Here is a 71,908-nt window from a genome sequence, read left to right as displayed (position 1 = left end):
ACACGTTCATAAAGATCTTCCTTGGCTGACTTGTCCATGGCTGTCCAATTCTGTACTCGTACTGGTGCATCATTTCTTCTTTCTAGCTCTTCCTCATGTTCACGTGCATAATTAAAAACTAATTTCTCAAACTGTTCAACTAAATTATTGGTGAAAAAAGATTTACTTACAGCATAAATGGTTGCAATTCATCACAGTTGTCAAGAACATACCAGTGGACCATATTATATTGATCCCTTGTCAAAGTGCCACACGTAGGCAATCCAATTGGAAAATTTTATGGGAAAATATGGATAACCTGTCATGAGCTGGATTTTCTCCATCATAATACCTATTTGGTTCATTGAATTTTGTCTCAATGCCATCAAGATATAAGGAGCAGAAAGTTAAACTTTCATTGACGGTGGCCTAAGTAACCAATCTTGTTTCTCAATGACTGGTAATCTATTTCATCATTGCAGCAGGGGCATGCCATTTTTCCCTTGGTCACCCAACCAGATAAGTGTCCATAAGCAGGAAAGTCGCTTATAGTCCACATAAGTGCTGCATGCAGAAAGGAAGCTTTGTTCAATCATAGAATCATATGTCCGAACACCTTTGAACAATTCCAATAGTTCATCAATTAAAGCTTGCAAAAACACATCAATATCCATTCTTGGTGACCGACGACCTAGCATGTGTAGTGACAAGAAGAAATAAGGCTCCCTTTTTGATATCCATGGTGGCATATTATAGTTTATGAGCACCACTAGCCATATACTATAGGAGTTACACAAGGGTTGAAACCATTACTTGACAATGCAAGACGAACATTTTGACCATCTTCAGCAAACCATGGAAATTTCTTGTCAAACTCTTTCCATGATTCACCATCTACTGGATGACTTAAGACCCTTATTTCTTCAACTCATTTTTCCTTGCATCATCTCATATAAGATGCTATTTTTCTTGATAGAAATAGTCTCTGCAGTCTTGGCTACAAAGGAAAGTAGCAAACAATCTTCTGAGGAACTTTTTTACCTTTGCCATCATTTATTTTCCATCTAGACTGCAAGCATTTTGGACAATGATTCAATCCTTCATATACCTTCCGAAAGAGAACACAGTCATACTTGCATGCATGAATCGGGTCACATCCTAACCCAATGTCCCCCAATAATTTTCTTGAATCATAGTAAGAGGATGAAAGCAAGTTATCATCAGGGTAGGAATCCTTTAATAGTTGAAGAAGCATGGTAAAAGATTTATTACTCCATCGATTGAGTACCTTTAAATGTAGCAATTTTACAACAAAAAGAAATATTGAAGACTTTTTGCAACTAGGATATAAGGCTCTCTTAGCATCTTTAAATATTCTATCAAAATTTTCCAATTCATCTTCTTTTGTAAAAGATACCTCCTCATTGCTCCCACCGTTTGATTCTTCTTCATTAAAGGTCTCCCAATAGATGTCTTCTAAAATTTCTTGCATTTCGGCATCATTTACTTCTGCATTGTTAGCATTAATTTCATGCTCATTATCACGACATGAATGAACATTGGAATTTTCATTAGGCAGAGTTTCCCCATGAAATTTCCAATATGTATAAGTACTATCCATCCCCTTATATAACAGATGATTCTCAACAACATGAACAGAGTAGTACTTCACATTTCTACATTTTCTGCATGGACATCTAATCTTTGGTTTATCACCTTTGTGCTGTTTTGCCATTTTCAAAAATTTCTTTAGTCCATTCCTATATTCATCACACCATCTATAAGCCAGGAACATCCAACTCTTATCCATTTTCCTCCTGTGATATATGAACTACATGCTACACCAAGGTGCAAGTTTAGATGGCAAGCCTTCCCAGAAGAATCGTGTTGGAAAAATAACACTGAAATTCAAAGACATGATAATTATAAAGAACTAGTTAAATAAAGCAAAATATGTCCATAACCCAACAAAAACATATGCATTCACAATATCACAAGTCAGACCCGAATACTGGCAGCTTTCTTCAAATGAAGCACATTTAATTTTAATTTGAATCAATAGAAATCAAATTTGAGCATTGTAATGCACTTACCATGAAGGATTGCTCAAGAAGATTAATAAAGTGTTAGTATTCAAACTCTTTATGCTTCCTGCATCCAATATTCCCCAGTCATTGAATAATATGTTGATTAACAATAATTGTAGTGAGCTTTCAGAGCATTAGAATGGGTTCCTTTATTACTTTTTAGAAAAAAAAAAAATGAAACCAGTTATATATTTTTAAGTTTTGGGAACAAAGCCAACATAAATCTCTCGCCAAAAAAAGGCACTGGGTCTGATTTGTAAGGTGATAGTATTTGAACTCTTTATGCTTCCTACATCCTGATCCAACCAATCATTGAATATTATACTAATCAACAATATTAGTACTAAGCCTTGAGATTAATGTTGTTGTGTAAAGTGCTGATAGTCAAATCGTAATGCCTTCTGCATCTAAGTTCAGCCAACTTTAAGGACCACAAACATACACAGATTGACAAAAGATCCTATAATCAATAAGGTATGCACCAGAACAAATGCAATTTCAATCCAAATACTGGTTGGCAATGAATTACTGGGTGAATGTAATTAGCTAAAAAATCTACATATCGTCTCATTTTCATGATCCAATTAGTGCTATTCAATACTCATTTTAGTAGTGCACTATTCTAAATCTTGAAGATATCATTGGATGTTACTAGTAAAACAAAACTACTATTACTCAAAATGACTTCAATGAGGAATGGAATTTTTTATTTCTATGCTTTCAGTAGTTGAAGAATAATGGCCTTTACTTACGATAAGGCCAAAACTATAAATTGTCCAAAAGCACAATAGCTAATGGTACGAAAGTATTGTTATCTTCTATGATACAACAGACCATAATTTAACCACTTATTCAACAAAAGCATACCACGTTAAGGACACAACTCCTATACAAGTTAAGAAGGATTAGGGATATAAAATCATACAAGCAAAAAATGGTTACAAAGGTAATGGACATGCTTCTACCATAAAGAAGCAAAAAATAAGAATCCTGATAAACATGCCAAATGTATTAAAAGAAGTGAATAACTCAAATGTTATAAAGATGAACATGGAGGATGATAGGTAGCAAAGAAAACTCAATCAGATTCTTATGGCATTCACATGGTAGCAATCGATTATAAAATTCAAGAGGACCACATAGACACAATTAGTAACTGCAATAAAAATAACAAGTAAAGTTTTACGTATCTAGCCTTGATCTTAAAATAAAAGAAGAAGAAGAAGAAGACGACGAAGAGGAAGAAAAAGCGCACCTGATTACAAATTGTTGAGAGAGAGAATTCAGAGAAATTAAAAGGGAAAGAGAATGAAATCAACGAACTTGGTGGCATTTATCTTCCCGCATCTGCACTTTACTCTTCTATTTCTTCTATTTCTTTTCCTTTTTTTAAGGCCTCTTAACTCTTAAAACTACAACGTTTGGTTGTATTTTTATTTTGGCAAGAATAGAACCACTTCTTGCTATTGGTCAAATAGAGATCGGCGAGAACCTGCCTTCACTAAGTGCTGTACATCAGCGTGGAACTACATGAATTCTCACTAATACCAAAAAGCCTTGGCGCCACTATGACTAGAATTTGGAGGGAAGCTTCCCGCCTTCCTTTTTGGCGAGGATATTAAGCGAGGAAAGTCATAGTGCTAGCAAAAGTCAAGCTGTCTCCAACATTTGGTGAGGATATGCTCTGTTCCTCGTCATCCACACATTAACAGCGTCGAGTTGTCTGCTCCTCGTAAAAAATTTTGTAGCTAATTCCCTTTTTTGTTGTAGTGATGGCAAATCCGGAATGAAATAGAACAAATCTGGAACCTGACTGTGGACGTCGTCAGAGTCTCTCACTGCTTCAGAGAAGCCAATCGTGTGGCGGATATTCTGGCTAATGTGGGTGTCTCTCACCCGCAACAAAGATGTGTTATCTATGATGACATAAGTGTGTTTTCAAAGTTAGCAAAGGGGGAGGTCCGATTAGATAAGCTAGGCTTGTCATCTATTAGGAGGATAGGAGGGAATGTGGTGTAACAAGGGCGTGTTGGTGACACTCTGTAACTTTGGTTTGCAAATATAACATATGCTCCTTTAAAAAAAAAAAATGTTGCGTTGTGCTGTGGATGTTCGGAATGGCTACAAACGGAAGATTTGCATGCCATTACAATTTAGCATCTAAATGAGCACCTTATTCTCAGTGATTTGATTAAAGATTGTTGATTTGATTAAAGATCAAACAACTTGGTTCTCCTTTTTGAGGCTTAAAAAAAAAAAAAGAAGAAGAATCAAGTATGAAGTACCACAAAGGAAACAAGAAGAAAACCGCGATCTTTCCGGTTCTAGCGATTCTCGGTCAAACCCGAGTTTAGACCGATTCTTAAACTGACGGTTTTTCAAAGAGATTCGGATCGGATGCCTGGTTGATTCCCGGTTCAACCGGCCAGTCCGGTCCGAATTTAAAAACACAGTTTTTTTTTTAATTATTATTGAGGGACTCCAAATCTTATAAGAAGAAAGGGGGAAAGAAGAGTTGACAATTGAACCTAAGGACCTCATAATCACTGACTAATGATTCTACCAGTTATGTTCTTGAGACATGGGACAAATATATTTGCACTTAGTGGTGTGGTACTTCACTTTAATTAAGTTCTTTATCTGACAGACTTAGGGAAGAAACACACACATTGTGTGTGTATAAATATATGTGTGTGTGTTTCTTCCCTAAATCTGTTAGATAAAGAAATATTTATGTATATGTATATTACTTAATTTTTTCCAAGTTTCCGTAAATTAAAAATTGGATCTAGCTTTGTTATTAGGACTTTTTATACCACATTTTAGGCTAGGAGTTCATTTTTGCCGTCTCTGTAGAATCCTAAACTGTCTAATTTCCCTTCTCAGGGCCAAACTTCTGAAAAAAATGTCTTATGTTAACCAACTAATAAGTGAACAAAAAGAAAGGCGAATAATAAATGGATTAATGAACTTATGTTTACATACAATTTTTGAGAATGTAAAAGTGCAACGTTAACTTTGACATACACACATGAAAATACAGTGAAATTAAGTAACTATCAACAGATTTAGGTTCTTTAATTTCTTTGAATTTTCCTCTTTTGGCAATGTACTTTATACTCGGGTTCCTTCTCATTTGCTTTTGTGACTCAAAAGTGGACTACAAATTTGGAAACATGCAAGCTCCTCACCTTCCATTTGATCAAATGAACATTACCCTCACTTTGGATGGATGAGCTTTACAATAGCCAGGCGTATGTTGTTTGCAAGATTCTCTTCTGTCATGGAGAATCCATCATTCATCTACAGCCATGCAGAGACAAACTTAATGTAGTAAGTTGAAGTTACATATACACCAAATGACAACACCAAGTGATGTTGAAGTTACAATGAGCATGAGTTCATAACCAAACTTGCCTCAAGCCCTAAAAGTTCATTGCCTATTCTTACCGATGATTCGATAATACAAAGTCATGTCTACACCAAATGATCAAGCTTACAGTGTAGTATGAAATTTGGAAATAACCTTAGAAGGTGAAGCGAAAATACCTTAGCAGCTGCAGATATAGCGAGCAAGTTATCAGCAAATGGCATAAAGCTACAGCTTTCGATAACCAAATCAAGCTTTTCCATCGCATGTAGAAAAGCATCCGTGAATCCAGAGCGTCTTCTGCAGCAGGCTTTAACTAGAACATTTCCTTTTAAGATTCTGACTTCAAGATTTGTCAATGACTGGTCAAAGCTAGATAATGAAGCTTCTTGGTGAAAACGAATACATGGTTTTTTCTGATAAACAACTGATTCCTGACCATGCTCCCTATTTCTACCCTCTTCAAGCGCCTTCAAGCGCTCCTGGAGTTCTTTCAAGTGTTTGATAGTACCTTCAATGACAGAAGACTTGTCCAACTGCAGACAAAAATTATGGAGAGCAGCCAAAAAAGAGATTTACACTTGCTACAAGATTTGAAGGGTTTTCTTTAGCATGTTAATCTCTACTACTATCATTAGGAATGCAAGAACTGTACAACGTTGATGGGCAACATAAAGCATCACTTTTTGAATCTAAAATTTAAAATATAAAAACTTGGGTTTATCTTGTCCATAAGATTTGTAGATAAACGAGCCTTAATGCAAATTTTCGGATACATGGAACTTGAGCGTGAGAATCTAGTAGTACATATATGTTAAGCCTATTGAAATTAAATCAGTCAAGACACATGGACAAGGACTAGGTATAAAAAAAGCTTAATTTTGAGGTAAACAAAGGTAAGTAAGTTATAATACCGGTACCTTTTTTAAGCCAGGAACTAGAGCTGACAAACATGCGAACCTCTGAGATATCTTATCTCGTCGTTTTCTTTCTGCTAAAAGATGTTCTTGCGCCTGAGATGGTGTCCTAGTACCAGTTCTTTTGACAGGAAGTTGATATCCCGTTGCAGCATATTGATCAGGTTCCTCAAAGTAAGATGGACAACCAGTGGAGAAGTTCAGAGGCAACACAGTGACCTTTGTCTTAGTACTGAAACTTAGCTCTTCGTGGTGCTGATGGTCGCAGGAATTTGGAGATTTGAGGTTCCCAAATGAAATCGTATTGGTAGGAGGAAGAGAAGAGGGTCTTTTGAAAGTTTCTTGGTCGGAGGTGCAGAACTTCGAAATAGATGGTTTAAGAATGGTAGTTCGAGAAGTTCTATGAGGACCCGAGTTTGAAGGAGAGGATGAGCAGTACTTGAAGGAGGCAGGACTCGCAAACGAGAGGTAACAAGTATTAACTGATTGGCCAGTAGTTAACTTCATTTTGTTCATCGTATGCTCATCCAATTCCTATTGAAATATGGTGTTGAAATTCTGTTAATAATTGGTGGATTACAAATTCAAAATCCTCAACAAGATAAAGGAATTTGAGGGGATTTCAAATCTTTCGTTAAATCACTCAATTTAACCACAGCTTAGAAAATGCAAAAAAATATATATATAAAAAAGATATTTCCCTCCGTAATCCAATAAGTCAAAACTCGAAAACTCACCGACTCGTTTGACAATTTTTCTGGTAATAGATCCATTGGAGAAATTATCAATTGGCCTTCTTGTAATAAGACCTGGAAGAAATCAGCCAAGATACAAATCTTGATAAAATTTGAAGTGGCGAACAATATCTAGCAAGAAGCAGAAGAATTTTCTTTAGATCTCAGTTCATGAAGACAGAAAATCTTGGTAAAGATGATATGAAGAATTTTAGACATAAATCTAGTCAAATCGTCCAAAGTTTGAAACAGATATCCTCTAGTACTGTAGAACGAAACTGAAAGCTGAAGATCAAAAGATATGCTGCCATATTCATCTGATTAAGATGTGTGATAATCTAGTTGATGATTGTATGAAGGACAACCGAAATGAATATGGTTGGTGGCAAGGGTTTCTGTCTTACCAGAGCTAGGAGAAAAGTAAGAGCTGATTTTGCGACAACTTCTTCGAAGGGGGCTGGTAAGGAATACTTTCTGATTTTTATGGCATTGCAACTTCCATCAAAACCCTTGAGAGAACGAGAGAGCTTCAATTATTAAACAGCTGCCAAGTCGCCTTCAGATGATGGTGAAGGGAGAAAACAGCATTGTTGGAACGTGTGAAAATGATCAAACTGCTTTGAATACTCTCAAGAATGGGGCAGGTGCAATTGTGCTGTTGCGTCTGGTTATCCTGTCCATTGCATTAGTTTGTTTATAGTTATATTGTTATGTTGTTTGTACGAGATTCTTTTTTATGTTGTTTGTACGAGATTTTTTTTTTTTTGTTTTGGTTCCAGCAGGGGAAGGATGGATTTAAAAGTGGGGGAGGATAGAAAACTTCTAATTCCTCCAACCTCACAAAAACTCATTAGTATGCAAAAAATTCAATGTTTGAATAACAATGATGTAATTGAGTGTACTCTTTGTCAAAAATACATTGATGCTATTACTTTTAACAAATAAAGCTTATGTAAATCCAATCCTTTTTTTTTTTTACACTTTGTAAGGAATCACATATGGATAAACAACCTCCTTAATCAGCTTTTTTCTTTTCTCCCTATTAATTTTACATTTTTGTTTTTTCTTTGTCTTTAATCTGTTATCCCAAGCTTTGTTTGTTCTCAAGTTTCATTTTCGTTTAATAAAAGTTTATATCTATTAACACCCCAACACATAGACACACATACAATGAGCTAGGTTGTATTTTTACTTGATAAGTATATATTTTACGTGTATTTTATTAGTTAGTTTTTGTGTGTTTTAACAACTTTTATAATTAATTAACTAGAATTCGAGTGAAAATATACACATACAATTAATGAGCTAGGTTGTATTTTTACTCACAGTCATAGCATTCTTTTTCCATAAAATCCGTCTCTCTTTTTTTTTTTTTTTACTTCATGGGTGTTAAGAATTATAGGTTTCCAGTGAAAATGTCTTTCCTTTAAAAATAGTGTTGCTTTGCTCCTATTAAAATGTCTTTCCTTAAAAGATAGTGATGTTTAATTATCATTGGAGCAGATGTTCTTCTTGTTTGGCATCAAAAGACCAACAAAAAACTATTATATTCTTCCATCTCTGTGTCGTATTCTTTGTTCATCTTCTTTTCGATTCTCCAATCACATGTGCTTTTTAACAATCAAACGGTAGCTTTTTGAACAAATCCCAATTGCTTTTGGGGTGAACTTTTGTTTTTAACAATTTAGGCTATCTAAAGAACTGTGAAGATCTCCTTAACCATTAAAATGAGGACAATCCATTGACCAATAGTTGATATCTATTGGCTTTTGTCCACAACAAGGATGCTGAAGCTAGTTTTTGTTCTTGAGATCAACAAGTTATGCTATTCATGCCATGAAAATATTAGTCATCTTAAAAGCATTGCAATTGAAATTCAAAACAGATCTGCTTCTTGAAAATGTTAGAAGGCATGGTTTAGTGCATTTTAACTACTTTTTATCTATATATATATATATATATATATATATGTGTGCACGTGCACGACACGTGCAATTTGAGATGAATTCCAACATCTTAAAGTAAAAAGAGTCATATGAGATTATTAAACTTACAAACTAATTATGAGGAATTCTCATTCTCCAAATGGAAAATGTTAACTTGCATATCTTCCCTTTATCACAGAGAATCTTTTTATTGAACTTTGATGCACTTTTCTCACTTTTTTTAGACTTTTGTGATTTGCATTCTAGTTGTGCAAAAGATGATAGGAAAAAGCATGTATTCTCTATAGTTTCTCAATTAATTGCTATTTTTTACACCTAATCTCTTTTTAATTTTTCGGACTATTACGAAAAAGAAATACGAGAAGTTTCGTCGTTGTAAGCTGACAATAAGAAGTATGCAAGGTGACAATAAGAATGTCAAAAAGTCGAAGGAGTCAACGTTTGTGTCCATTGTGTAGCTTATCCTTAGTGATTAGCAAAATTAAATAAAGCGTGTAAAAGACCACCTAATAACACAGGACAAATCTATATCCATACTATAGTAAAAATATCAACATGATCTAGTGATTTAGGGTTTCTTAGCATAATTTTAGCCCTTTATAAATATTAGTGATGGATGCACACTCGACGTGTGTGCAAGTGATAAAAAAAATCTCCTGTTGAACTAATGAATGTAGATTTAGTATTTGACAACAAAATCTAGGAGTAGTAAATTAAAAAATTAATACAAAAATCATAAAAATTAACTAAAAATTTAAACCAAGCAATTATCTATAAGCGGTTATGTTTAAGTGATGAACATGTAGATATTGATTTTGTGATGTTAGTGGTTGAGTTGAAATGGGTTAGTGGTGAGAAGTTATTTTAAGGGTTAAAAAGAAATTATAAAAAGTGATAACTGATTGTTTATACCAAACCACCTGCTCTCACTTTATTATTGTAGAGATGTTTGGACAAACTTAAACGTTGATCAATAGTAGAACAAACGCCCCCGGGGCTTTGGTCTGGTGATAGTAACCTAGTTAGGTGAGTACCACTGCTAAGGATCGAATCTCCGGTTGAAACAACCCATACGGCTTGGGCAGGTTGGTGTGGGACACGTGTGGACTAGTCTGGTGAGTCAGGATACCACACGTGGCCATATGACAAAAAAAAATAGTAGAACAAACTTTTGAATTAGTTTATGCCTATTGTTTGAACAGTAGGACACATACTTGCATAATTTAATTTATGCCTGTGTTTTGATGTGGATGTATGTGGATGCATATGTCATTTTGTAATTAAAATGTCAAATTAGCCTTAAAAGCCAGGTAAAATAATTAAAAATGACTAATTGAGAGAGAAAGTACTTTTAGGTCAATATAAAAAATTACAGGACATTTCAGGCAAAATTTTTCTAATTTCCAATCAAAATACCTCTTAGGTTATCAAATAATAATTGATACTCAATAATTAGAGTAAAAAACTCAAGTGATACTCAATAGATACAGTCAACTGATTGTTTCATGAGCATCAGAAGAAATAATACGTACGATGTGCAGCACACGTACACCTAAACTAGTTCAAGTACAGGGAAAAACATCATCGACAAGATATGGGAGAAAAAATATCTTTACTTTTTATATTATTTTTTTCCCTTGAGAATCTGAATTTGATATTTTGATCCAGATACTCATTCAAGGCCCAAAAAAGTTTATTTTTTTTAAAAGACAATGTTATGGATGTTGATGCCTAGACAACAGAGAGAATTAGAAACAACCGAAAAAAATAGCTTTCATGGAATTGACCAGACTAATTTTCTTTACAGTAAAAATAGATATTGCTATTTACATGCATAAAACGCGGGATTTTTGACACCTGTTTCTCGGTTTTGGATGAAAATTTTTAATTATACAGTTTTGGAATGCCAAAATAACAGAACGTGATAGCCTTGGTAGCCATGCATATTGCCAAAATAACAGTAGATTCAAAGCACCCATTTTTTCTGGGTAAACAATTGTTCATGGGTAAAACATTGTTTCTGCTGCCGTCCAGTTGATCACTGCCTTCAGAATTTAAGGTTTGATATTAATATTCAGGTACACAATCTCCCATGCAGTTTCTTGCTTTCTTTTTTTCTTTTTTTTTTATACTACTCTGGTCGTGAGTATATTTTTACCTAGCTGCATATAAATAATATGAGTGTGCATGTCTGAAAAGTTAATTCTGGGGTTAAGTGGTGTTCAGCTAACATGTTCTATTTCTTAATTTTTGGCCAAAACTTGAACTTCAACAACTCTGATCTGTCCCAGTGAAATGTTAATTTACTTGGTTTAGAAAAATCAGAAGTATCAACAATTGTGAGATTTGTGTGGGGATAGACTAGCAAGGGATCGAAGAACTGCTTGCCCCAAATTTGATAATTGTGAGATTGAAGAGGAGAAAATCGTTCAAAGCATTTTTCATATTTTGTAAAATAAATTTTTTCATCATTTACTTTTAAATGGTAATTTTACATTCCTTATAAAATCAAGTTTGTAAAATTTGGTCACAATCTAGATTTTTTACCACCTTTTATCTTGGATTCATCACATGACTTACACATGATTATTTTTTTAGGGGTAAAAACTAAAAAGGTTAAATTTTATTTGTCGTTTAACAAATGATCTGATCCATATTTATTTTAGTCCCTAAAAAACTAAGATCTAACTCAAATTATATTCATTTTTCCCTAGAAAGTGAGATAGGATCTAATTTATATTCCTTTTTGACACTAAAAAAAGTAGGATCTAACTTTTTTGTACATAAAAAATTTGATTCCAATCTTGATTTTGACCACTTTTTATTGGATTCATCACATGACTTACATATAGTCATTTTTTAGGGGTAAAAAGGTTAAATCTCATTTGTAGTTAAACAAATGATCTGGTCCATATTTATTTTTGTCACTAAAAAAGTAAGATCTAACCCAAATTATATTCATTTCTCCCCTAGAAAGTGAGATAGGATCTAATCTATATTCCTTTTTAACACTAAAAAAGTGGGGTATAACTTTTTTTTGTCATGTAATGATTTTAGGCAACAAAATGGTTAGAAACCTATGTGGCCACAAATTTTGCCAACTTGAATTTGTAAGAAACGTAAAATTAATATTTTAAAATTTAATGATGAAAAAATTCATAGTGAAATGTTAAAAACGCTTTGAACAATTTTTTTCATTTAAGAAATTGATCTTACCCTACAAAAAATATGATATATTAATTTTTTTAAAAAAATCATGTGAATTAATGTCATTGTAAAATATGCTCATTTAAATCGCAACCATGCGTCCCCTTTTATTATTTGTAACCAAGGTATTATCAGGTTCTTTCTGTACGTGGGTACGGCATTGATAAAAAGAATAAATAATAGAAGGATGTATATTATTACTATATAATTTTGTCCTTCATGCACAATTTAAATTAGCGTGGAGGGAGCTAGAGGACAAAAAAAATCCTCTGACAAAATAGCCGCAAAGGTGCTTGCTGACCGATTCAGGATAGAAGCAAAACTAGCAGGAACCGATTGTCATATTATTCATGGCTGTATATTAATGATGGGCCAGCAGCTATTTAGTAGCGTTCAAAAAAGCAATCGATTGTTACTTTATCGACAGACAGCTGAAATAGAGTTCCTAACTATAACGGCATGTGCCTATCAAGTAATTTAACTAAGGAATATTCTTGAAAAATATTTTTAACAAGAAAGAGCTATTACAATTTATTGTGATAATAGTTTTGATATCAAACTCTTTAAAAGTCCAATTCTACGAGGACGAAGCATATAGATATGAGGTTTCACTTTCTAAAGAGTTCATAAGGGATGAGATAATTGATTTTCTTCGCTGCAAAAGTGAAGATCAAGTTGCTGATATAATGATCAAGCCATTGAAGTTATCCACATTTCAGAAATTAAGGAAGCTGCTTGAAGTCTGTGCAGTTGATAAGTCCTATTAAATTGAATATTTGAAAATTTTTTCAATTTAAGGAAGGGATTGTTAGAAATATTCACTTGATTTTAATTGATCATGTCAACAGGAGTTTGTTTGTTTAGTGGAGTTTGTTGCATGTGATCAGTTAGACTTCCCGGTTTTAAGTATTTATCCATTGTTTTGAGCTCCATAAATTGAGTCGTTTCATGTTATGGGTTGAGTATCAATTCTACAAAATAATAAAGTCTAGTTGTTTGTTTATCTTATTATTTTCTCAGCAATTGTATCATATAGGATATAAACATTATATTTTTATATTCTTTTTTTCCTGTCAATTTGATTTTTATCTTGATACTCGTTCAAGGAGCACAAAAGTTTTTTTTTTTTTAAGATGCAATTGGTAATGATGCCAAGACTAGAAGGTGAGTTGGATAAGAAATAGCTTTTACGGATTTGACCAGACTAATTTTCAATTCGACAACTGTTTCTTTACTCTTGGTTTGGAAGAAAAATTATAACTATTGCTAATAAGAGAACGTGATTGGCCTGTGAACATTGCACTGCTAAATAACAAGAGATTCAAAGCACCCATTGATTTGAAATCCGAACTTATTGTAGAAGCCGAGACTTCAACATATAAATAATATTTGTAGACACTAATGTTTCTACCAATTATGTTCTTGAAACATGGAGACAAACATATTTGCACTTAGCAGTGTGGTACTTCATTTTAATTATTTTCTTTATCTGACAGACTTAAGGAAGAAACACACATGTGTGTGTGTTTTTTTCCCTAAATCTTTAAGATAAAGAAATATTTATGTATATGTATATTACTTAATTTTTTCAAGTTTTCGTAAATTAAAAATTGGATCTAGCTTTGTTATTAGGACTTTTTATTCCACATTTTAGGCTAGGAGTTCATTTTTACCGTCTCTGTAGAATCCTAAACTGTCAATTTGCTTTCTCAGAGCAAAACTTCTGAAAAATGTCTTATATTAACTGAAGAATAAATGAACAAAAAGAAAGGCCAATAATAAATGGATTAATGAACTTATGTTTACACAAAGTTTTGAGAATGTAAAAATTCAACCTTAAATTTGACATATACATGAAAATACAGTGAAATTAAGTAACTATCAACAGATTTAGATTCTTTAATTTCTTTGAATTTTCCTCTTTTGGCAATGTACATTATACTCGGGTTCCTTCTCATTTGCTTTTGTAACTCAAAAGTGGATTACAAATTGGGATGCATGCAGGCTCCTCACCTTCCATTTGATCAAATGAACATTACCCTAACTTTGGATGGATCAGCTTTAAAATAGCCCGGCTTATGTTGTTTGCAAGATTCTCTTCTGTCAAGGAGAATCCATCATTCATCTACAGCCACGCAGAGACAAACTTAATGTAGTAAGTTGAAGTTACAATGTACACCAAATGATGTTGAAGCTACAATGAGCATGAGTTCATAACCAAACTTGCATCAAGCCCTAAAAATTCAATGCCTATTTTTGCCGATGATTCGATAATACAAAGTCATGTCTACACCAAATGATCAAGCTTACAGTGTAGTATGAAATTTGGAAATAACTTTAGAAGCTGAAGCGAAAATACCTTAGCAGCGGCAGATATAGCGAGCAAGTTATCAGCAAATGGCATAAAGCTACTGGTTTCAATAACTAAATCAAGCTTTTCCATCTCATGTAGAAAATCATCCGTGAATCCAGACCGTCTTCTGCAGCAGGCTTTAACTAGAACATTTCCTTTTAAGATTCTTACTTCAAGATTTGTCAATGACTGATCAAAGCTAGATAATGAAGCTTCTTGGTGAAAGCGAATGCATGGTTTTTTCTTATAAACAACTAATTCCTGATCATGTTCCCTATTTCTACCTTCTTCAAGCGCCTTCAAGCAATCCTGGAGTTCTTTCAAGTGTTTGATAGTACCTTCAATGACAGAAGACTTGTCCAACTGCAGACAAAAATGTTGGAGAGCAGCAAAAAAAAGAGATTTGCACTTGCAACAAGATTTGAAGGGTATTCTTTAGCATATTAATCTCTACTACTATCATTAGCAATGCAAGAACTGTACAACGTTGATGGGCGACTTAAAGCCTCACTTTTTGAATCTAAAGTTTAAAATATAAAAACTTGGGTTTATCTCGTCCATAAGATTTGCAGATAATCGAGCCTTAATGCAAATTTTAGGAACTTGAGCGTGGGAATCTGGTAGTCCATATATGTTAAGCCTATTGAATATTAAATCAGGCAAGACACACGGACATGGTCTAGGTATACAAAAAGCATAATTTTGAGGTAAAGAATGGGAAGTAAGTTAAAATGCCGGTACCTTTTTTAGGCCAGGAACTAGAGCTGACAAACATACGAACCTCTGAGATATCTTATCTCGTCGTTTTCTTTCTGCTAAAAGATGTTCTTGCGCCTGAGATGGTGTCCTAGTACCAGCCCTTTTGACAGGAAGTTGATATCTCATTGCAGCATATTGATCAGTTTCCTCAAAGCAAGATGGACAACCAGTGGAGAAGTTCAGAGGCAACATATATAGTTACCTTTGTATTAGTACTGAAACTTAGCTCTTCGTTGTGCTGATGGTCACCGCAATTTGGAGATTTGAGGTTCCCAAATGAAATCGTATTGGTAGGAGCAAGAGAAGAGGGTCTTTTGAAAGTTTCTTGGTCAGAGGTGGTGCAGAACCTTGAAATAGATGGTTTAAGAATGGTAGTTCGAGAAGTTCTATGAGGACCCGAGTTTGAAGGAGAGGATGAGCAGTACTTGAAGGAGGCAGGACTCGCAAACGAGAGGTAACAAGTATCAACTGATTGGCCAGTAGTTAACTTCATTTTGTTCATCGTATGCTCATCCAATTCCTATTGAAATATGGTGTTGAAATTCTGTTAATAATTGGTGGATTACAAATTCAAAATCCTCGACAAGATAAAGGAATTTGAGGGGATTTCAAATCTTTCGTTAAATCACTCAATTTAACCACAGCTTAGAAAATGCAAAAAAATATGTATATAAAAAAGATATTTCCCTCAGTAATCCAATAAGTCAAAACTCGAAAACTCACCGACTCGTTTGACAATTTTTCTGGTAATAGATCCATTGGAGAAATTATCAATTGGCCTTCTTGTAATAAGACCTGGAAGAAATCAGCCAAGATACAAATCTTGATAAAATTTGAAGTGGCGAACAATATCTAGCAAGAAGCAGAAGAATTTTCTTTAGATCTCAGTTCATGAAGACAGAAAATCTTGGTAAAGATGATATGAAGAATTTTAGACATAAATCTAGTCAAATCGTCCAAAGTTTGAAACAGATATCCTCTAGTACTGTAGAATGAAACTGAAAGCTGAAGATCAAAAGATATGCTGCCATATTCATCTGATTAAGATGTGTGATAATCTAGTTGATGATTGTATGAAGGACAACCGAAATGAATATGGTTGGTGGCAAGGGTTTCTGTCTTACCAGAGCTAGGAGAAAAGTAAGAGCTGATTTTGCGACAACTTCTTCGAAGGGGGCTGGTAAGGAATACTTTCTGATTTTTATGGCATTGCAACTTCCATCAAAACCCTTGAGAGAACGAGAGAGCTTCAATTATTAAACAGCTGCCAAGTCGCCTTCAGATGATGGTGAAGGGAGAAAAACAGCATTGTTGGACCGTGTGAAAATGATCAAACTGCCTTGACTTCTCCTCCCCCCCCACCCCTCAAGAATGGGGCAGGTGCAATTGTGCTGTTGCATCTGGTTATCCTGTCCATTGCATTAGTTTGTTTATAGTTATATTGTTATGTTGTTTGTACGAGATTCTTTTTTTTTTTTTTTTGTTCCAGCAGGGGAAGGATGGATTTAAAAGTGGGGGAGGATAGAAAACTTCTAATTCCTCCAACCTCACAAAAACTCATTAGTATGCAAAAAATTCAATGTTTGAATAACAATGATGTAATTGAGTGTACTCTTTGTCAAAAAGACATTGATGCTATTACTTTTAACAAATAAAGCTTATGTAAATCCAATCCTATTTTTTTTTTACACTTTGTAAGGAATCACATATGGATAAACAACCTCCTTAATCAGCTTTTTTCTTTTCTCCCCATTAATTTTACATTTTTGTTTTCTCTTTGTCTTTAATCTGTTATCCCAAGCTTTGTTTGTTCTCAAGTTTCATTTTCGTTTAATAAAAGTTTATATCTATTAATGAGCATTCTCCTTTTAGGAATTATAGTTTTCTAGTGAAAATGTCTTTCCTTAAAAGATAGTGTTGGTTTTTTCCTATTAAAAGGTCTTTCCTTAAAAATAGTGATGTTTAATTATCATTGGGTTTGGCATGAAACGACCTAGTTTTCTAGCTTGTTTAAAGAAATTTTATCGTAATTATTCCCTAAATCTAATCGATGCCCTGAGATGCTGAACAACAAAAAACTATCTCAGTGTTGCAGATTTTATTCATCTTCTTTTCGAGTCTCGAATCAGATTTGCTTTTTAACAATCAAACGGTAGCTTTTCTAACAAATCCCAATTGCTTTTGTGGTGAACTTTTGTTTTTAATGATTTAGGCTATCTAAAGAACTGTGAAGATCTCCTTAACCATTAAAATGAGGTCAATCCATTGACCAAAAATTGAGATAGACAAATTATGCTATTCAAGCCATGAAAATATTAGTCATCTTGAAAGCATTGCAATTGAAATTCAAAACAGATCTGCTTCTTGACAATGTTAGAATGCAGAGTTTAGTGCATTTTAACTACTTTTTATCTTTCGACAAAAAAAAAAAACTACTTTTTATCTTATATATATATATATATATATATATGTATGCACGTGCACGACATGTGTAATTTGAGATGAATTCCAACATCTTGAAGTAAAAAGAGTCATATGATCAGATTATTAAACTTACAAACTAAAACTAATTAATCATGAGGAATTCTCATTCTCTAAAAGGAAAATATTAACTTACATATCTTCCCTTTATCATAGAGCATCTTTTTATTGAACTTTTATGTACTTTTCCCACTTGTTTTAGATTTTTGTGATATGCATTCTAGTTTGTACAAAAGATAATAGGAAAAAGCATGTGTTCTCTACAGTTTCTCAATTAATTGCTATTTTTTACAGCTAATCTCTTTTTAATTTTTCACATTATTACCAAAAAGAAATACGAGAAGTTTCGTGGTTGTAAGCTGACAATAAGAAGCATGCAAGGTGACAATAAGAATGTCAAAGGTCGAAGGAGTACAACGTTTGCATCCGTTGTGTAGTTGTTTTGAAAAGACATTGTGTAGTTTATCCTCAATGATTAGCAAAACTAAATAAAACGAGTAAAAGATCAGCTAATAACACAGGACAAATCTAAATCTACTATATTAGGGGGAGGGTTGGGTTGGGTGGTACGGGGGGAGGGAGTGTAAGTGAGAGGTCTCCGGTTCGAGTCCTCCTGCTTATACTAAAAAAAAAAAAAAAAAAAGATGTCATTATGTCTAAATCTACTATATTAGAAATACCAATATGATTTAGAGATTTAGTTTCTCTTAGCATAATTTTAGCCCTTTATTAATACTACTGATGGACGGACATTCGAAACGTGTGCACGTGATAAAAAAATATATTATGTTGAACTAATGAATGTAGATTCATTATTTGACAACAAAATCTAGTAGTAGTAAATTAAAAAATTTAATACAATAAAATCATAAAAATTAAATAAAAAATTAAATCAAGCAATTATCTATAAGCGGTTTGTGTTTAAGTGATGAACATGTAGTTATTGATTGTGTGATATTAGTGGTTGAGTTGAAATGGGTTAGTGGTGAGAAGTTATTTTAAGGGTTAAAAAGGAATTATAAAAAGTGATAACTGATTGTTTACACCAAACCACCTGCTCTCGCTTTGTTATTGTAGAGATGTTTGGACAAACTTAAACGTTGATGAATAGTACATTTACTCAAATATTTGAATTAGTTTATGCATGTTGTTTGAACATTAGGACGCATACTTGCATAATTTAATTTTTGTTTGTGTTTTGATGTGGATGTATGTGGATGCATCTGTTATTATGTAATTAAAATGTCATTTAGAGAAATTAGTCTTAAAAGCCATGTAAAATAATTAAAAATAACTAATTGAGAGAGAAAGTACTTTTAGGTCAATGTCAAAAATTACAGGACATATGAGGCAAAATTTTTCTAATTTCCCATCAAAATTTATCAAATAATAATTGATACTCAATAATTAGACTAAAAAACTCAAGTGATACTCAATAGATACAGTCAAGTGATTGTTTAATGAGCATAGAAGAAATAATATGTACGATGCGCAGCACACGTACACCTGAACCAGTTCGAATACAGGAAAAAACATCATCGACGAGATATAGGAGAAAAATATCTTTACTTTCCATATTCTTGCTTTTTTTGTTGAGAATCTGAATTTGATATTTTGATACAAATACTCATCCAAGGCCAAAAAAAGTTTTCTTTTTTTTTTTTTCAAGACAATGCTATCGATGTTGATGCCTAGGCAACAGGGAGAATTAGAAAAAATTAAAAATAGTTTTCATGGAATTGACCAGACTAATTTTCTTTACGGTGAATATAGATATTGCTATTTACATGCATAAAATGCTGGATTTTTGACACCTGTTTCTCGGTTTGGATGAAAAATTTTAATTATACAGTTTTGGAAAGCCAAAATAACAAAATGTGATAGCCTTGATAGCCATGCATATTGCCAAAATAACAGTAGATTCAAAGCACCCATTTTTTCTGGGTAAACAATTGTTCATGGGTAAAACATTATTGTTTCTGCTGCCGTCCAATTGATCACTGGCTTCAGCGTTTAAAGTTTGATATTAATATTCAGATACACAATCTCCCATGCTGGTCGTGAGTATATTTTTACCTAGCTGCATATAAATAATATGAGTTGTGCATGTCTGACAAGTTAATTCTGGGGTTAAGTGATGTTCAAAACTTGAACTTCAACTCTGATCTATCCCAATGAATTGTTAATTTACTTCGTTTAAGCAAATCAGAAGTATCAACAATTGTGAGATTTATGTGGGGGTAGATTAGTAAGGGATCGAAGAACTGCTTGCCCCAAATTTGATAATTGTGAGATTTGGGAAGGGAAAATCGTTCAAAACATCGTCACATTTCGCTAAATGAATTTTTTTATCCTTTATTTATAAATGATAACTTTACATCCCTTACAAAAAATTAAGTATGTAAAATTTGGTCACAATCTAGATTTTAAACCACTTTATCTTGAATTCATCACGAGACTTACACATGGTTATTTTTTTAAGGGGAAAATAGTTAGATCTCATTTGCAGTTAAACAAATGGCCGATCCATATATATTTTTGTCCCTAAAAAATTAAAATCTTATCCAAACTATATTTATTTTAACCTTAGAAAGTGAGACAGGATCTAATCTATATTCCTTTTTTACACTAAAAGAATGGGATCTAACTTTTTTGTACATAAAAAATAACTGCATATGGGGTCACGTAGTGATTTTGGACAAAAAAATGGTTAGAAACCTACACTACAAGAAAATTGGTCATCAGTGACAACTTTTCTCTGTGACGAAAAAAAGTTGTCACAAAAGGAGATCCTTTATTGACAACTTTCTAACTCGTCACAAACCTCTAATGGGAGCCAACTCATTTGTGACGACTTAGAAAAGTCGTCACTAGTAAATTCCCGCCAAGATTTAGCAAGGGCGCGGGAGTGTTTAGAACACACAATAGTGACGACATTAAGAACATCATCACTATTGCTTGGCCTATTTACGGACCATTTTTTGTTGTCGTCACTGATCACTTAAAAAAAAAGTTATTAGTGACAACATTTTGTAGTGATGACAATAAGTCGTCACAAAAGGAGCTTTTTTAGTCGCGATACCTAAAGTTGTCACAATTGCATCAACGTAACTAAATGTTTAGTGACGACCCGTTATTTTCGTCACAAACTACACTGCAAGAAATATGGTCATTAGTGACAACATTTTCTAGTGACGACAAAAGTTGTCACAAAACGTGGGTGTTTAGTGACGACAAGGAAAGTTGTCATAATTGCTTAAAGCAACTAAGTCTTCAGTGACGACCTTGAAAAACGTTGTCACTAAAATGATCTATATAGTGACAACTTCTAATATCGTCACTGTCACTCTACCAATTCGGATTTAGTGACAAGAATTAATCGTCACTGTTTAAAGTACTTATTTCTAAGTCACTTTCATTAATTCTACTGTGCCACCCTAACTTTTGCGATTTAGCCCTAAATGTTGTAAAAAATTCCATTAATTCCATTATAATACCTTAACTTTTACAATTTAGCCCCATATGTAGTACACCGATTTCTTTAATTCTATTATTACTCCCTAACTTTTGTAATTTAGCCCCATATGTAATTCACCAATTTCATTAATTCTACTATGGCACTCTAACTTTTGCAATTTAACCCCATATGTAATACACCAATTTTATTATTTCTATTATGGCACCCTAACTTTTACAATTTAGCCCCTATTTTTTTATTAGGAAATTGCGAATGGTATCTTGATAAACTATGCATAAATATTTTATAATTTTCTCAAACTTAAGTAATAATTTGTTATAAACTCTAAAGATATATCTTTCATTATAATAGTTATAAGGCAGGCAGGTCTTTTTATCAATGGAATAAGAAATTTATGCCAGATTTATCCTTTGTACTACATGCCAAGTAGTATTAGCAAAGGAATAACAAAGTACTACAAAGTAATTAACAAAATAGCCTTCAGGGAGTGTAGTTTATGGGCAAATGAGCATTATCTATTCGGCATTTTACTCTCAAACATATAATTTATGATAAATTTATAAATGTTTGTAAGTAAAATTCAAAAAGTGTTACACTGATTTCTTACAAAACGAAAACTGACAGGTTATCTTTTCAACATAAATTAAATTTTTTTTAAAAAAGAAATGGCCCATAAAGTACCAACTCTTTGTGGGTTTCTTCCATTACATGAACAAATATTCTGCTCTTTATGGGCATTTCACTCTAAATCATTTAATTTATGTTAAATACATAAATGTTTGTAAGTAAAATTCAAAAAGTGTTGCACTAATATTTTTATGAAAGGGAAACTGGTAGGTTTTGTATTTAACATAAATTAAATATGTGAAAGCAAAAAAAAAAGAAATTACCCATAAATCTATGTCTTGCAAATCTATACTAGTAAAATAGTTTCAAACAAAATTAAACATTAAAATAAACTGTAATTTATACACATTAAAATATCTGTAATTTATACACATTTTGCAACTACTACTTTGTGTTTTCTCTATAATGAATTTTTTAACTATTGAGAACTTAAGTTTTGTCTTGCAAATCTATACTAGTACAATAGTTTTAAACAAAATTAAACATTAAAATAAATGTTTGAAAAAGAACAAAAGTACATTTATCACTTGCAGTAATGTAACAAAATTTTCTCAACCATTATCAATATTTTCACAAAAGTATTAAAAACTAGCAATTGACAATATTAAAAACTAGCAATTTAATTAGTGACGACTTTCCTTGTCATTATAATCTTGAATAAATTAGTGATAACATTATGTCATCACTAAATTTTCTTTGATTTTGACTTAACAATAATGTCTTATTAATAGCATTTGATTATTTTTAATGAAAGTCTGTTATAACCATAGAATTTGACTTTCGTTATTTTCAATTAATGATGTACTTTAGTGCTGCAATTATAAAAAATTGCAGGGCTAAAATATTTGCAAATTATAAAAGTATATTTTCACTTATATGTAATTAACAAATTTTGCCACCTATATTGATGAAAATTTGTGTTTTTGTACTAAAAAATAAAGAATAATACTATAGCAATAAAATCTATGCTTCAAACCAAATTAAAAATAAAAAAAAGCATGATGATTGGTCTCAAATGTTGGGAAAATGATTATCCCAAATAATATTTCGCTTGCATCATAAACACATTTTCCAACCCACCTTTTTATATTTCCAACCACCTTTTTATCTCACATACATCACATCACAAAAAATGCTACAGTAATTATTCCAAATAATATTTCAAATAACACACTATCCAAACAAACCCCATATAATATTTCATATAATTTGAGTTTTATTATTTTCAATTACATTGTAGACACCAAATTTTTGATTTTTTAACTTTATTTGTTTAATTAATTTAATAGGTTTATTTGTTTCAATTCTAGGGTTTTTTTATTTTTTATTTTATTTTTTTTATTTTTGTTCTGGTTTATTTTATTTTTTGTCTTCATACTAAATTTCAGAAAACAAAGAAAAAAAGAAGAAAAAGAGAAAAGAAAAAAAAAAGAGTGAAAGTGACAAGTGGGGAGGCATGCATTTGGACAAGTGTCTCTTTTATGTTAGGGACACTTGGTAAGTTTAAGGAATTTTTGGGGGAAAAAAATGAAAAAAGGAAAAAAGGAAAAGATGGAGTTTTTAGGGCCATAGGAGAAAGAGAGCAAGGAGAGGCTTCGGACACAAAAAAAAAAAGGGGAAAGAAAGCTAAGCAAAGGGAGCAGAGGGAGAAAAACAGAGAGGGGCGGCTAGGTTTTGGGCATGAAAGCTTCGGCGAACTGGGAAAGAAAGAAAAAAGAAGAAGAGCGCGAGGGATAAAAAGGAAAAGCAGAGGGAAAAGAGGAACCAGGCGGCGGGCTGAGCAAAAAATGGAGGAAACAAGCAACGAAAAAAACACACAAAAGGGAAATGGGGGTTTCAGCTTCAATCATCCGATAAAAATTTTTCCAATCACCACTGCCAAATTTCCCACCACCTCAACCGGCTGCCGGCTGCCACCACTCTCTTTCCACCCTCCGTCCTCAAATTCCCCCCAATTTCCCCAAACGAATCCTCCACAAAAACCCCTCATTTCCCATTCTGCTCCTCCCCACTTCTAATACAAGCCTTTTCTGCCAACGCCTCCACCACAGCCCTTCCCCTTTACCGCCGTCTCTATCCGCGCCAAGCCCAAAAAAAAACTCATCCTCAGCAACCTTTCTGTTCTCGGTGAAAAGGGCAAGAACAGCTACGACGTCGAGACTCTCATCAAATTCTTCTCCACCTGCTCCTCTTCCGTGGATGGCTTGAGCAGCAACAGCAGCGGAGATTTCCAACTCACCGAGCCGTCACCACCCATCGGATATCCATTGCCGCCTGCGAATTTCACCAAGAAAGCCTTGTAAGTCGTCTTCCCTCTTTGAACTTCAGTTCCCATTCAAGCACAAACGTCTGAGCTCCCAAAGCATGTTTTCCGTGTCTCTGTTAGTACAATTTTCTTGTTGATTGTTTATGGTTTTAGAATATACAGGCTCTAGGTGTCGATTGGACTGATTTATCTCGTGTTTATAACAAATTTTGGGCTAGTCATAACCTCAATTGAGCACAATATGCTGAAGTTTTTCACGCCCATTTAGTGTTTGATAAAATGCCCGAACGGAAATCTTGAACCAAAAGAGGAGATTTTATGTTTTTTTAATTTGAGAGAGACTCTGGCCAGTCCAAAGCATATATTTTTCCAAATATGGAATCAATGTCCCCTTGTGTCGAGAAATTTGATTTTATTTGACAAAACAATTGGGAAAATAGTTTTTTTTCTCTAGCTATTTATCAAGAAAGAGCATAACATACTATTCACTGTTTTTGAGTTTTCAACATCATTCGTATGTTAATATGAAGCTTCATATATAAGGTAAATATGCAAATCCACCGCTGGAGAGAATTCGACATGCTACTTTTCGGTTTTCTTGGTCAATCTTGTTTTCTTTCCGTGAATGAGAGTATATAGCCATGAGAAGTGAAACATAAGATGTTCCCAATGTTGCCTCAATCTTGTTTTCTTTGTTGTTATTAGCAATAAAAGATTTTTAATATTCCAAATTCTGTAAACAACCTGCTATATTGCTGAATAATGTTACAGATAGAAGTGTTGAATTCTAGAGGGGCAACCCTCTCTTTTGTTCTGTACTTTAGTTGCTGCCTCTGATGCTAAGCGGATTTTGTTCTGATTTTAGGCTTCTCAAGAGCTTAGCTTTTTTGCAGCTGGCAATGATTTTAGGCACTGGAGAAAGAAAATAGTGAAGATGGAAATAATTCTGATTCTAGCAGTTATTCTAATGATAATGAGGACGAAAGGCCGGAGAGCAAATCTATCACCACCTCTTGGCCTCAAAGTTACAGGTAGTATCATCTTATCGCACATATCTATATTTGTTTCTTTCTACATCTAGCTATGGTGTTCTCTATGTTTGTTCTGTTCTTGTTGTGCAGATTCTGTATTTAGCAGTGAAGCACTTGGTTTCTTGAATGCTGTTATATTTATATGGTACCAGATATTTAGCTTTACCTATTCATTTTTGGCTAGGAGAGATATTTAGAAATGGGATTGAAATGCTTTCATCATTCATATTTTGAAGCTTCTTCAAGTTTTTTCATTCTGTTTCGGCCATGAATATCAATAGTTTATGAGTTTGAATGGATCCAGTAACATCAGTAAAGGATAGCTATGGGCTTAAGGTAGGCTATGTAATGTTATCAAAAGGCCAGAGCATTTTATGTCTTCCCTGGATCCTTCTTCAGCTTAGCGGAACTTGGTAGGATGCACTTATATTGCTGAGTACTGCCTCTATTGAAAAGATTTTCCTTCGTCATGAGGGATTGGTGGTTAATCCCTGTGAACCATCTTTGGAAGTGAAGGAGTTGTATTTGTCCTTGCTACATTTATCAATGGTAGAAACCATATTTTGGATATTACCTTTCATCGAACGGCTGATTCTGGAAGACTGAACCAATTTCCATAACTTGTGTGTCATAACATCTGGCCAGAACTATACCAACTTTTAGACAGTCTGCCAGATATTTTGATTGAAATAAGTGCCAGAGATCCACTCTCCTCCTCCAATCATGTACCAGCGTTTCTTATTTGCATCGGTTTTCAGTTGTTTTTGGAGAGGATAAAAAATACTGGTTTGATCAAAAGTACAACCATCACTCCCTCATGTGCAATTCTACCAGCTGCAAATAATTTCGCTCTTAGCTTTTAAGATTTAGAATCAATTCCAATGGTTCTTTGTTAATTTGTTTTAAACTTGCATAACTGGATTATATATTTGAGAAATGGTTACATTAGTCATCTCACTTGGACTGTGTTCAAACTCTGGTTGATAATGCTTGGTATCTCATATCCTTGTATCAGGCAGTCCATCGATTTATACAGTAGTGTACCATCTCCAAGTCTTAACTTCCTGGGGACGCCTACGTTATCATGTTTAGGCAGCTCATGTATCTCTTATTCATTAACAAGAAGATACACTCCTGAAGTACTCCCTTCTTCGCAAAACCTCTATTACCACCAGTAGCAGATGCACGTCGGCCACCAGAAAGGCGTAGTTCACATTCTCTGCTGCCCTCCATTCAAGGGAGGCCTTCCTTAAGAAAAGCAACTGCTGACAAGAAATCATCCAAGGTCTCACATGAGGTTTCTCTTCCTAGCCAGAGTTCATATGGACAAGCTGTGGTGAATGGTAGGTTTATTTGATTGAACATCCATCAATCTACATAGAAATGCAGGAATATTAAAGAAGCATTTATCAGAGGAACTGCATAATTAACTTGTATGTTGACGTGAATGTTGATGATTCGTACTTCAGTAATCTGTCCTTATTCAACTTCTAGATGTAGGAATATGAACTTGCTCGCTTTACTGTAAATTAAAAAGAAAAGCCTAAATTTGCTATAATCTATTCACTCACTGAGAACTTTGATGGCTTGCATAATATTCTAAATCCTTTTCTTCTATCTGTAGATATATATTCTACCTATACATTTGATCCTTTTCCCTTTTCACTGATGTAAGGAAGTTCGTCCTTGCAGTTCCTTGCAAAATGAAATAAAATATCAAATCAGAAACTATCATGAAACATCTAGAACCGTTTGAAGGCCTTGACAATTCTGATTTTGCCTTTGCATTTAGCTGCTAATGTGCTCATGGTGAATGAAGACACATAAAAATTATGTACATTTACTTTTCACAGGCATAAATGTTCTTTGTGGTGTTGGAATTCTTTCAACTACTTGTGCTGTCAAAGAAGGTGGATGCGTTGGGCTCTCAATTCTGTTTATCTTTGCTGTTGTTTCTTACTACACTGGGATTCTCCTGCATTCCTGTTTGGACAGTCAACCTGGGCTCGAGACTTACCCGGATATTGGCCATGCTGCCTTTGGTAATGTGGGACGTATTGCTACATCTGTAAGTATATTGTAAAATTGTCATTTTCTGAATGCTTGTTTGATGGTCCCCTTTGTCTTTGAGGATTTCAGAAACTTTTTATTGGCCTTAACAATTTTGGAGCCAGAGTGGTTTTTTGGACTCTCTGAAGTTTACTTGGGAGGGTTGACAATGATAACTTTTGTTATAGCTGAAGAAATTGTATATGATGTTACAATTCGATACCTTCTTATTAACTCTAAATGGAAATGATACCTTTCTGTCTCTAGGGTACTGATAGTTAATTTGTTGCCTTTTCAGGTTTCACTCATGCCAGATCCAAAAGCTAGATCATATTTATGCAGCCTCTTTGTCACTGCTGCTTTGATTTGTTGCGTATACTTCATCGGAACTGCATTCCTTGCGAAGGATGACATGGTAAGTGTCTTTCTTTTAGTTCTTTTTAATTCATTCCATGGGACATGGACTTTGCTTTTGACGGGTATTTTACATACGTGCAAGCTAAAAAATACCGAATTACACCCGTTCACTGCAAGTATACAGATCAACTAGTAGTTTAGGGTATATATCGGGTCGATCCCACAGGGAAGAATGCAATTACCGATGTTTTCAAACTCCTTTATTATTTAGACTACCACAAATATAAAATTTAAGAAAATAACACTAGAAAGCTCCTAGAGATATGGAATTCCTTACTACTCTTGCAAATGAGATTACCGGTTAAGTGAATGCTATTATCTTGATTAGTTATGGCGTAATTTCCTAATGTATGTGAAACCTACTTTCGTAGTGAATCAACTATACTTGTAATTAAGCCATACCTACTCTCGTGGTTATGAAATTAATTACAAGTTCATTTCTTTTATGAAATTACATGAAACAAGTCACTTAAGCCACATAGGTGCACCTCTACTTTCGTGAGTGTACTCCCTAGGCTTATCACTTCTTTGAACTAGTGTTAAATTCCAATTTTCATTGCAAACTTAACACCTTAAGATTATCATAATTAATGGCCAATTAATCATGATTAGATAACCAAAAGTAATAAATAACTTGCTCAAAATAATATGACCAAATAACCAAATAAACATCATTAACAAAATATAGCAAGTTCAACCATAACTCTAGGCATAAACTTTAAAGACACATATTAAACACAAAATCCAGAACTTGCATATTAACTATATTTAAGAATCCAATACAAAAGATAAAGAGTTGGAGAAGAGATAACCCATGTCACTTGAGCTTCAACTTCTCTTTCTTCATCTCCATTTTCATCCTAATCTAGCCATTATACAAGAATGGATGAACTACAATTACTACACTATCCTACACTAAGGAAATGGAAGAACTACATTTCTGCACTCTTCAAGCTTCTCCCGTATGATCTGCATGTCCTGGTTGCTCCCTATATAAACTGCTCCAAAAGCTCCTTTTCCATTGGTCCAAACTTGCTGCATTTGATTTCCAAATCTGAAATTGTTAAGATAGTCAATAGCCATTGTTTTTGACTTGAAAATATGCCAACTTTCTTGCCCTTTTGTCTTCTAAAGCATGTGCACCGAATTCTCTTGCAGATTGTAGCTGGAAAGTAGTCAGAACACAAGAGAATTGACTGAGCAAAATTGCAGAATTGCGGCCGGAAAACGCGCCTACACAAAACGCGGTTACAAGTCACGTTTTGTGTACTCGCGTATTCACTTTGTCCTTACTTCAGCTGCGATTTTCTCTATCATAAAGGCTGAACTGGATTTTTTGTAAAACACCAAAGTTGTAGCCCTTTGAGTTAGCTTTCCAATGCTTCAAGAATCATCCAAATCTGAGCTTTGTAGCCTGAGATATGATCGAAATACTAAACACTGGTCAGAGCTCTGTTTTCCACTTTGGACAGCTGAGTTGAATTTCGGTATTTCAACTTTTGGACTATGAAAACGGCTGAACTGGACTTTGATGTCTTCATACCAAATGTAGATATATCTCTTAGCTTCAAAATGGTACCAAGATCACCTTGATCCGATCTGTGTAGCTCCAGATATAGTCAAAATACCAAAACGTGTCAGAGTTGTCAAAACCTGACTTTTCTTGATTCAAATTGCATTTTTCCTTTTTACACTTCATATTTTATTTTCACCACTTTAATCCATCTTCAATCATCCAAATATCTTCTCAATGCACTTCATTTGATGATTGAATCATTAAACCTACAAAATATGAAGTTTTTACCATAAAAATCCATAAAATGCAATGTTTAGCCATTTTAACATAAAATGTAGTTTTTTTACCAAAACCTTAGTTATTTTAGTTATTAAACTAAATAATCAAACCAAAATTAACTAATAAAACACACAAAAAATACGTAAAATAAACTCTTATCAGCTTTAATTACCCTGCTGTTATAATGGTTTGCTTCAATGGGTATCACATAAACATTTCTGAGGGCACTTTGGGCTTTGACGCTACAACTTCTGGTTAACTTCAAATATCAGGCGGACTTTGTTTCTCCTCTTTCCCCTCTTTCAAGAGCTGTGTTGCAGGATTTTGGTAGCATTTTACTAAGTGCAACAAATATTAGTTTCGAAGAATTGCAAGATCTTCAACATTCACATTTGGATAATCTGTACTGTGGTATATTAGAAGAGAGATGATGTCAAGATGTGGTAAAAATTTAGCAAAAGCCTTAGTTATATTGATTTAACAATTTTTAAAGAAGACAGAACCTAATTATTCTTTATTGCTATCCTTTGCTTTTTAGGTTTCTATAACCCTCTATAAAGCATGCATCATGATATATTGATTTATGCCTTTTAACGTGCCTTCGCATCGCGCTACTGTAGTTATTATTCAATAGAAAATGTTAGCCAAAGGCTATCATTCAGGAGAAAATATTCACTACAGAATCAACTGCCGTTACTCCATTTTTTGTATCAGTACATAGCTGCTCTTATAAACTAATAATGTATATTGCTTTTGCGTGTTAACCAAGGATATTTTCAATCAATACTTAACTGCTCTTATCAACTAATATATACTGCTTTTGCATGGGAGGGAACCTTACTAACAGGTCTCAAGCTCCCACGCCTTGCGTGGGAAGCAGACCCTAGTATTTGTATAGATTGGACTGTGATTTCTAACTTCTTGCTGGTGTTGTAATATGTGGGCCCAAATTATATGAGGTTCTTAATGAATTGTAATTTTTGTCTTAATAATCTAAGTCTCATTACTTGTTCTTTATTATTGTACTCCTCCCCTTACCTACTTCTTTTACTCTTTTATGACAGATAAATGCTATTCATACTAGCTTTTGGAAGATATCTATGGTTATGGTTGAAGAATGTTGAAGACAAAATTACCTTTTGCTCATGGAGTGGTTCATTTAAATGTTCTTCAATTTCTTAAACTGTGATTGCTTTTGTAAATGTACCTTATGTACAAGTGATATTTTGGACAAATGTTATTTTTGTAGGCATTAGTTGGGTAATGTACACTTGAATTTGGCATTTGAGAATGCTATATTATTACCATGTAATCTAATGCAAATACTTTTGGTTATCAATCGTTCATGTTTATTTGTATGGTTTGTTTAAAATCAATGATTTAGCAATGATTACAGGCCAAATTATGACTATTAAGCTATTGAGAAATTATCTAATGACAAAAAAAAGTTGTCATAAAATAGAAAATAAAAGCTCCTTGTCATAACAGAGACTGTCACTAAATCTAAGCTAAATTTGTGACGACAATTGTTGTCAGTAAAATAGTTATATACAATGGCTTTCGGTGCTTTTTAGTGACGACCTTAAGTAGAGCATTTTTGACAAAAGGTCAATTCGTCAATAAAATACTTCCGGATTGTTGTCACTAATGACAACTATTTAGTGACGACATTTTAGGTCGTCACTAAATAGTTGTCATTAGTAACGACAAATCTGGAAGTGTTTTATTGACGACTTGATCTTTTGTCAAAAATGCTCTACTTAAAGTCGTCACTAATGAGAACTATTTAGTGACGACATTTTAGGTCGTCACTGTTTACTTTTACCGACGGGGATTTAGTGACGACTTTGTGACGATTAAAAAGTCGTCAATAAAAGGTATTTGTGACGATATTTGTATGTTCTGTGATGACTTTGTGTTGTCACTGATGAACAATTTTCTTGTAGTGCTATGTTGAGACCAAATTTTGCGAATTTGAACATGTAAGAAATGCAAAATTAATATTTTAAAATTTAATGACGAAAAATTCATTTTGACTAAATGTTATAGATGTTTTGAACAATTTTCCCATTTGAGAAATTGATCTTACTCTAAAAAAAAAAATATGATACCTTAACTTTGAAAAAAGTCTTGCGAATTAATGTCATTATAAAATATGCCCATGAAATCGCAACTATGTGTCCCCTTTTATTATTAGTAAACCAAGGTAGTATCATGTTCCATATGTACGTGGGGATAGCGTTGACAGAAAGAATAAATAATAGAAGGATGCAGTGACGGAGCCAGGATTTTTTCCTTGGGGGGGCCAAAATTTTTTCGAACAAAATTACCTTAATATATTATGTTTAAAATAATTTTCATTTATTTAAATATATGACATCTTAAAATATTAAATATTAACTTTAATTATAAAAGTATGTCTATTTCATAAATATATAACATTGTCATAACTAAAATTAAGACAAGAAATAACCTTTGATTAAATATCTTATAATATCACAAACCACCTAAGTTGCACATTATGAGAAGATGCTCCAATATGTCACTTGTACAAAAACAAATATATAACTATTTTCAATTAAAAAAAGATAAAAAATTCATAGATTTTCTTTGGAATAGTCATATTTGTAGTTGTGTATAAAAAATTTTATTTTTATAACTTAAATGTCATGATATCAGGAGTGTATCAATGTTATAATATGTTAGACTTTGACCTATAAATTATTCAAATAGTTCAATAGAAAGTTTGAAAAAATTATATCGATGACTTCAATGCAAATAATATTTTTAGAAAACAAATTGGCAAAATAAAAATTAAAAAACTAATATATTACAATGTTGACAATCAAAACTTGTCAAAGAATTTGAGCACCAAAGAATGCTATACTTTAGAATAATCTGATTGCGTGCTTTTGCACGATAGGTAATACTACTCGGAGCTAATTGCATATACTTACAATAGACAACGAAATTCTGGAGAATGTAAGGTTCATTGATTTAGACAACGGGATCCTTACCATGTCAATGTCAAGCCGTTAAACAGTACACTCACTTTCCTTGTACGTACCTATTCCTTCTAAAACACAATCATGTAATTGTTCAAGTGTACAAGCATATAATCGTGTTTTCCGGCGGCTTTGGGGGGGGGGCTTAAGCCCCCACCAGCCCCCCCTTAAATCCGTGGCTGGAAGGATGTATAGTAGTAGTATATAATTTTGTCCTTCTTGCACAATTTAAATTAGCGTGGAGAGAGCTAGAGGACAAAAAAAAAAAAAATTCCTCTGACAAAGCAGTCGCGAAGATGACTGCTGACCGATTTAGGACAGAAGCAAAACTGCAAACCCTTTTTCCCCCCTTCTTTGTCTTCGAAGTCGAATTTGGACAACATCTAAATTTTCAAATTATGGAACTAAACTACAAAAGGAAAATACATTTATTAGAAGAAAGAATTTCCAATTACTATTGGAGTAGGAAAGATACATATTTATTATGTGCAATTCTGTCTTGTTAGTATATTTCTTACGTAATGATGTATAAATATTCCCCTGTGTCTATGTAAACCAACTTTTTTGGTAGAAGAATTTTAATAAGTGTAATTATACGTACACAGAATCACGTAAGCACTACAATAACTTTACACAAAACCATGGATACATAAGCAAACTTGACCCAAGTCCTAAAAATAAATATATCATTGCCATTAACAAAAGTCCCTAGTTCTTTTCCGGCAAGGCAATGATATCAAAGTCTATGTTACTCTGGACTGGGTACAAGTGTCGGATTCGGGTATGTGTTTAAGTGTCTAATGCATCAATCATCTAAAATTCGGATATGGAAACACTTCTAAAGACTGGGACACAGGTAAATGGGTACAGCAAAATTTTTTTAGAGACAAAAATGTACGTGGATAATTCTTTAGGATCTCTATGCTTTGTCAAGAGGTTTATTCTTTTAATTTTTAGGGCAAATTCTGCTTTACCTCCATGTGGTTTAACGTTTTTTTACATAACCCTCTTATGATTTCAAAAGCTATACATAACCCCCTTGTACTTTGGATTAAAGTGTCAAAGTGACGGGAATGACCATTCGTAATAGAGTCATCTAAAATGTCAAAAATACCCTTATGTAAAGTTGAAAATTATTTATTAACCAAGGGGGGTTATGTGTATATTTTGAAAACCATAAGGGAGTTATATGGTAAAGTATTAAACCATAAGGAGTTTATGTGTCATGTATTTATAAGCGTAATTTTGACATTTTTAGAAGTTTCGTTACGAGTGACTATTTCCGTCATTTTGACACTTTAATCCAAACCATGAAGGGGTTATGTATAGCTTTTGAAACCATATGGGGGTTATGTAAAAAACGCTAAACCACAGGGGGATAAAACGTAATTTACCCTAATTTTTATGACATTAATATATGCCAATGTCAATTGGAAAACTAGGTGGAGCATTCTTGTTTCGTCTATAAGAGGCAATAGACATTAATTAATGGTCAATTGATTCATGTCATCATAATAATAAACAAGACTATTACAATTCTTTAACTTTTGAAAGCAAATGATCACCCAAACAACCAACTGGGAATGGTCAAAAATTCTTATTATATCATTAGAAAGAATATTTAATTGAAGAACTAAAAACAAGAGTTGTAGAATTTGGACAGGACCTTTCTTAATTCTTGAGTATTTTGCTTTTGAACAATAAGAGAACTTGCATCAAATATTTCTCTCAACTGTTTCGAAGACCATAAGACATGCTTCTTCAATGAAAAGTTAAACAATGGCTGAACTAATAGCTGATTACTCTCTTTAGATAGCAATAATGGGTGTTAAGGGGATCATACCTCCTAACCAGAGACCAAACGATTGATGAGAATGGAACTGCATTTTTTTCAGAGTCGGCTGATACCTGTGATGCTTCTTGATATAATTTCTGTCTGCTCTGCTACATCTTCTTTGCTGCTTTCATCTTGACATCCAATAATCAAGGGCTGCTGGCGAAATTATTCCGTCTTCGTAATGCACCAAAGCCAAGGACTGCTCCTAAATATGAAAAGACTGAGGAAACTAGGTTGATTCTTGGACGTCTTACAACTGCTTGTTAGTATTGCCGATATATAATACTTATGCATCGCAGTCTTTGAGCTCACAAGAGGTTAATTTTCTCCTCACTGCAAGACCAGTTTGTTGCATATTTATATGCACGCAAAAAATCGTAATTTTGTTTTCGAGGCACAGATTGCTTTCCAATAATGTTTCGCAAGTTAAAAATCTATCCCAGAAAAGAACAAATATTTGCAGGAGCAAAGATTTGCACCTGCTTATAACAACCTTGATAATCTTGCTTTTCGTTTACTCCACAGACCTGAAAAAGAAAGATTGGGGGCTTTTTCCCCGGCATAAACTCCGATGATCAAGTTAGAGAATGAATTCCTTTACTTTGTTAATAAAATTGTGAAATACTAAAAAAAAAAGGTGCCTACATCTTTTTCATTTTTGCCTCCTCTTATATTTCTTCATGCAGTGAATCACGTATGTTACCGCTTAATACTGTGTGCCACGTCGTCTTATAATGAGGTGCCATATGGGGAACTAACCCAGCACATTTGTCGTGTACTCATCAGTCACGATGACTTGTCCCTAAATTACCTTTTGCAAATTGACATTTGTTAAGATATGCCTCAATTCTATGTGACATTTGTCCTTTTTATTTTCCTCTCTTCACATAGCATCCAAAATTTGTCTATAAGACAACTCATCTAGTGTCGCACATAAGAAGATGACACTAAGAAAGTCTAACTTCTCGTTCTAATTTTGCAGAGCATACTTCTGATTAGAAGCTTTTTACACCCAATTTTTTATACTGCCTCAAAACATTCTAACTTCACATAACCACTAGGATGTCAGAAAAGGCTCTTAAAATCTTTTCTGTTGTCAAATTTAGGATTTAAATATGTACCTGATAATTAGAGGTGACAAGGGTCTGAAGAGGGATGGGATCATGGTTCAAAGACTCGACCGAGTCGTCACCGTCTCGGGCCCTTCCGATACGATATCAAGACGATACGATTCCAAGATACTTGACTCATCAAGATGTCACTGTGAAGGGTTGAAACGGCTGAAACATACCGAATCAATCTGAGTCATCTCGAGTCAACTTGAATTTTTATTATTTTTACTAATTTTTTAATTATTTTTGTTTATCATATTTTTTACAATTTTTAGAATATTAAATATTTCAAAAATTCGCGTCTCGTCGAGACCGTGATCGATATGCTGAGACCGATGTGGAACGATCCGAACTGCGACCGCGACTTTGAACCGTGGATGGGATGGTTAAAAAAAATCATGCGAATAATGAATTGTACATTATACGCACACAAGCTGGGGATCAGATATTGCGCAAGTAAAATAAATGTTTACGTATTTCATTATCTAGGGCCATCATGATGGTTGAGAATTAGCCAATATACAAAAAATGTATACATCTTCTTATTATGTACCTTTTTGTTATCTTTATAACTAAAAGCCACTTTTGGCTCCAACCTGGGCATAGTTTTTTAAAAAAAAAAATTTAAATGTCCTGGAACTTGATAGTTTCTGATTATTTGTTTCTATAATAAAGATAGACTAAATCCCCTGCGTTTGAGCATAATACCTTCAACATCAAAATACTTATTTGATCCACATAATTTTCTACTAAATAGACACATGATTGCTGTTCAAACACACTGACAATCTTGAAGCGTGTTTGAAGCCAAATTGTTTATGCATTAGGCCCGAATCCGGGAGTCAGATTGCGAAGAAGTTGCTGCAGCAGACTTAAGATCCCTGGATTTCTCTGATAAATTTCATGGAAAGTAGAGTTTTGCAGTAATGGTACATCTCATTGATTCAATAGCCTTTTCTTATCTTGCTGCTTCAGGGAAACGATCCAGGCAATAAACAACTTTGTGCAAATTGCTTGCACCAGGATTTCTAGCAAGTTGATCCACCATGCAAGTCAAAACTTGAAGTACGCCCTTATACATTTCCATCCAGTTTAGGCACAATGGAAATACTTCGGTTTCAAGCAAAAACTGAAAAGCAATTTGGGCTTGCTCCAGGTCATCAAAAGTCGCAAGGTGACAGAGGATAGCCAAGCTATCAAGCCTCATTTGAGCCAGAGCTTTATCATCAGCTTTTGTTTGGAGAAAGTGGTATAGATAATAAGGTATCTGATCTACAACAATGAATATTGAGCATTTGATTACCCTGAGACGAGAGGCTAATACAGTTAACTTAAAGATTTTTTGCTAAACAATCCTTTTTCTTGCTCATTATTTGGTATTTTTTTTTCTTTTTCATGTTCTATTAGGTATTTACGATCATCCCTTTTATATTGTTAAATCACATAATTGTAGATGCCAAAATTTTTCTATTTTTTCAATATTTTAGTGAAATTTTTTTTCTTCTTTTCAAAAAAATCTATAAAATAAGAAAAATTCATATTAGAATGCATGAAAATAAATGACCAATAAATGGATAAAATTTTCAAGGAAATATTGACAAGAAAAATAAAAATTTGGTGTCTACAATAATCTGGTTGTTCCAAAAAAAAATTGAGAAAATGTCTTCATGTTACTCCTTTTACATGTTACAAGGAGTATGTTGGTATGATTTCATATGTTTTGAGTTTAAATAGCATGTAAAATTCAAAACAACCAACTAGTCCACAAAAAAGGTCACAAAATCACAAGTTGACATGCAAATATTGAGATTTTCTATGAAATCTGTGACGACCCCACTTCCCCCTAGGGCGTACCCCAGGGTTTAGCGGACCACCTGCTCAGCTCTCGTCAGGACTCGCTCACTTATTTCATATAAACTAGTTCACAACCTTGACTGTAAATGGAATAACAGTTTCCAAGTTTGGAACGTACAAATACATTCATTTCTATCTCAAACTTCCATACAATCTCAAATACATCAAAAGATTGAAGTTCTACATACATTCAACCTTAATCGAGCGCCTAGTGCAAGTTCAATCACAAAATTTCCAAAAACTAGACTATGCTAGCCTGTACCAGTCTCACGCCTCGCTCATATCCCCTGTAAGGAAAACAAAACTAATAGAGTGAGTTAAAGTTCAGTGAGGTTTCAAATAGCAAGTTGACCATTAATTTAAAGAGAAAGTATCAAAGTGGCAAAGTAGCGAGCATAACAAGTCAAGAAAATGAATAATAACACTTCGTAAAGCCAATCGCTGAATATTGAACATGTCAAGTAAAAGGATACAGTCGTTATTGCAAAAGAGCTCCGCCATAACTTGATCAAGGAGTAGTTGACACTCCGTCAATTTTCAAGTAAAGTAATTAGTCCAATAGTGCTACGCTTAACGCCAACCCATCCACCATTCAACCCCCTTACTGGGTCCAAACACCCAAATAAACATGTGTGGTAATATTCGAGCATGCCGATTAGTCGAGGAGGTATCACTCCACTCGACAAAACAAGAGACCCAGGGTTCGTTATCTAATCGATCAGGCCCTTTGCCGGCTCGACTTGATTAACTAGCCTTAGGGTTTCTGGAATTCCAGACAAGAGATGCGAATCATATACATATATATCAAGTCAATTGCAACCACTGAAAAAGAATATATCACATTAGGGTAAGTGCAATAAAGTACACCCTTGCCTGACCAAACCAATCAAATATCATCCGATCACATTGGTCAAGTATTGAAAATAAGTATCAAGTTCAATCAGGTATTTGGAAGCACTCACCAAAAACTTAGTGCTTCTTAGATTCACGTTCAAGTACAACTCCTTGTTTGGAGTCCAAATCTGCTATAAAACATCATTTAAGAGTTTGAAATCAACTAGGGTTCGAAACTTAAGAGTTTCGCTTAAAGAAAATCAAGTAACTGAAACTCATTTAGGTAGTATTCATGTTACTTATCAAACTCTAGAAAATTCATGCTCGCTCTTTTGGTGTTGCTAAAGAAGCGATTAAAATTTTAGAATTCACATTTGAGTCTAAAAGACGAGGAAAACGTATTTCTATTGGTCGCTATCTTCACCTTTTAAAGGGTACGAGTTTTGGCCAAATTCAGCTCATATACCTCTTACTAACGAAACTTGAATACCATAACACGCAAAGTTCGCTTCAACCTCGAGTCGTTGCTCAAGTCTCAAGTTCGCTCGCCTAACTTTTGAGTGAAAATTTGGGCAGCATACCCTTTGTATTGCGCTATTTTCCAGTCATTTATGGCTTCATTTTTTTCCTCAACTCAGCCCAAATTCAATACATAAGTAAGCTTAACACAATAGCTCTTCAACTAGGCTCAATATCATCCAATTACAAGTCAATTCTAACAATGAAACCACCAAGACCAAAGTTGGAAACTAGTATTAAAGAAAAATGTCTAAGTAGCAGGTTTGTCATCTTTCGGCATTTTGGTCACAACTGAAGCTACGCTTATCGGATTGGGAAAAATTTTATGGCATTTCGAAGCTAAGACAGAGATCTACACTTCCTATGAAGACATCGACACAAGATACAGTCCTTTTTTCAATATAGTCCTTTTCAAAACTGCCTGTGAAATAGGGCATTTGGGCAGTCAGGGGTAGTTCAGTCATTTCACAAGATACAGTGCTCCGATTGAGTTGAAATTTTGCAGGTAGATAGTTAACTCAATTTCCTACAACTTTCATGTTTTTAGGAAGAACTGATTTGGCCTTTATCATGGACGAATATTCAGGTCAGTTTGGTTCCAGAAACAGGGCAGAATCACTACTAAGTGCTGGAATTCCACTTTTACTCTAACAAAGTTACACTCAAGTGCAAAATCACTTCACAAGTTCCATTTTCAACCTCAATAACATCATTTACTAGTTAAACAACACTAATCAAAACTAAAAAGATGCAAATCCTAGCTAAACATTCTATTACACCATAAAAAACTAAATAATTAACCATAGCAAACCAAGAATATAAGCTTCTATCCCAAATTTAACAAGATTAAGCAAGAGAAAAGGAAAATCAATCATTATACCTTCCAAAAGTTGCTTGCAAGTGAAAACCAAACCCCTCTCTTCCAAAAATTTCACCACACAAAGCTTTCCAAACACCAAAAGGCAAGTTTAATCGGTTTGGTTTGGTTGATTTTACTCAAACAAAGATAGATTCAAGGTTGGAGTTGCTAACTTCCCTCTCTCTTTTTTTCTCCTCTCACTCTCGGCCAACAAGAAGGAAATGAAGTAGAAATTAAGCTAATTTGGTGATAAGAAGAAAGGAAATTTGTTTAGTCAAAGTTGGTTGGATTTCTGTCAAGTGTCGCTACAAGATTAAATCTCAAAATTTTCTTTTCTCTCTCTTCTTTTGGTCAATAATTTTGGCCACTTAAGGGTTAATTAAGGGTTTTCTGAAATAATAGCAAGGAGATTAAGGTAATAAAGTAGTGTCCAAGTGGTGTATTCAATCAGTAACAAACGGTGCACGTCGGTTCAAACCGATTTTCCTTAACTCGATCGTACTAGTGTTTTAACTTATGATTCACTATCTTATTATTATCACTTCTAATCATACACTTTCTCTTATCTAAAACTCACTCTTAACTTTCGAATTTAATACACACACCTCACCAACTAATCACACTGCCGAAATACGCAAAAACCCTAATTTACGCTAACTATAAAACTAAAGATGAAACTCTTGATTCTATGATTTATTGCACCTATTGAGGAAGTAAATGAGTAATAAAGATATTTAAAGTAATTTATTCAAAATAAAAGGGAATTTTAAGATAATATGAGGGTTTTTGCAAGTCCTCACAAAATCCACTTGCCAAATCTAAAGCTAAACCAAATAAAAGTAGGGAAGAAAGGACCTTAGTGATGATCAACTGCAGTGGTGGTGGCTAGGAACTTCAATCAACCCTATCTTTGCTCCTTAGCTCTTCTTTTTTCTTCTTCTGTTTCTTTCTTTCTTTCTTTTTTGATTTTTTTTTCTTTTTGTGCATTATATGTGTAGGTGTGAATGTATTTCTGTGTGATTGTGTGTGTGCGTGTGCATGCAAAGAGGAAGAGAGTCGAGTGAGAAGAAAGAGTGTTAGTGTGTGAAGTGTGAGTATGCACTAGTGTGAGTTTGAGAGAGAGGCAAGAGCGATAGATGGGGTAGAGTTGCATGTACTAGTGTTAATGGAGAAAGGGTGAGTGTAATGGAGTGGAGTGTTAGTTTGTGAGTGTGTGGGAGTCTTGGGGAAAAAGAAAATTGTAGGTGGATAGGTCTTAGAAGCTCCCAATTATTTCTTCTTCTTCCGTTTTCTATAACTTGGGCTGGATTTCTCTTTTCTTGATTTTCTTCTTTTGCCTATTCTCGTTTTTCTTGATTTTCTTTTTTTTTTCTTCTTTTCAAAAAACCTATAAAATAAGAAAAATTCATATTAGAATGCATGGAAATAAATGACCAATAAATAGACAAAATTTTCAAGAAAATATTGAAAATATTGCAAAATTTTGGTGTTTACACTAATCTGGTTGTTCCAAAAAAAATTGAGAAAATGTCTTCATTAGTTATAGGTATACTTTAGTTTTCAATAAATTACTTTGGATAATGTAGAAAATAAACAATTTGACGGTTGATCAGCAGTGTCCAGTCGCATAAACTAAGCAAAATGCACAAGCATTGCACATGTTTATCTTTGACCAATTGCGCCTAAATGTCATTGCACGTATTATTTTTTACCAGTTGCAACTTGCACCTAAATGCCACGACGAATTTTTTTTTTTTTTTTTATTTTAGTGTAAGTGGAAGGACTCAGACCTGAAACTTTTTATTTATGCTCCTTATCCTTAAACTATCCAACCCATCCCTTCCCCTTAAATGTCATGAAGAATTTGAAATAGCGTACATCAAATAACTTGATATATTTGTTTCAGGGTAAATGGGCCAATAATTACTAAATATTTTCCAAATTTCATCTCTGTCTCTTTTATTATTTTTTCTTGTAATTAACCAAGCTAAATTCATAAAATCAATCTTGGTATTCTGCGTAGTTGCTTGGATAAAACGTGAGCAGCACAATGTATTGAAACATCTGACTAGCAAGGCCTACTAATTTATTGAAATATCTTACATTTTTCATTAAATTACCAGTATGCTGAGAAATTCTACCAGGTACCTGTTTAGGAAAATGTACTTTTTTATTACTGGAACCTACCATTATGTTGAGTAATTTTACTAGGTATGTGTTTAGAAAAATTTACTTTTACAATGGAACTAACTATCAACTTCTTTCTAAATAAAACTTTAAAGTTTCTAGCAAAACTAACGAACATTTTGAACTTATTTCATGAATATTCAGGTGTAAGATTCTTTAGTTGATTACTAACAATAAAATTTCAAAAAATACAAAACATAACTAAAAAAGAAAAAAACGTAATTGTTAAGAATGAAGACTCGTATATTTCTTCATTTACAGTCACTATGTTCTGAAGCTTATCCGTGAACTCATCTCCATCTGTATGTGCATGTCAAAGTGGGCAGTTAGCTGAAAAGGATTGTTGAAGAAAGAAGATTAAGTTTTATATCCTGCTAGCGAATTATACCCTACTGAATCATCTTCTGATATACTTCAACTTGATGATATGAAACAAGAAATTTTCTTCCTTTTCTTTTCCTTTCTCTCCATAAATTCATTCTAGAAATATTAGGAATCCCAACACTGGAAAAATGGTATTTACAGGATGCGAAAATTTACATGAAGTGAAAGGATGAAGTTTAAGGCAGACTGAGTAGAATTACAGGTTACAGTAGCATGCAGGCTGAGAATTTGGCTGGAGTTTCAAGTATATATCTGAGATGTAAATGTCTGCAGTTTCTTTTTTCTGGTTTCTGAGCTTTATTCATCGTTACCATCTCCTACTAGCTTCTCATCAGGCTATGACTGTGACAGAACATGAGCTTTTGCCTTGTTAACTTGAGAAGATAAACATTTTGGTGTTTTTTTTGCTTACCAAAATGGTTTGCTAATCTCGTTCCCCTACTTTATGGTTACATAATATGTTCTTCAAAGGGTAGGTATCAGCTTTTCTTCAATTTCATATTCTGTTTTTAACGGAGACACCAGTAATGTTTGTTATTTTACTTGGCAAAAATTTTCTGGCGAAGACCACAACAACAAAATCGGTAGTCAAAAGTTTTATAAGCTGTTGGCTTGAAGGTTTTCGTTTATAGATTTAGGCGCATAGAGAAGGCCTGGGCTTGGATGTTTGGTACCACCGAAACGGCTATATAAGCAAACAGAGGCAAAATTGATTGGTGCTCTCGTTGAGAGTCGAACTCAAGACCTCCCGCTTACTAAACGGGTGCTCTAACCAACTGAGCTACGAGAGCTGTTCGATGGGTGGATCAAATGTTTTCAAACATTTAGTGCACAGTAATATTTAAAATCCTACCGTATGGTTGCTCTCCATGAAATGACGATCAATTGAGTGATAGATCGGGAAAAAAAAAAAAAAAAAAACTTTTACAATGAATAATTTTACATCTGATAGTTGAAATCTTTTAACTTGCAAGACTTTACTTTTGATTTATAGTTGAAAATGGTCAATAGTATGAGTCAAACTTCAACAAATTAAAAACTCATTTAAACTATACTTTTCATTTTAGAATGTTTCAAAATAATTGTTATGTTAGAAAAGTCAATGCACCTTTTAATTTTTCTTTTCAATATAACCTTCTTTCTAATCATATGTATGTTATATTCAAATTTATATTTTAAATTTACGGAGATAAAATTAAAAAAAAAAAGTACAAACATCACAATCAAATCGTATTTTTAAAAAGTTAATTCCCCAAACATGATTAAATAAATGAGACAGAGGGAATATATTCTAGAGTTTTTATTAAAAAAATATATTCTAACTATTTGATTTAATATATGTGTGGCATAAAAAGTTATCATAAAATATGTTAAAAAGAAAAAGAATAAAGGGAATCCGGACATGGCCTAAATTTTACTTTGAAAAAATTGGAGACCAACCATATGCTTGCCAGTATATAAGTAGTACTACCCAAGTTACTAGCTGGATTTCTCCCCAAAAATCCACAATCGCAGCAGTCCATCAGCCAAAGTTTTAAGCCACCAAAAGGCTTTCAGAATTTGCAGATTTTGCATCTATCCACAACCCAATAGAATCCAGCTCTCGAACCATATAAAGTTCGAAACTTTAAGGTCAGAGACCTCTTTTTGATTCCCAGCTTTTCAGTTCCAGCTCTTAATTTAACTAGATTTCTGTGTTTTTGGCGAGATTTTGTTACCTGGGTTTTGTTCAATTTTGTTGGTAAGCGCTTGTTTGGAGTCGTTTTGATGTTTGCAGATTTAGAGTTTTGGATTTGTTGCACTGGGTTTTCTGGGTCTGTGTTATTTCCTGCAAATTTGATGAGAAAATGACTCTGTTGCGTAGCAATGATTCAGTTCATAGGTGAAAGTGTGGAAGTGTGAACTTGTGTGTTTAAGTCTATGTAGAGGACCCAAAGGCTTAAGAGCTTATAGTAGTAATTAGAACCGGGTTATATCTTGTCCAAAAAATTTAGGTGTAAGATTCCTTAGTTGATTACTGACAATAAAATTTCAAAAAAGTAGAAAACATAATTAAAAGGAAAAAAAATGATAATTCTTAAGAATGAAGACTCATATATTTGTTTTTCATTTACAGCCACTATGTTCTGAAGCTTATCCGTGAACTCATTCTCCATCTGTATGTGCATGTCAAAGTGGGCAGTTACCTGAAAAGGATTGTTGAAGATAGGAGATTGAGTTTTGTATCTGGCTAGCGAATTATACCCTACTGAATCATCTTCTGATATACTTCAGCTTGATGATATGAAATAAGAAATTTTCCTCTTTTTCTTTTCCTTTCTCTCCATAAATTCATTCCAGAAATTTTACGAATCCCAACACTGGAAAAATGGTAATTACAGGATGTGAAAATTTACATGAAGTGAAAGGATGAAGTTTAAGGCAGACTGAGTAGAATTACCGGTTACAATAGCAGGCTGAGAATTTGGCTGGAGTTTCAAGTATATATCTGAGATGTAATGTCTATTTCTTTTTTCTGGTTTCTGAGCTTTATTCATCGTTAACTTTCCCTACTAGCTTCTCATCAGGCTATTACTAGAGCAAATTACCTGGGGGGTCATTGAACTTTTTGAATGGTCAAGATTTGGTCACTCAATTATTAATAGTATGTTTTTACCCACTGAATTATCAAGCGCTGTAAATTTTGGGTCATTCTATCTAATTCCGCCATTAACTCTATTAGATTCAGAGGTCCACACGATTCAGGAGGCATACTAATTATAGTTAGATTTGGCAATGTTAACGGTGAAATATAAAAGGAATGGGTCAAAATTTACACTTTTGATAGTTCAGTGGATAAAAACACACTATTAATAGTTGAGTGGCCAAAACTCAACTGTTTGAAAAGTTTAGGGGGTACTCGAGTAATTTCCTCCTATTACTATGACAGAACATGAGCTTTACCTTTGTTAACTTGAGAAGATAAACATCTGGTGTTTTTTTTTTTCGGGCTTACCAAAATGGTTTGCCTATCTTGTTCCCCTACTTTATGTGGTTAATGTCCTTCAAAGGGTAGGATATCAGGTTTTCTTCAATTTCATACTCTGTTTTTAACAGAGCCACTAGTAATGTTGTTCTTGGCTTGGCAAAAATTTTCTGGCGAAGACCACAATAACAAAAGGGATAATATCAGAAACCTCCCTTGAGGTTTTAAAAATATCACTTGGTACTTTTGACGTTTTAAAAATATCACTTACCTCCTCTAGTAATTGTAAAAAGATTATATTAACCCTCACTTGACACATAATTCATAACATATCAAATAAATGGAGCTCAAAAATTGAAAGAAAAAGAAACGAAAGTAACTTTCTTCTTTTTCCCTTTTCTCCATCATTCTCTCTTACTCATAATTTTTGGATGACTATGTGATATTTTATTTGTAAATTATAATAAATTAAATTTTGTTTATCTTTTACTTTTTGTGATTATGATAAAGTGAGGTATCATTTATTTGCATATTTTGAGTTGATTTTTATAATGATTGGTACAATTTAATGGCTTGAGCAAAGGTTGAGAAGTTGTTGGAAAAAAATATAAATTCATAATAAATCGATTTTGAGCATATAGAATTCAATTGATGCAAGTGTATTTCTTTTCAAATATCTTTTTTATTTTTCAAATTTATATTTTTATGGGGTATATCATTGTGATGTGGTAGTACTGTAAGAGATTGTTTTTGAGGTGATGATTTTCTTAAAGTGAACAAAGTGGTTTAGAAATATTTTTATTTAGCAAGTAAAAGGGTAGTTTAGAGTTTTTAAAAATTTTGTTACACAAATAACAAAAGTAAGGGAGGTAAGTGATATTTTTGAAATTTTAGGTGTGCCAAATGATATTAAGATCCCATAACAAAATCGGTAGTCAAAAGTTTTATAAGCTGTTGGCTTGAAGTTTTTTGTTTTATAGATTTAGGTGTAGAGAGAAGGCCAAGACTTGGGTGCGTGGAAAGGAAAAATCTGTGGGACCACCGAAAAGGCTATATGGCAAACAGAAGCAAAATTGATTGGTGCTCTCGTTGAGAGTCGAACTCAAGACCTCCCGCTTACTAAACGGGTGCTCTAACCAACTGAGCTACGAGAGCTGTTTGTTTGATGAATCAGTTTTTCCTTGGAATTTCACTGCACAGTACAATTTAAAATCAGACCGTATAGTATGCTCTCCATGAAATGACGATCAATTAAGTGATAGATAGATTAAAAAAAAAACTTTTTACAGTGAATAATTACATCTGATAGTTGAAATCTTTTAACTTGAGAACTTCACTTTTGATTTTATAGTTAAAAATGGTCAATAGTATGAGTCAAACTTCAACAAATTAAAAACTCATTTAAACTATTATATTTTAGAGTTTATATATATATATATATATATATATATATATATATATTCTAACTATTCGATTTGATATATGTGTGACATAAAAAAAATCATAAAATATGTTAAAAAAGAAAAAGAAGAAAGGGAATCCGGAGAACATGGCCTAAATTCTTTTCTTTGAAAAAATTGGAGACCAACCATATGCTTGCCAGTATATAAGTAGTACTACCCAAGTTACTAGCTGCATTTCTCCCCAAAAATCCGCAATCATAGTCCATCAACCAAAGTTTTAAGCCACCAAAAGGCTTTCAGAATTTGCAGATTTTGCATCTACCCACAACCTAGAAGAATCCAGCCCTTGAACCATATAAAGTTCGAAACTTTAAGGTCAGAGACCTCTTTTTGATTCCACGTTTTTCAGTTCCAGCTCTTAATTTAATTAGATTTCTGTGTTTTTGGCGAGATTTTGTTACCTGGGTTTTGTTCAATTTTGTTGGTAAGGGCTTGTTTGGAGTCATTTTGATGTTTTCAGATTTAGAGTTTTGGATTTGTTGTACTGGGTTTTCTGGCTCTTGGTTATTTCCTGTAAATGTGATGAGAAAATGACTGTTGCATAGCAATGATTCAGTTCATAGGCGAAAGTGTGGTTCTATATAGAGGACCCAAAGGCTAAAAAGCTTATAGTAGTAATTAGAACTGGGTTATATCTTGTCCATTAGGCCTCTTTGGCGGACCTGATCTCTTATCTTGAATTGGTTTGCTTCCTTCTTGCAAGGTGTAATGCTCTGCTTGGTGTGATGGGGTTAGTCTTGGTCTTGGGTAGTGTTGATGTGGTTTATTCTACTGTAGTTATTTGATCCTCAAAATTGGTTGAAAGAATTTCTGAATAAGTAGTAGTCAGCCATTACAGAAGCATACATTTAGTGGGCTGAGATCACAATTCACGGGTTTGTATTTCACGTCTATCTATTGGAACAGAGGATACTCCATAACATGGTATTGGAACATTTTGGGCCTTTCTCCTCTAGTAGAGTATTGAAGTAGCTGAATTTTGATTGAAGGTTCAGCAAATTTAGGAGAATTGAGCAGCTGGAGTTATTACTTGATAGATTGTTGAGTCTGTGGTTTGAATTCTTTTTGAAAACGAATATTGACTGATTGAATTGCTCTGGATGGAAATTCAGTTCCTGCCCCAAAGCAGAAATCTTAGTGCCTGAAGACATTGATGTGGGAAATTCATGCAGATGGCTTCATTTGTTTATCTGCAAAAGTGAACGATGTAAAGGCTTGCTTTTAATATTCATAAAGCATGGCATTTTTCAGCACCTTCGTGAGTAGTGATATTATTTGCCTTGTTGTGTTAAGTCATGTTGTAGAGGATCTGTCTGCTGTCAAGCACGTGAATGATATTGAAAGGCTGAGATTGTGAGTGTTCAAATTGATTGACCGACAGTTTGTGCCAAGCCATATATGTCTTTGTTTTCTTTTATTTTTTTTCACTCGTTTTTACTTCAAATATTTTTATGAGTCATAAGGATGCCTCAGATTCTTTCTTTCAGCTGTCAATCATGTGTGCTGTTTGACCTCTTTCTCTGTCTCTCACTCTGAGTTGTTAATGTGATAAAAAATGAAATACCCAATCGCTTGAATTCAAAATGAAGGTGTACAGAAATTGAGAAATGCTGCTTTACTTGAACTGAAAGTTGGCCGTTAATGGCAGAATTGCAGGTCTCAAAATTGAAGATGGATATAATATCCCAACTGCAAGAACAGGTGAACACAATCGCAGGCCTTGCCTTCAATACCTTTGGGACACTTCAAAGGGATGCTCCTCCAGTTAGGTTGTCTCCTAATTATCCAGAACCTCCAGCTAATCCTCCTAGTGCTGCGGAGGATGCAGCTAGCCTTGCTGAGCAACCGAAGCTCATGAGTGCTGCACTTGTCAAGGCTGCCAAGCAGTTTGATTTGTTGGTGGCTGCCCTTCCGTTAGCTGAGGGAGGCGAAGAAGCTCAACTGAAAAGAATTGCAGAACTTCAGGCTGAAAATGATGCCGTAGGCCTAGAACTGCAAAAACAACTGGAAGCTGCGGAGAATGAATTAAAGCAAGTGCAGGAGTTGTTCAGGCAAGCAACAGACAACTGCTTGAACTTAAAGAAACCAGATTGAAGGCTACGCAAATTTTCATTATAATCGTGATGAACATTTTTGTAGCAATCTGTTCAGCAGCTTTGCACCCTGCTCATTAGAACATCCATTCCTCTTTTGTAGCTTATATTGTCCTTTTTTAGAAGGTTCAGGATTTTGTCTGTCATGATGTATTAGAGGATAATTAGTATGGAGGATGGGGTATTTGCAGATCAACTTGTAATGTGATTGTGTCATAAGCAAATCATTTTAGGTGTTGGATCTTATCCATCGTCTTGTAACAGACTTTTTTCTGTCATGTAACATGCTCAAAAGTCATAATCAGAAGAAGAAAATGTTTAGTACATTAAAAGTTGATCATGCACAAGCAGGAAAGGCAGCAATAGAATGAAAGAGATAACCAGCAGGATCAATGAGGGTATAACTTTCATTCCTCGAGTAAGGGCCTGAAAAAGGACTAGACGGTAGAATCGAAGTCCAGAACAACATACCTATCTGAAGAAAACAAGTGAAGCTTCAAAGATCACAAGTATATTACTAATGGTCCATGTAAATATAAGCGACTAAATCATACCAGCACAAAAGTGCTTTGTACTCAACCCAAAAAATAAATATAGGGAAAGAAAGCAGAGAGAAATATGCAAATGAAGGATTAGAGACTGAAATTTTGAATGACTTGATAAGGGAAGAAGAGGAAGAAAAAAAAGAAGAAGTGAAATTAAAATTAACAGCTGACCTGAAGAAGATGAATCGCAATAGAAGCAGGTGGTATGCAAGTTGGTTAGCAGTCAAGATTGATTTCAGCAATGACGAAAAACAAATAGATGATTAATTATAACAAAAAGGATGAAAATAGAACGACAAACCAAAGGACAATACAAAGGATGGAAATAGATGAGGAGGAAATGATGATGACTTGAACAAACTTCAGAAAGAAATTACAAGAAGGAAACTGATTGATGAAAAGAATGAAATGAAGGCCGTTGATCGATTAACAAAAAGAATGGAGTTAAGAGAAAATCGATCAAATATGATGACTAATAAGCTCATAAACCTTCGTTTTGCTCGAAATGTGAGGGATCAATTTGACATACAGCCAAATAATGAGGATCGAACTGCTCTTTTTCCTTGATTAATTTCCAAAAATTTCCAAAAAGGTGTGGCACCTCACTAAGTGCATTTGATAAAACTGAAATCTGAAATCTGAAATCTGAATCCATTAAGTTATTAAATTGTTAAGTATTAAATCTAATATATTTGAGTGCTTATCACATTCCGTGATAAGTAAAGAGTTTATCACTTAATTTTAGGAACAAATTTTACTTAGAAAATTCATTGCCACTTAATTAATTCAAATGTTCACTTTTTTATTATCAAACGATTTGAATATGTTAAGATCTGATTCCATTAAATTTAAGTGCTGAATTGAGTTATCAATAAATCTCATTTCATCTCCTATGCTATTTTTTGGGTGCAATTTTATTAACATGCCCCCATTCATGTTGTGTGTTACTCACTTGCAAGGTGCAATATTATAAATACACACCCATAGACATAGTGTGGTACTATAGTGACTAAAGTCTATTTTAATGCAGCAAATGGATTTAGTAGCTAGTGACTCATAAGGATAACGCACCAGGCCTGGTACAAATGGTCAGTCAAGGTGAGGCGTTCAAGTAACACAGTTTAGTGGCATTGAAGTTGATTTACTCCTATAAGACGGTTTCCTGTGGTTTTGGTTATGGATGTAAAAAGAATTATGCCTGAGTTTCTTGAAGAAAAGTTAATTCAGAATTTGTTTATACAACTAGAACACAAAGCATCAACAAATGTAGCAATCGAGCTCATTTTCATATACATAAAACGTGAGCTTTATGTATTTACGCAAATCTGACTCGAAAATTTACTTCATAAAAAAAATTTGTTTGAGTTTGAGATGGCAGGTGATTAAACCAAAATCATGCACAAATTTCAAGTTTATTAAGAACTCAAATCAAGTTTTAATATTTGATATTGAGTTTGTTGAGATTAGATTACGGACCTAATTCTAGGTTATTCTTTTCAGACAGAGTACTCCAAATTCTAAGCATGTAATTCCAAATATTTCCCAAGATCTATGTTTATACTACTTCCACAGTATCAGTGAAAGAGAGACGAACTAAGTCAAAATTAATGCTACACAAGCGAAAAGCACATCTCTAATTAACTGCATTTGTAAAGTATTTTTGTCCGAGTAAATGCAAAACATTTCCATCAAAAGACTACATCCACTCAGCCCAAAATAAAGTCAAATTAGGCAAATTTTATTCATATATTTGTTGCAAGTCATTGTAATGGAAAAGACAAATTAGGTTTCTCATAGATAATAGTGGTAGAAACCTATGCATCGGAACTCCATTTCCAATCCACCTCCTGTCTTGTTAGAAGACTAACAAAAAGAAAACAAATAATCACACCTATATGATCATCATGTCCCCCTCCATAATACAAATATAACTCTGGCAGTTGCTAAATTATCATATCTCCTAAACTGCCAAGTTTGGCTTTGTAAAGCCAACGAGCTCCCTCCCAGAATTTTTGCTGTCCAAGACAACTGCTACATAGGTGTTCGAAGTACCATTTTCATCTGCCTTAATAAGGAGGCCATACTCAGTTTTTGCTCCAATTTGTTGGCTTGCAGCTTTTAAAACATTCGCAAACTGGATATTTTCTTTCTTTTGCTTGTTATTTTCCTCCACTGCAAACTTTGCTATCGTGACAACCAAAGGGTCATTAGGGTCTAGTGCACGGAAAGCATCGGCAGGGCTAAAGTCCTCGTCGGCCATCGTCAATGAGACGTCGACAAGTGTAGAGGAAATCAAGAAAGAGAGGAAGATGATGAGAAGAAGAGGGTGGAATTCTTTGGCCATTTTTTTGAGGGTTTAATTTAATTTTTCTTGCGAGTGAAAACGTACGCAGGCACGAGGAGGTTTTGAACCTTTGGCTTTGGTTATGGCCTAGATTGGGAGGGTATGGTTAGGAATTTATAGCACATTGAAGAAGATGATATTGAGCGTTTTTGGGTTAAGTTCTGTTTGTTTTGGAATGATTTTGTGTAAGATACAATTGAAGATATGTAAATCTTAAATTGAATGTCGATTTCTTGGTTAATAATACATTCATTACGACTTATCCCTTTTCATGCAACATTTTTCTTCTTATGCGTTTCATAATTTATTAAAACTTGAAAAGTTATGAAAGTGGCATTAGTAATATTTAACGTGAGATTAATATGCAAAGATTGGGAAGAAAAAGAAGTTGAAACTGCCAATAAAAGTCTTGACAATTTTTTGCTTAGAAAACAAAAATAGTTTGGAAAAACGAGTTTAAGTCTTTTCTTTCTTTACTTTTGTTCTTTTAATACTTTTCCTCTTTTGAACAACCTAGATTTGCGGTTGTATGCTGCAATTGTTTTGTTCTTGTTTACATTTCTGGTTCATGATTAGTCAACATCTAATCAATCATCTTATTAGCTAATATCTCTTCTAGAAAGAATCCAGGTCAAAGATTTACAAAAAAAATTCCTTCAAAAAATGATTTACAAAATTGAACGATTTAGATATTTACAGGACTACGTAAGTGAAAGAACTGCTCAATTAGATTAGGAAATATTTCTTAAATTAACAAGAATTAACGTGATCTTGCACCTCAAATAAAGAACCTTTCACAGTTTGCAACTTAAAAACTTTTTCTTAATGCCACTTTGTTACCTAAACTTCTACTTAATTGCTAATAGGACAAAATTAACAGGCTATATATGTTTAGGTATAAATCGTCACAAAAAGAAGCTTAATTGCAAAGTGGTATAAACCATAGGAAGAATCAAAATCCAAGGACCAAGAAGATAAAAGTTTTTGATACATTTGGTTAGTGGGATTTTATGACAACATTAATTTTTGTAAAAGGAATCTGAGAGGAATAGTGAAAGATTGAAAATATACCAATCATGAAACCTTCATGGTATCAACTTTGTTTGGATTGTAAATTATTTGAGATATTTTTACTATAGCACTTTTTGTGATGTGATGTATGTGAGATAAAAAAGTAATTGAGAAGATAAAAAGCTGTATTGAAAATTATAATGGTGATGTAAGTAAATATATTTGAGGAAATAACCCACTATCCAAACAAATGCGATGTGGTCAGAGGAAATGTGCCATGCATTCCTTAGAAATTCAAATGCAATTTGGATGGGTAGCAATATTATACCCTAAGTCTTGTGGGTTTTCTTTCTAATATTTTGTGTGATTAGCGTTCTTAACAACGGGCTAAATGAGCCTCAAAATTCTTAGAAAATAGTAATGTTAAATAAGGAAACTAAATTTTGAAAAAAGTCAAAGACGATAAATATGTCAGAATTTCATGATCACTTGATTAATGTCTAATGTCTCATCAATTGAGTTAAGTTCAAGGACTCTAAATTCTTTGGAAGGAACAAATCAAATTGTAATACTCCCTCAGCCCCATAATATTTTAATCTGTGCATTTTATGTATAGCAGTAAAAGTAAATGTGATTTATTGCTTCTTTCCAACTTTGCCTGCATCAAGACAAAGTCGCTGCAATGGCATATTCTGTGTTTTGCCTTATCTGAGGAGGAAAGTATAACAGATTAACAATCATTCATCGTCCATATGGATGATTGGATTTAACATTGACCGTGAAATACACTTAGTTCAACTTTTGTAATACATATTTCGATATGTAATGGACACACTTTGTCTAATACTTGATGTTAAGATTTTGAAAATTCAAATACACAATAAAGAATTAATAATAACCAGGGATGCAGCTTGGAATTGAAATAATAGACTTTTGCCAAATTTGATAAGATGATAATACCCCTTAGCTCACCGGTATTAAATAGCATGTGTTCATAAATAACATATACTTTGTTATAGCATACCCTTTATGATCATTATTTTCCTAATAACGTAAGGTAAAAAAGATAAAAATAAATAAAGAATGTTTTAAAATGATTAAAATTAATATCTAGATAAAAATAGCAAAGAGAAGAAAATATTTGATTATATGAGAGAATGATGAAAAATATCAAGAAAAGGAGGAAGTAGGAAAAGGGCAAAAAAAATTAAATGTTAATAAATATAAAAGAGGCATTTTTGTCCTAAAACATAAAGTAGACGGACAAAGTGTCCATTTATTGAGTTGAGGAGGTAAAGTGCAACTAAATATAAAGTTAAGGGGCTCCTATATATTACCGCTCCTACAAATCCTATAATCATGCTCACATTTTTCCCACATTTCCCCCACATTTCCCACTCCACATTTCTAAAACAAAAACCAACAACTACTAAAATATTTAATTAATTTTTAAAAAATTCTTTTAAATTTGCAAACATATAAGGTGTACCGTTCTCACCAGTATTAAATAGCATGTGTTCATAAATAACATATATTTTGTTATAGCATACCCTTTATGATCATTATTTTCCTAATAATGTAAGGTAAAAAAAATAAAAATAAATAAATAATGTTTTAAAATGATTAAAATTAATATCTAGATAAAAATAGCAAAGAGAAGAAAGTATTTGATTATATGAGAGAATGATGAAAAAGGGCAAAAAAAATTAAATATTAATAAATATAGAAGAGGCATTTTTGTTCTAAAACGTAAAGTAGACAGGCAAAGTGTCCATTTATTGAGCTAAGGGGTAAAGTGCAACTAAATGTGTTGGTACAATTTTTTAACCTTTTTTATTTATCCTTTTATTTTCATTTTTTTCAATAATCTCAGCACTGTGCGTAGCACGGGCATTCATGCTAGTTTACTAGTAACGATGATGGAGTCGAACATTCCATATAGGCGCACTTTTGGCGAATATGAGAGGTGGGATTTACGGGCTGCAAGAAAGGTGTGAATTAAAGTAATAGGATGGAAGCAAAGAAGAGTTAAGTATTGTCACGTTTTTTTAGTGTAAATGGCAGGTCTCGAACTTGAAAATAGGTCCATCCCACGTACCATCCAAATCATCCATTCCTCTCTAAGTTTCATCTATAGTACAATTTAAGGTGTCACGAACATTTCGAGTTCGGTTCATTTGAGTGACAAAAAAGATTGATTGTATAATAAATAAATCAAAGTTGAACACGATGTTAGGTTCATTTAATAGTCGAAACGAGCACGACCCTATTCACAAACTATTCGAATAGTTCATGAACACATATATAATGACAACGAATAAATGAATAGCAATATTAGTATATTTTTAAATATACGATATATATGTCTTGTTTGAATAAAAAAAGTAATTATACATGAAATGAATATTATTTAATTTGTTAAAAAAATAAGCATAATTATGAATTTATTCTAAATCACAAGTGATCTTTAAAATGCATAATTAAATAGTTTTCAAAATGAAATTGGAGTTAGAGCTGAAGCTTGAATTCGATTGATTTCATTTAAAAAATTGACAATGAATTTGAAGTGTAACATATATACAAATTATTGAAGGCAATTCGAGCAACATTTATAGGTCATTTAATATTCAATGAAGGACGAATAATGTTCATATAATATGTGAATAGATCTTGAACATCATGTAATTAGATGGATTTGGCTTGTGGAAAACATATTATACAAGTATAATAAAAGTAAGAAAATTTGTGAAACTAGTAAAATTAAATGGTAGAGAAACAGAATAGAAAGTAGATGAATGATCGCTTGGTAAGTAGAAAAAAAGGAAAAAAATTGTGTCCGTAATTTGGCAGAGAGCAAAATGCACAAGGTATTAGCAATGCATTAAAACCGTTAAGACTATCTCATGGATGTAGTTACAACATTGCATTAAAAATGACCTTATTGATTAAAAAAATGGGAAAAAATTTCCAAGTTGTACCGTTAACCTCTTAAATGGGAACAATTATGAGAGAACTTAGTGATGCAATATGTTGCTTTAATGAAGTCCCAAAAAGTTTAGGCCATTTGTCAACGAATGTAACATTAATAATATATATCATAGGTGTCAATGCATCTCATTTGTATGTACATTTTTTGAATGCCTATCGTAAAAAATAGTATTCACATAATTATGGATAACTTAAAATGTGAATCTTAAAAATGAAATAACTAATTGTATGGAAATGTGTTGTAGTTTGTACTTATATAATTTACGTCAGTCTAAAATAGCCAATACTGAGGACATTAAAATAAGAATTCTTCCCAAAGCAATCTAAGAATTTAAAGGGAATCTTACAAGATTGGTTCATTCTTATGTCTCTGATAGATGGTCATAATTTCATCCGGGTTTGAATCATACAAGAGGTACAATAAAGATAAAAAAAATCGTTAAAAAAAACGACAAAGGGTTGTGTATGTTCCGTGAAGGCAATCGAAAAAATATATTGAAGATACTTCTTTACAAAATACCATTTCAATTCATCTTATTTTATTAAATGTGGGATGTGATATAATTCTGAAGGATGAAGCGAATATATCTGTAATATTTTAATAATTATTTAAAAATTATTATTTTGTTTATGTTGTTTAAAAAATAAAATTATTTTGTAATGTTTTAAGCTTGAGGTAGATTCAAAACTAAATGATACTTGCCAATTTGACAAGGGTCTAGCTTCGTAGCGGTTTAAGGCCTATGCGAGATTAGAGCCCGGAGGATGCATTCAGTTTTTAAATGAGTTACTAACAAACAAACATGGCCCGCTATTGTGCACTTTTTATTTGCCGCTAAACGTAAACCTTGCACAAATGTCCCTACCCATTGTCCTCCAAAGCAATTTATTCGAGTCCAGGGGTATTTGTACTTTTACTTTGCAAAACAGTCCTTGGTGCTGATTCATTTGAATTATTTTAATTACCTGTTGCCACCTCGACCCACCACTAAGCATTCACGGCTCTCATGGATGCCACCTCACTCACTTTCAAACTGGTTTTTTTTTTTTCTTTTTCTGACATTTTCTTGACGGAAATCAAGAATTCGGCAAATAAACCTAGATCCCCGAGCAACCTTCAAAAGCCGGCAACTTTTGAAGGCGCCCAAGGGATTTATCTACCCAACCCCAAACCCCCCAGTACCGATGTGGGAAAGAACCCCCACAGGGGCAAGCTCAGCGGGGCGGCTTCTACTAAGAGCTAACCCAACCCCAAACCCCCCCAGTACCGATGTGGGAAAGAACCCCCACAGGGGCAAGCCCAGCAGGGCGGCTTCTACTAAGAGCTAACGAACCCCCACCAACCCCGGTATAGCTACCCCAGCGATTGTTTTTTTCTGACATTTTCTTGATGGAAATCAAGAATTCAGCAAATAAACCTAGATTCCCGAGCAATCTTCAAAAGCCAAAACTTTTGAAGGCGTCAGGGGATTTATCTACCCAACCCCAAATCCCCCGGTACCGACGTGGGAAAGAACCCCCACAGGGGCATTCAAACTGGTTTGAAACCGATACTGTTGTGCTGCAAGGACACAGCACATGCTGGCCGTCCCCATTAATGCTGCTGGTTTGAAACCGATACTGTTGTGCTGCAAGGACACAGCACATGCTGGCCGTCCCCATTAATGCTGCTGCGGTGACTCATTGTTCACCACCTCTTTCCAACCCGTTGCTTTACTCTTCCTCGAGACATCCGTACTATCTCCACTATATAAGTTATAACCATCCATATGAAAAGGCCATAAAACCAAAGAGAAACAAACATTTGAACCCCTGAAGCTGCAACTCCAGCAATGGTTTCTCCTCTCCTCTGTTTGGTAAGACTCCTTCCCTCGCTTCCACACACAGAGTTACTTGCATGTTGTCCTTCTAATTATATGCTTTGAAATCTCTAACAATTCAATCCCAGGAAGGACTTTGTATTGTAAGACCGTTTTCCTGCTAACAGAATTGGCACTTTGGCAGAGCTTTAGTCCGAGTTTTGGCAGTGGGTGGAGCTCCAAACTTAATGAGAGACCAAAAGCTTGTATTCTGCAAGTGGGTTTTCTTTTTCTCTCTCACAATTGTCTGTTTCTGTTTGAAATTGTACACAACTCTTTATTCTACTTATGTTCTGCATCAACAAGAAACTCTTATGAGAAATGGTCTTGTGAATTCTGATCATATCTGCTTTTTTAACTTCTGTTTGCATAGAAATATGATGGAATTCAATGATTTTGTTGCTATGTTAAATCATGATTTTCATAAATAACGTAATTTAAGGTGGACACTGGAGTGGAAAGATTGCTTGATGTGTTGTGATGTTTTAGTGACCTATTATGAATATGTAATTCTGTGTTTTGATAATGTTGAATGAATGGTGGTGACCCTAATGGAGTATTGTTAGGCAGCAGAGGATTTGTTCTCCATAAACTTTAGTAGATAATGTAATTTCACCAATTGGAATCTGGAAATAATTTCAGTAGTAGCAGCACGACCACAGTCCGAGACGTTGGATTAAAATCAATTGATTTTTGTCTTCGGATAGTACGGTCGTGTGCTGTGTGAGTAATATGGGTTCTTCGGTTTTATAGGATAACGTGAACTTGCTCTGATTTTTGGGATGAAATAAATGTTGGCTTGTTTGATGCATTCAAGATGGCTTGTATATTTATCCAAGTTTGTTGCTAGCTTAGGAGCTTTTGAGTGTTGATAGTGTCCAGTTGATGTCATGTAGTTATTTTTGGGTTTTTATCTTCCCATCCGAAAAAAAATGGCCAGTATCATAGCTTCTATTAACCCAATTCTGAGTGTGGCTTAAATTTTTGCATTAAAGTAGAACATTTAGCAGATGAAACATCAACTGCATTTCTATTCTTAGTGCAATTCTATGTTTTAATATGCCTCAGAACACCAAGAAAACTGTTCCAGAATGGATTTGTAGGATTCCACTTGAAACCATTATAGGTTACAAAAGTTAATTGCTTGATGTAAAAGATGCACTTCAGTGAATATATATAGTTTATTAAACTGCCAAACTGGATTTTAGTGGGTTATTAAGCATCAATTTAAAGCATGGAAGTTAGATCTCTGTTGGTGGATGTTTGAGTTAATCATTCAATGGGCAATATGCTAGCCCTTCCCCGTTGTGCTTTTCTCCATAATGTGTTCTGAAGCATAAAATTTCTAATTGTTGGTAGTCTCTGCTTTGAAAATGTTGTCATTACTAGCAAGTTTCATATTTTATCTGAGACCTAGATAAGAAGAAGTCAATTTAATTCTTCTCTAGATTTAGTTCAACTACTTGATATTTTACTGTTACCATTTCTCTCTAATGCCAACCAAATTGATGATTTCAGATGGTTTACGTTTGTCAGAAGTTCCTTATATGAACCTGTTTACCTGTAGAGATACATAATAACTATACACATCTGTCTAATATTAGTAATTGTGCGTGTAAATCCTCTTCATCTTAGGATAACTCCACTTTAGTGGTGCATGTATTAATTGCTGGAAACTTTACCACGAGGAAGCAGCTGGGAATCTTGTATATTGTCAAGGCCAATTTTCAAGTCTAAGCTAGAGATTTATCTTCTGCTCAATCATTTAATAGAGATGAATATCTACAAGTTGCGAGTTTCTGATTTTTTCTGAAATCTTTTACAGGATGAGTATCACATGGCTTTGGGAAGGAAGGAAGACATGAACAGGCAGGGAGAAATGAAGGGGTCTGTCTCAATGCATAATACTCCAACTAATGTTTCTGAAATAATTCAAGACTACAGGCTTCCACCCTTGGTTGGTGCTTTAAAAGCTTCAGCTGCGGAAAATGCTGCTAGTTTTCACTTTCCAGGACATAATAGAGGGCAAGCAGCACCATCATCGTTCAGCGAGCTCATTGGTAAACAACCATATCTTCATGATTTAAACGGGCAACCAGGGCTTGACAACCTCTTTACTCCAGAAGGACCCATTTTAGAAGCACAAAAACAAGCCGCTGAACTTTTTGGAGCATCAGAGACATGGTTCCTTGTTGGGGGTAGTACATGTGGAATCCATGCAGTTATTATGGCCACTTGTTCACCTGGAGACAATGTCATTCTTCCACGTAACTGTCATATTTCAGCCATATCTGGGATGATATTGTCTGGTGTACATCCAAAGTACATCTTGCCTGATTATGATGCTGATTGGGATATTGCTGGTGGCATTACTCCATCACAGGCATGTTTGGCGTAAAATGTTCAGTTGGCTATTCTAGTGCCATTTTGTCCTGTCAAAGTGTCATTCTTGTGCCTGGGAACAATATCTTAAACATGAGAAGTTTTTAAGTGCTACAATCTGATTAATGCACTTTCAAGTGGCGGTACTTAATGGTGCTTTATCAGGCAAGTAAACATTTTAGAACTCAAGATATTTGTTATTGCAGGTGGAAAAAGCAATAGAGGAACTGGAAATGAAAGGTCAAAGAGCCGGTGCAGTTCTTATAGTATCTCCTACTTACCATGGCATTTGCAGCAAAGTGGCTGAAATATCTAAGCTATGCCATTCTCATGGGATCCCTCTGATTGTTGATGAGGCTCATGGTGCACACTTCGGATTTCATGAGCTATTGCCCGACTCAGCTCTCTGTCAAGGCGCCGATCTTGTGGTACAGTCTACTCACAAAGTTCTGTGCTCTCTGACACAGTCGTCAATGTTACACAGGTCAGGAGATCTTGTTGACAGGGATAGAATATGCAGATGCCTTCAAATGCTTCAAAGTAGTAGCCCTAGTCATCTTCTTTTAGCATCATTGGATGCTGCTAGGGCTCAAGTTAGTGAAAATAAAGACATTATTTTCCACAACGCTATTGAGTTAGCCATGGAAGCAAGAAGTAGAATGAGTAAAATTCACAACGTCTCAGTCCTTGACATTGCTAGCTTTCCTCACTTTCCTGATATGGATCCGTTGAGAGTCACAATTGGCACAAAACAGCTTGGTCTCTCTGGTTTTGAAGCTGATGATATTTTAAGCAAGGATTTTGGGGTTGTTCCTGAACTTGTTGGGACACGATCTATCACTCTAGCATTTAACCTAGGGACTCAAAGAGAACATATCTTGAGGTTTATATCAGGACTGAAGCACCTATCTGCAATATCAGCAGCTTCTAATTGCACAAAATACAGTGAGAATCCTGACCATGTCATGCCCTTTGATGATTTCAGCATGAGATTAAGCCCAAGAGAGGCTTTCTTTGCTCAAAAAACAAAAGTCGGCATAAAAGATAGCATTGGCCAAATATGCGGTGAACTAATATGTCCTTATCCACCAGGGATACCAGTACTTATCCCTGGTGAAGTGATATCCGAAGGAGCATTGGCTTATATGCTGCAGGTCAGAGATAAAGGTGTTGTCATCAATGGAGCTTCTGATCATCTTCTTTCCTCCCTTCTAGTGTGCAATGTCTAGGTGATAGAAATGGCATATGTGCATGAAAATTACGGGCAATTCTGAGATCATTGTTCTGCCACAAACTCCACTGGAGCAAAAAGTCTTGAACTACAGGAGCAAAGTGGGTTGTTACATGTAATGCGCCAAGTCTATTTCTTTTTCTGTACTTTCTATGCATGTTGTCGTTGCTAAATTGACTAGTTGGATGCGGGTAAGATGATGCTACGGTAGCAGCACATTGACCAGAGACCAAGAGAAGTGATACCGTGGCAATGGCGGTTGCTGATAGATGCATTATCTCAGTCGTCTGATATTCTAAGCATGATAGTTCTCCATCATCCCATTGGTGAGTTAAGGTGAGGAGATTGGGTGGGCAGGCGCCTAGCTTCCTAATAATTCTGTGAAGCTTCCAGCACTCTCAATTTCTCGAACTGACTCAAAGTGGAAAAGGCCCGCATATGGGATTCTGTTATATAAGCTCTCCATTGTACTCATTCTGAATTTTAGGATGATCCCTGTGCTGGGTGAATGTCTTCTCTTTACCAGTCTCATTCTATAATTGTTATTTCTGCGGCCATAGAGTAACATGGTTTGTCCATGTTATCTACCTATTCACTTCTGCTCGTCACTCTCCTTCATTATGTCTTTCTGTCTGATCTAGTTTCCCCTAGTTAGGCACACATTGATGCACGCACGCACACTCCATATGCAATTAAGGGTGCGTTTGATAAAACTAAAATCTGAAAACTGAAAATTGAAATCTGAAATTTGAAGTTTGAATTCATTAAGTCATTGAATTGTTAAGTGCTAAATCTAATACATTTGAGTGTATATCACATTAAGTGATAAGTGAATAGCTCATCACTTATTTTTGAGAGCAAATTTTGGTTAAAAAATTCAATGCCATTTAATTAATTTAGATGTTCAATTTTTTATTATCAAATGCATTTGAACATGTTAAGATTTGAACTTATTAAGTTTAAGTGTTGAATTGAATTATTAAACAAGGTCCAAGGCTGGTTGCAATGCATGCAATTTTTTGTTTGGATAGTGGGTTATTTCCCCAAATATATTTGCTTACATTACCATTACAATTTTCAATACAGGTTTTTTATCTTTCTAATTACCTTTTTATCTTATATACATCACATTACAAAAAATATGCTACAGTAAAAATATCTCAAATAATTTACAATCCAAACACACTTAAGCAAGCAAACTCTTGCTTTTCAGCTATAGTCAACTAAGTGTAGCATGCTTGTCGGACAAGAGGTTTGAAAGCAGGATAGTTGAGGGGCGGAAATGGGGCAGGGACGGTTGCAGGTGCAACCGTCCCTGCACGGTTAACGGCCCAGATTCCCCCTCAAAAATTTGTGCGGCTGAGATAACAAGTTGTAACTCGATTTCCGCGCTGTGTGTGGGGCCCACCACTATCTGTTGTGAAAATACATCCTGTGAAAAAAAAGTTACACGATGTACAAAGAAAGTTACGTGCAGTTGATAATGATAAAACTTGCCAGGGACGGTTGCACCTGCAACCGTCCGTGCCCCGAGTCCGTTGAGGGGCAGTGCTGAGCTCATGGATGGGACATGCTGGGGGACCAAACTTGTAACCAACTTCCATTTTCTGCGAGTATCAATTCAGGCAATAAAATGTGAGGAGTTGCTATGAGGGTGCCCACTTCCCAATCTTTTGCTGCTTCCATACACTTCTCCCACTCCGCGCAAGAGGTGCAAATAAACAGAATCGAATCGAGTTTTGATTTAATCGAATCGAATCTCAACTTAGTTTTATGAAATTCGAACTCGACTCGAATTTAAAAAATAAAAAATAATAATTTTTAAATTTTTTAAAAAATAAATAAAATAATAATTTTTTTAAAAAATAATAAAATATTATGGATATATATGTAATTTTATTATTAAAATAAAAAATAATATATATATATATATATATATATATATATATATGTAATCGAGTTACTCGTGAGCTAACAAGCTGAATATCTTTGTTCAAATTTGAGCTCAAGTTTGATTTGATCAGCTCAAACTTGATGTTAACCGAGCTCGAGTTGAATTCGGAATCGTGCTGCTCACGAATGAGGATATAACTTTCATTCCTCAAGTAAAGGCCTGAAAAAGGACTAGACAGTATAATTGAGGTCCAGAACAACATATCTATCTGAAGAAAACAAGTGAAGCATCAAAGGTCACAGGTATATTACTAATGGTCCATGTAAATATAAGCGACTAAATCATGCTAGCACAAAAGTGCTTTGTAACCAACAAAAAATGAAAGGAAAAAAAAACAGAGAGAAGTATGCAAATGAAGGATTAGAGACAGAAATTTTGAATGACTTAATAAAGGAAGAAGAGGAATATGCAAATGAAGAATTAGAGACTGAAATTTTGAATGACTTAATAAGGGAAGGAGAGGAAGAAAAAATAGGAGCAGATGGTGTCATTTAAGCTCGTATTGGTGACTGAAACATGCAATAACAAAATCATATAGCGTTATTGAAGTTGGATAGCAGTCAAGATTGATTTCAGCAATATGACCAGAATGACAAACAAATAGATGATTAATGATAACAAAAAGGATGAAAATAGAACGACAAACCAAAGGACAATACAAAGGATGGGAATAGATGAGGAGGAAATGATGACGACTTGGACAAACTTCAGAAAGAAATTAAAAAAAGGGAACTGATTGATGAAAAAAATGAAATGAGGGCCGTTGATTGATTACCAAAAAGAATGGAGTTAAGAGAAAATCGATCAAATATGATGACTAATAAACTCATAAACCTTCATTTTGCTCGAAACGTGAGGGATCAATTTGACATACAGCCGAATAATGAGGATCGAAACTGCTTTTTTTCCTTGATTAATTTCCAAAAATTTCCAAAAAGATGTGGCACCTCACTAAGTGCGTTTGATAAAACTAAAGTCTGAATCTATTAAGTTGTTACATTGTTAAGTATTAAATCTAATACATTTGAGTGTTTATCGCATTCAGTAATAAATAAATAGTTTATCACTTAATTTTGAGAGCAAGTTTTGCCTAGAAAATTCAGTGCCACTTAATCAATTTCGATATTCACTGTTTGATTATCAAACGGTCTGAATATGTTAAAATCTAATTCCATTAAATTTAAGTGCTGAATTCGGTCATCAATAAACCTCATTTCATCTACTATACTATTTTTTTGGTGCAATTTTATTAACATGCCCCCATTCTTGAATGTTGTGTGCTACTCACTTGCAAGGTGCAATATTATAAATACACACCCATGGACATAGTGTGACTAACGTCTATTTTAATGCAGCAAATGGATTTAGTAGCTAGTGACTCATAAGATAACGCACCTGGCCTGGCACAAATGGTCACTCAAGGTGAGGCGTTCAAGGAACACAATTTAGTGGCATTGAAGTTGATTTACTACTAGAAGATGGTTTCACGTGGTTTTGGTTATGGATGTAAAAAGAATTATGCCTGAGTTTCTTGAAGAAAAGCTGATTCAGAATCTGCTTGTATAACTAGAACACAAAGCATCAAAAAATGTAGCAATCGAGCTCATTTTCATACACATAAAACGTGAGCTTTACGTATTTACGCAAATCTGACTCGAAAATTTAGTTCATAAGAAAAAAGTTTGTTTGAGTTTGAGATGGCACGTGATTAAACCAAAATCATGCACAAATTTCAAGTTTATTAAGAGCTCAAATCAAGTTTTACTATTTGATATTGAGTTTGTTGAGATTAGATTACGGACCTAATTCTAGGTTATTCTTTTCAGACAGGGTACTCCAAATTCTAAGCATGTCATTCCAAATATTTCCCAAGATCTATGTTTATACTACTTCCACAGTATCAGTGAAAGAGAGACGAACTAAGTCAAAATTAATGCGACACAAGCGAAAAGAACATCTCTAAATAACTGCATTTGTAAAGGATTTTTGTCCGAGTAAATGCAAAACATATTCATCAAAAAACAACGTCCACTCAGCCCAAAATAAAGTCAAATTAGGCAAATTTTATTCATAGATTTGTTGCAAGTTTTTCTAATGGAAAAGACAAATTAGGTTTCTCATAGATAATAGTGGTAGAAACATATGCATCGGAACTCCATTTCTAATCCACCTCCTGTCTTGTTAGAAGACTGACAAAAAGAAAACAAATAATCACACCTATATGATCGTCATGTCACCCTCCATAATACAAATATAACTCTGGCAGTTGCTAAATTATCTTATCACCTAAACTGCCAAGTTTGGCTTTGTAAAGCCAACGAGCTCCCTCCCAGAATTTTTGCCGTCCAAGACAACTGCTACATAGGTGTTCGAAGTACCATTTTCATCTGCCTTAATAAGGAGGCCATACTCAGTTTTTGCTCCAATTTGTTGGCTTGCAGCTTTTAAAACATTCGCAAACTGGATATTTTCTTTCTTTTGCTTGTTATTTTCCTCCACTGCAAACTTTGCTATCGTGACAACCAAAGGGTCATTAGGGTCTAGTGCACGGAAAGCATCGGCAGGGCTAAAGTCCTCGTCGGCCATCGTCAATGAGACGTCGAAAAGTGTAGAGGAAATCAAGAAAGAGAGGAAGATGATGAGAAGAAGAGGGTGGAATTCTTTGGCCATTTTTTTGAGGGTTTAATTTAATTTTTCTTGAGAGTGAAAACGTACGTAGGCACCTGCACGAGGAGGTTTTGGACCTTTGGCTTTGGTTATGGCCTAAATTGGGAGGGTATGGTTAGGAATTTATAGCACATTGAAGAAGACGATATTGAGCGTTTTTGGGTTAAGTTCTGTTTGTTTTGGAATGATTTTGTGTAAGATACAATTGAAGATATGTAAATCTTAAATTGAATGTCGATTTCTTGGTTAATAATACATTCATTAGGACTTATCCCTTTTCATGCAACATTTTTCTTCTTATGCGTTTCATAATTTATTAAAACTTGAAAAGTTATGAAAGTGGCATTAGTAATATTTAACGTGAGATTAATATGCAAAGATTGGGAAGAAAAAGAAGTTGAAACTGCCAATAAAAGTCTTGACAATTTTTTGCTTAGAAAACAAAAATAGTTTGGAAAAACGAGTTTAAGTCTTTTATTTCTTTACTTTTGTTCTTTTAATACTTTTCCTCTTTTGAACAACCTAGATTTGCGGTTGTATGCTGCAATTGTTTTGTTCTTGTTTACATTTCTGGTTCATGATTAGTCAATATCTAATCAATCATCTTATTAGACAACTAGTTTTGTACCCGTTCGTTGAACGGGAATCATCGAAAAATAATAAACTTTAGTCAATTTATAAAAATGTCGATATAAAATACATATTTAATGTATAATCTATTATAACTTGTCTTAAGTATATTACTATGTGCGCATTGTAATGTAAAGTATTCTTATAATATAAATTTGAACATTTAATTCAGTGAATAATAATTCAAAAATAGAAAAAATAACATTCAACAATACCATAACATTCAAAAACTTGAAAATAAATAAAAAAAAGTGCAGTAAATAGTATCAAATAATATTCTACTATTCAGAAACTTATTTTTATTTTTTTCTGTTTGAACATTCTCCTTGATTTGTCCGTGCAAATCAGCATTTATTGATTTTCTATTATCACTGCATGATAGCAAAGTAGGACAACTAAGTATAAAAAAAATATATGATTTATCGCATTCAAGTTTGTGTATAACAATACGTAAAGATTATAATTAAGTAAACGGCCAGAGTCTTTTAATTAACTAATGACTTTGCAGATATATCTAATAGAGATATTTATGTCTCTTGTATTTATATCGCATTATTTTCCTGCGCCTTTTGTTTTTGGTTGTTTTTCCTGAAGGCAAATTAACAAACATCGTAGTATATGATCACAGAAATCAATTAACAAACATGTTAGAAAAAATCCTACAAAAATAACGATGAAAGTACTTTTTTTAAATCCTATGTCTTCATACAAAACAAATAGAACATAAAACAAAAAAAACAAAATTCAAGATATGTTACTAAGCTCTTACAATTGAAGATCAACATGCCTTTATAAAATATATATATATATATATATATATATTGAAAGAAGATGTACCTGATAATCAAGAGAAGTGGAAACCCAAAATCGATACTTTAATATGCCAACCGCTTGCACTGGAAATACCTAACCATGAATTTGATGCTTGAAATCAATATATTAGAGGCTACATGTAGTGTAGACATAGGAAATAAGAATTGATAAGAATACAAAGAGATATTGATAAGAAAATTAAAAGTATGTTTATCTTAATTTAAGTTGCTTAAAGTACGTAACTTTGGGTAGGAAATAAGAATCCTATAATATTAAGAATTCTTATAGAAAATAAAACCATAATCGTCCAAATAACTTTGGGTAGGAAATAAGACCTTATGCGACCCGTACTATGCACTGTACGTAATAAATTTACAAATGCGTTATCAAGATAGATTTTACCGACCTTAAAAGACCACCTCCACTATATCGAGTCCTTTAAGTGCATGGACTCCTATGATGTGGGTCCACACACGAAATACTCCCCACCATCTGGGCAGAGATGTATTGTGATTAAGGAATTATTAGCAAAAATATATTAAAAAAAAGACGGGCGGAGGACACTACGGACGGAGGCCTTTCTCTTGGATTGGAGGACACTACGGACGGAGGATCGGGTAGGGGCCTTCGGGGTGCAAAACTTCAACAAATATCTAATGTTTTATCTCATCTTTCTTTAGCTATGATAATGGGATTTTATTTCTTTGGTTGATGACACTCCATTTTCTTTATGGACTTTTCCAGAATTTTTCAATCAGATGAAGTGTCATTTCTCTTTGTACATCAATTATGCATGGGAACTGTGAGTCTTGTAAAAACTTTCTCAGGCTAACTTTTTTTAATTTCCATGTCTAGATTGTTTGTATGTTGTTATATATATGGATAGATTATCTTAAAATAAAAAGGATCTATGATGAAGCTGTTAAAAAAAAAAAAGAATAGGACACTATAAAAAAATATATTATCATTTATTCCTATATATCTAATAGAGGAGATTTATGTCTCTTTTATTTATATCGCATTACTTTCCAGTTCCTTTTTTGGGTAGGAAATAAGAATCATATAATATTAAGAATTTTTATAGGAAATAAGAATTGATATATATCCAAACAAAAAAGGAGCAAACCACATAGGAAACTACTTGCCGTCTCGTTAAGCCACGTAGGAAAGAGAAAATATGAAGGGATAAGTATAAGGATACGACTTTATTATATATGTATATGATATCTCTTCTAGGAAGAATCCAGGTCAAAGATTTACCCAAAAAAAAAAATCCCCTCAAAAAAAAGATTTACAAAATTGAATGATTTAGATATTTATAGGACTACGTAAGTGAAAGAACTGCAAAATTAGATTAGGAAATATTTCTTAACTTAAGAAGAATTAACGTGATCTTGCACCTCAAATAAAGAACCTTTCACAGTTTGCAACTTAAAAACTTTTTCTTAATGCCACTTTGTTACCTAAACTTCTACTTAATTGCTAATAGGACAAAATTAACAGACTATATATGTTTAGGTATAAATCGTCACAAAAAGAAGCTTAATTGCAAAGTGGTATAAACCATAGGAAGAATCAAAATCCAAGGACCAAGAAGATAAAAGTTTTTGATACATTTGGTTAGTGGGATCTTATGGCGACATTAATTTTTGTAAAAAGGAATCTGAGAGGAATAGTGAAAGATTGAAACTATAGCAATCATGAAACCTTCATGGTATCCGTAAGTGTCAAGTTAAACTATGGAACTTTGCAACAATGAAATATTCAAATATTATGTGGCAAAATTTTACTCTTTCTCTTCTCATACGTGTTCAAAGGATATGTGCCACGCATTCCTTAGAAATTCAAACGCAATTTGGATGGGTTACGGGTAGCATTATTATACCCTATGTCTTGTGGGTTTTCTTTCTAATATTTTGTGTGATTTGCGTTCTTAACAACGGGCTAAATGAGCCTCAAAATTCTTAGAAATAGTAATGTTAAATAAGGAAACTAAATTTTGAAAAAAATCAAAGACGATAAATACGTAAGAATTTCATGATCACCTGATTAATGTTTAAGGTCTAATTAGTTGAGTTAAGTTCAAGGACTCTAAATTCTTTGGAAGGAACAAATCAAATTGTAATACTCCCTCAACCCCATAATATTTTTCATGTTTAATCCGTGCATTTTATGTACAGCAGTAAAAGTAAATGTGATTTACTGCTTCTTTCCAACTTTGCCTGCATCAAGACAAAGTCACTGAAATGGCATATTCTGTGTTTTGCCTTGTCTGAGAAGGAAAGTATAACAGATTAACAATCATTCATCGTCCATATGGATGATTGGATTTAACATTGAGTGAAATACGCTTAGTACAACTTTCGTAGTACATATTTCGATATGCAATGGACACACTTTATCTAGCACTTGATGTTAAGATTTTGAAAATTCATATACACAATAAAGAATTAATAATAACCAGGGATGCAACTTGGAAATGAAATAATAGCCTTTTGCTAAAATTTGATAAGATGATAATATAATTGTAAAATTGATTAAAAAGGAAAATATCACGCTTTTAATAAAAATAGAGAGAGCATTTTTTTTGAATGAACACTTTCTATTAATCCATCATGGGCATTAGTTTTCAGGCTATTGAGTATCGGGATCAAGATTGGGCTTCCACATATTTTCAACCTAAAAGATCGCCATCTTACGGCCTACCAGTTGGGGCCTCGTTTGTGATGGGCTTTAGTAATTCACCACTCCAGCACTGCAACCTTGCTGAAGCTACATGAAATAAGACAGTAGGAAAATGAACAAACAAAAACCTTTAATTCACTTGCTTTTTTTCGAAAACTCTAACCAAATCCAAAGCTACACAAACAAATTAGTACAGTAGTAAATTTTCTTCTAGGGATAAGACTAGAAACCTCTTCTAAGGTTTCTCATAATATTATTTAGCGCTTTTGAGATTTTAAGAACAACACTTACCTTCTCTTGTAATTACAAAATAATTATATTAATATTCATTGGATACATAATTCATATATCAAATAAATGAAACTCAAAAAAATTAAAGAAAAGGAAACGAAATCCGCTTTCTTTTCTTTCCCCTTTCTTCAACATGTTCTCCTACTCATTTCATTTTGGATGACTATGTGATTTTTTATTTGTAAATTTAGTAAATTAAATTTTATTTACCTTTTTATTTTTATGATTATGATAGAGTAGGGTATGATTTCTTTTTTTATTTTGAATAAATTTTTATAATGATTTAGTACAATTTAAAGGTTTATATTACGAATTGAGAAGAAGTTGAGAATAAAAATATGGTTCATAAGAAATCAATTTCGAGCAAATAGAGTTAAATTGGTACTAGTGTACTTCTTTACAAATATCTTTTTTGTTTTCCTAATTTATATTTTTATGGACTATAACTTTTATGATGTGGTGGTACTGTTAGAAATTCTTTTTTTGGTTATGATTTTTCTTGGAGTAAACAAAGTAGTTTAGGAGTATTTTTATTTAGTACAATAAGCAAAAGGGTAGTTTAGAGATTTTAAAAATTTTGTTACACAAAGAACAAAAGTAAGGGAGGTAAGTGATATTTTTAAAACCTTAGGAGTATTAAATGATAGTGAGAGAAATCTCAGGAGAGATTTCTGATATTATCCCTTTATTTTAAGATTCAAAGTTTCCTTCCACCAAAAGATCAATTGAAAAGAAAAGAATACAATATTGACTAAATCTTGTATCCCATTAAAACTATTTTCTGTATCAACCGAAGCAAGAACCAAATTTTGAAAAAAAAAAAAAAGAAAAAAGGAGGCAACTTTTGACTAAAAACAATCAAAAAATTGGTTGATGTCATTTTTGGTAATTTAATAACACCTCCTTAGTAATTCTTTTACCTTCAATACCCACAAAAAAAAATAACAAAAAAACAATTTGGAAAACCAAATAAGCTCTGAAACCATATAGCTCTACTTAAATAACCAAAACTGACCAAAAAGCAAAAAAAAAAAAAATGGATATAAAAAAGCCATAAGCCAAAGAGACACAGCATTTGAACCCCTGAAGCTGCAATGGTTTCGCCTCTCCTCCGTTTGGTAAGACTCCTTCCCTCGCTTCAACACACACACACACACACACACACAGAGAGTTACTTGCATGTTGTCCTTGTAATTATATGCTTTGACATCTCTAACAATCCAATCCCAGGAAGGACTTTGTATTGTAAGACTGTTTTCTTGCTAACAGAACTGGCACTTTGGCAGAGCTTTAGTCCGAGTTTTGGCAGTGGGTGGAGCTCCAAACTTAATGAGAGACCAAAAGCTTGTATTCTGCAAGTGGGTTTTCTTTTTCTCTCCCAGAATTGTCTGTTTATGTTTGAAATTGTGCACAACTCTTTATTCTACTTATGTTCTGCATCAACAAGAAACTCTTTATGAGAAATGGTCTTGTGAAGTCTGATTATATCTGCTTTTTTAACTCTGTTTGCATAGGAATATGATGGAATTCAATGATTTTGTTGCAATGTGAAATCGTGATTTTCATGAATAACGTAATTTAAGGTGGACACTGGAGTGGAAAATTGCTTGATGTGTTGTGATGTTTTGGTGACTTATTATGAATATGTAATTCTGTGTTTTGATAATGTTGAATGAATGGTGGTGACTCTAATGGAGTGTTGTTAGACAGTAGAAGATTTGTTCTCCATAAACTTTAGTAGATAATGTAATTTTACATATTGGAATCTGGAAATAATTTCAGTAGTAGCAGCCACGACCACAGTCGGAGACATTGGATTAAAATCAATTGATTTCTGTCTTTGGATAGTACGGTCGTGTGCTATGTGAGTAATATGGGTTCTTCGGTTTTATAGGATAAC

General features: G+C 33.8%; 5 protein-coding genes, 1 long non-coding RNA gene and 2 other non-coding genes across 13 annotated transcripts in view; 4 read left to right on the top strand and 4 right to left on the bottom strand.

Annotated features, from left to right (window-relative positions):
• Positions 1-5,285: 5,285 nt before the first annotated feature.
• Positions 5,286-6,869, bottom strand: LOC113774461 (transcription factor bHLH19-like). Its single transcript, XM_027318992.1, has 3 exons — positions 6,357-6,869; positions 5,616-5,972; positions 5,286-5,369 (listed from the first exon to the last, which is right to left on the bottom strand). Exons 1-3 carry the CDS (start codon positions 6,867-6,869, stop codon positions 5,286-5,288), a joined length of 954 nt encoding a protein of 317 aa, XP_027174793.1.
• Positions 6,870-14,275: 7,406 nt separating this feature from the next.
• LOC113774460 (transcription factor bHLH18-like) lies at positions 14,276-15,544 on the bottom strand. Its single transcript, XM_027318991.1, has 3 exons — positions 15,335-15,544; positions 14,600-14,956; positions 14,276-14,365 (listed from the first exon to the last, which is right to left on the bottom strand). The coding sequence occupies exons 1-3, from the start codon at positions 15,542-15,544 to the stop codon at positions 14,276-14,278; spliced, it is 657 nt and encodes a 218-aa protein (XP_027174792.1).
• An 8,056-nt stretch (positions 15,545-23,600) lies between these two features.
• LOC113773147 lies at positions 23,601-27,152 on the top strand. Its single transcript, XR_003468757.1, has 4 exons — positions 23,601-24,237; positions 25,098-25,235; positions 26,251-26,578; positions 27,089-27,152. It is a non-coding gene; the product is annotated as an uncharacterized LOC113773147 (long non-coding RNA).
• A 15,652-nt stretch (positions 27,153-42,804) lies between these two features.
• TRNAT-AGU lies at positions 42,805-42,878 on the bottom strand. Its single transcript has one exon. It is a non-coding gene; the product is annotated as a tRNA-Thr (tRNA).
• A 633-nt stretch (positions 42,879-43,511) lies between these two features.
• Positions 43,512-48,886, top strand: LOC113774938 (mediator of RNA polymerase II transcription subunit 21-like). Of its 4 annotated transcripts, none has more exons than XM_027319600.1 (2): positions 43,512-43,719; positions 48,172-48,886. In XM_027319600.1, the coding sequence occupies exon 2, from the start codon at positions 48,187-48,189 to the stop codon at positions 48,607-48,609; it is 423 nt and encodes a 140-aa protein (XP_027175401.1). In that variant the 5' UTR covers positions 43,512-43,719; positions 48,172-48,186; the 3' UTR covers positions 48,610-48,886. The 4 variants fall into 4 exon arrangements, with proteins under 4 accessions (XP_027175401.1, XP_027175399.1, XP_027175402.1 ...); XM_027319598.1 differs by having other exon boundaries at positions 43,514-43,719; positions 48,164-48,886; XM_027319601.1 differs by lacking the exon at positions 43,512-43,719 and adding an exon at positions 46,671-46,830.
• Positions 46,134-46,207, bottom strand: TRNAT-AGU. The gene has a single exon. It is a non-coding gene; the product is annotated as a tRNA-Thr (tRNA).
• An 8,378-nt stretch (positions 48,887-57,264) lies between the features above and the next one.
• Positions 57,265-61,571, top strand: LOC113772947 (arginine decarboxylase-like). Of its 2 annotated transcripts, none has more exons than XM_027317443.1 (4): positions 57,265-57,352; positions 57,501-57,572; positions 59,181-59,738; positions 59,944-61,571. In XM_027317443.1, exons 1-4 carry the CDS (start codon positions 57,329-57,331, stop codon positions 60,964-60,966), a joined length of 1,677 nt encoding a protein of 558 aa, XP_027173244.1. In that variant the 5' UTR covers positions 57,265-57,328; the 3' UTR covers positions 60,967-61,571. The 2 variants fall into 2 exon arrangements, with proteins under 2 accessions (XP_027173244.1, XP_027173245.1); XM_027317444.1 differs by having other exon boundaries at positions 57,301-57,352; positions 57,445-57,572.
• A 9,532-nt stretch (positions 61,572-71,103) lies between these two features.
• Positions 71,104-71,908, top strand: part of LOC113775021 (arginine decarboxylase-like) — a 4,226-nt gene continuing 3,421 nt past the window's right edge. For both annotated transcript variants that reach the window (XM_027319733.1, XM_027319732.1), the window contains exons 1-2: positions 71,104-71,126; positions 71,295-71,366. The gene's annotated coding sequence lies outside the window, so the exon portion shown is untranslated. The remainder of the gene's footprint in view (positions 71,127-71,294; positions 71,367-71,908) is intronic.

The sequence above is a fragment of the Coffea eugenioides genome, chromosome 6 (genome assembly GCF_003713205.1).
Source record: "Coffea eugenioides isolate CCC68of chromosome 6, Ceug_1.0, whole genome shotgun sequence".
In the NCBI taxonomy this organism is placed as follows: domain Eukaryota; kingdom Viridiplantae; phylum Streptophyta; class Magnoliopsida; order Gentianales; family Rubiaceae; genus Coffea; species Coffea eugenioides.
This window is presented reverse-complemented; position numbering and strand designations above follow the sequence as displayed.

What these genes read in the sequence shown, in the direction of transcription:
- LOC113774938 (XM_027319600.1), top strand. Translation starts at nt 48,187, where the DNA reads ATGGATATAATATCCCAACTGCAAGAACAGGTGAACACAATCGCAGGC.
- LOC113772947 (XM_027317443.1), top strand. Translation starts at nt 57,329, where the DNA reads ATGGTTTCTCCTCTCCTCTGTTTG. An exon ending in TTTCTCCTCTCCTCTGTTTG is followed by an intron (nt 57,353 to 57,500) that starts GTAAGACTCCTT and finishes GCACTTTGGCAG; the next exon opens with AGCTTTAGTCCGAGTTTTGG. An exon ending in CAAAAGCTTGTATTCTGCAA is followed by an intron (nt 57,573 to 59,180) that starts GTGGGTTTTCTT and finishes AATCTTTTACAG; the next exon opens with GATGAGTATCACATGGCTTT.
- LOC113774461 (XM_027318992.1), bottom strand. Translation starts at nt 6,869, where the DNA reads ATGAACAAAATGAAGTTAACTACTGGCCAATCAGTTAATACTTGTTAC. An exon ending in TAGTTCCTGGCTTAAAAAAG is followed by an intron (nt 5,973 to 6,356) that starts GTACCGGTATTA and finishes TTTTGTCTGCAG; the next exon opens with TTGGACAAGTCTTCTGTCAT. An exon ending in CTATATCTGCAGCTGCTAAG is followed by an intron (nt 5,370 to 5,615) that starts GTATTTTCGCTT and finishes GCATGGCTGTAG; the next exon opens with ATGAATGATGGATTCTCCAT.
- LOC113774460 (XM_027318991.1), bottom strand. Translation starts at nt 15,544, where the DNA reads ATGTTGCCTCTGAACTTCTCCACTGGTTGTCCATCTTGCTTTGAGGAA. An exon ending in TAGTTCCTGGCCTAAAAAAG is followed by an intron (nt 14,957 to 15,334) that starts GTACCGGCATTT and finishes TTTTGTCTGCAG; the next exon opens with TTGGACAAGTCTTCTGTCAT. An exon ending in CTATATCTGCCGCTGCTAAG is followed by an intron (nt 14,366 to 14,599) that starts GTATTTTCGCTT and finishes GCGTGGCTGTAG; the next exon opens with ATGAATGATGGATTCTCCTT.